Below are 72,089 nucleotides of genomic sequence, written 5' to 3'. Positions count from 1 at the left end.
GGAAGATTCAAGTCATGTTTTCCTTTTCAACAGCTTTGGCTTTTCTGTATCATTTTGTTCTTCATGTCTTAATGACAAGAAAATGATATAGGCTGACATTTATGAATTGATGTGAAAGACATAAAAATCAATTTTGGGAAAAAAATCTGAAAGTTAGGTAGCATTAGTAAGGCAGGATATGACCTAAATGTTCCTCAAAAATGAATTAGATTCAGACGTTTTCAAGGTGCCAGAAATTAAAATGGGTATTTTTTTAGTGACTAAAACATAAAGGACTAATGAATATAAATATTCTTCCTCCAAAATATTGTGAATTTTAATTCTGGGTGTTTTGGAACAAAAAATGGAGAACTACCAGGATAATCATTTGATGTTTTAAAATATTTAATGTATTTCAAAACCTTAGCATCATTGTCCTCTCATTTGCCATTTCCTAACAGAATACAGGGTAAGAAAATTTTTATTTGATGAAGTTAATTTGGATTCAAAGACTACATGAGAAAATACGTATAAGTAGTTTATAGCAAAGTGAGATGCCCATTTGTGAAATGAGGTTTGTAACATGAAACCTCATTTCCTTCTAAAGATTCAAAAATTTATAGTTATTCCAATTATAGGAGTCCCTCACATCAATAGTTCTTTTTGAATTAAGATGACAGTAGAAAAATTATAATTAATAAATTTTCTAATTTCAAACATGGCTTATCTGATGCTATGTATATGAATAAATAATATTTAATATCTCTAGATGACATTGTATGTAATTTGTGTCACTAGAACTCATCAAATAAAAATAAATGTAAAGATAAAATTACTTGATATTCCCTATGAAAAAAATTACTCACTTTAAGGTGATCTAAATTAAAGAAGCAAGTATTCTTAGAAGAATATATCTTCATTTTGCCAGGCCATACAAAACACAGTCCTCTGTGCTGAGTTACTACTGTTGGATCTGACATATCCTCTTCAGATACCAGAAGCCACAATAGTAGGTTCAAATTTTCTCCTTTCACATACTTTCTTGGATCTAAAGACACGATAATTCTGCATCTGAGGACACACAGAAACCCAGAAGTCTGAGGCAGGGGAGGGATCTGTGCAGCTAAGAAGAGCTCAAACAACTGTAACTTTTAAGAAAAAGATGTCTTTAAGCTCTATCTCTGCAGGACTGTAATTTTAATCTCTGTAGAACAGTAACAAGATTCGACTGGTGAACACAGAACTGTGGCTTCTCTACTTGAATATGCCCCCTGTCTCTAAATTTTACTCTATTCCCTGTTGGATGAAAGCAGTCTAGGGACAGTTGGGCTCTAATCTTTTCTCTGAGTTCCCTGAATACATCTGGAAAGAGATCTTAATTGGAATAATGTCTCCATCATTTTGACAATTCCGGTTAGTCTCATTCTGGCCTTAAGATCCAATTAGTCCAAACATTCAACAATTACAATGCCTCTACTTTGGGTGAGGGATTCCCTGTACCCCCATGGTTTCCAGGCTCTGAGGGTTTTCTTACAGTGTTTGATGGGCCTCTCTTCCCTAGTTTGTTCTCACATGCAGCACCAATTTTTGGGCATTCTTGGGTCAATAAGTCATCAGTTTCAAACTGGCAGTGTTTAGTTGAAGCTCTAAGACATTAAAATCAATCAGAAATGAAATTAAAAATGAAAAATAGAGGCAGAGTTCAAGGTCACTGGTTGAAGAGATCACCGGCAGATTGAACATAGAGCTGAAGCAGAGTGCAAGGTCTGAGTCCACTATAAGGTGTCTGCAAGATTAGGCCTCATCCACACTAATGGAGGTAGAGTGGAGGCCTGCACTTTCTCTGAGAGAAACCATATAAAATTAGGCCAAGATTTTTGTTTACTTTATATGAAGATACAAAAAGTATTAAAGAAAAAGTGGAGGCCTAACACCCAGAGTCAAACCAAGGGATGATCATTTCAAGCAGATCCATTGATGTTCCAGTTGATGAAATCAGAAGTTATTTATTTATCACAGCCATTATTGATATGTGAAGAATTAAGGTAGGTATGTTAACAAATGAAAAATTAGTTATTTCTAAAGATAATTGGAAACTTGTACTAAATTAAATAAATATATTGAATAATGTAACCTGTACTGGATAATTCCACGTGGTTGTGTCTGGGGTAGTGCAAAAGAAATTTAACAACAAATGCTGAAATGTAAGACTTCCAAGGCCATGTGAGAGGGAGATATAAAATAGGAGAAGACTATAAATACTTGAACAGGCATTCCAGCATATGCACAATTAGGACAAGCTCATCGGGGAAGAAGGAAGACCAGAGTTTCATGTGCTGTGGAAAGTTCATCTCTATATGCTGTTTCTATTCAGGCCCAGTCACACCTCTGCCTTTGGGCATCTGGGCTCTATCATACTCCCTGATATGGCATGGCCCATTGATCACCAAGATGCCTCCTGGAATTCTCTCCCTCTCACTCCATAGAAGTTTTCTCAGGTAAGCCATGGGAGAGTATTGTCCAGTGTACTCCCAAATTTGGTTAGTGTTTGTTGTGGAGCCTTGAAGAGCTCTTTGGAGATGTAGTGAGGTGTAGGTACACACCACTGTTCTATTGTGGACTTATCATATGACATTGGAAAGGTGAGTGCAATTTCTTTGTTGATGTTTCCCTGATTTTTAACACAAAAAATGACTCCATCTCCATTTGTCAGAATTAAACAGTAAAACACTGATATTAGGTATGGAGTTCCAACAGTTAAGTGATACACTCTAGGGAGTAGGTATCAGACATTAGATATATACAGACTTTCAGGAATATTCTCATACATATTGACTAGTACAGAACAAATTTTAAAGGACCAAGGTATGGAAAGAATCAGGATGCATTTGAATTCTGCCTTTTTATATATTTATAGAGACTGGAATAGATTTTTAACCTCTCAAAGCCTCTATATACTTATCTGTAGGATAGGGCTGATGCCAAATACATCCCAAGGCTCACATGGGTATTAAATGAAGTCATAGATAGTAGGTACCTGTGCACAGTGAGTGATCCCTAAGCCAGAGAGGACTGGCCTGTTTTTGCTTCATTTGTAGACACCCAGCAGCAGCTCCATGCCTGTCCCAGAATTCACACTTCAAAGAGATATCTTTTAGTGAATAAATGAAGCAGTTATTTTTGGAGGCATAAATATGATGATGCAATATCAGTTACTGTGCATAAAATTAGTTTCTGTTTTTTGTATGACTTTAAAACCTACCTTTCCCACCTTTGCAATTAGGAATAGCCATGATTATGTTCTGGCCAATAAGATATAGGTAGAATCAATGGATCCATGGTCTTTAGCTCTTTGATTTCCATTACTTTTTAAAATGTGTAATTGGCACATATTAATGATTCATGTATGATTCATTGTGGTATATTAATTATATGCTCATAAAATAACTTGGACAATTTAAATTCCCAGTACTTTCCATATATTTCTCCTCCTTCTTCCCCCACCCATTATTTCTACTCTACATTTCTCCCTTCTGTTTGTGTGAAATCCTTTAATTTTTTCCTTTTTTAAAATCTCAGTCTTCTGTCTATGGGAGCACATATTTGATTGTTGTCTTTCTGAATCTGGCTTATTCACTTAATCTGATATTCTCCAGTTCTATCATTTTCCTTCAAATTACATAATTTTATTATTCATGACTATGTAAAATTTGTTTATACATATCATATATCCTTATCTGTTCACCTGTTGATAAACACACAGTCTGATATCATAACTAGGTTAATGTAAATTACTGTGCTAAAAAATATTATGCATGCATCACTATAGTGTGCTGACTTTATATATTTGGATAAATACAAGAAGAGATGTTGATGGCTCATATGTTAATTTAATAGTTTTGAGAATCTATTGTATAGGTTGTACTAATTGACAATCCAAACAACAGTGTATGATGTTCTTTATCTGCATCTTTGTAAGCACTGATTAATTATTACTTATATTAATGATTTTTGACATTGAAATAAAAAAATCAGTGGAGTTTTGATTTGAATTTCCCTGAGTTCCGAAGAAGGCAAAATTTTTATGTAATTGTGTACCGTTTTTATTTCTTTTTTTAATTAAAATTTTAGAAATGTCTATTTAGTTCATTGTCTTGTTTACCAATTGGGTTTTCATGAGGGGATTCTGTTAATTATTTTCAGTTCAAAATATCTTCTAGATATTATCATTGCTGAGAGAATAGCTGGAAAATGTTTCTCCAATTCTCTATGCTGTTTTTTAACAGGGTATTCATTGTTCTTTATTGCTTCATTGTACATTATTGCTGTGCAGAGACTTTTTAATTTGTAGTTGTTCCATCACTGATTATGGGTTTTATTTCTTGACCTTTATCAACCTTTCTAAGGAAGTTGGTGCCTGTGCAATCTTTTGGAGTGTGGATTCCATAATTTTTTCTAGCAGCTGTAGTGCTTCTGGTATAATTCCTATGTCTTTGATTTACTTTGAGTTTAATTTTGCATGCAGCATCAGAAATAGGGATAAAGTTTAACTCTTCTACATATAGACACCCAGTTTTTCTAGCACAAGTGGTAAAATGCTATCTATTCTCCGGTGTATGTTTTTGGCATTGTCATCCAAGATTAAATGAATGTAAGCCGGTGCATTTCTATCTGTGCCTTCTATTCTATTGCATTGATCTTTGTGTTTGTTTTGGTGACAATATCAAGATGGGTTTTTACTAGAGCTCTAGAGTATAACATGACATAAGTCATCATGATGCCTCCAGTATTGCACTCATTTCTCTATGGGTTTAGGTATTCTAGGTCTTTCATGTGAATTTTAGTACTATTTTTTCTAGGCCTTTGAAGAATGATAATAGTATCTTGATAGGTTCACATTGATTCTGCATATTGCTTTTGGTATTACAGTCATTTTACCAATAATAACCCTGCCTATCCAAGACCATTAAAGTTTATTCCATCTATTAGAGTCTTCTACATTTGGTGTTCTATAAATTTGATTGTAGAGCTTGTTCACCACTTTGACTGGATTTATTTCTAGAGAATTTTGGAGACTATTTTGAATGGGATTATTTTTCTGTTTTTTTCCAGTGTATTCACTATTGATATCTAGAAAAGCTATTGATTTTTTCATGTTGATCTTCTATCCTGTACCTTGATTGAATTTATATATCACTTATAGAGATCTGTTGGAACATGTTGGTTCTTCTATGCAGAGGATTATATAATGTACTGTTATAATTTGACATATTCCCTCTTGATATCTCCTTAATTCCTTCTCTTGCCTAGTTGCTAAAGTTAAAATTTCATGTTCTATATCAAATAGGAGTGGAGAGAGTAGACATCATTTTCTTATTCCTAATTTGGAGGAAATGATTTTAACTTTTTCATGCTTCATATGATATTGTATTTGAGTTTGTTCTATATAGTATTTTTGATGTTGGGGTAATTTCCTATTACACCTAGTTTTTGAGGGTCATATTATGAATTGCCACTAGATTTTAAAAAGACTTACTCTGGCTCTATTGATATCATCATGTGATTTTGTTTTTAATTCTACTCATGGAGAATTATATTTATTTACTTGCATATATAGAACCATCCTTACACACTGGAATGAAACCAACTCAGTTATGATCTATAGTCTTCTTAATGTGCTTTTGTATATGATTTGCTAATATTCTATTAAAAACTTTTTCAACTGTTATCAGGCATGTGAGTCTGTAGTTTTTTTTGTTTTTTTTTTTGACCTGTTTTTACCTGGTTTGGGCATCTGTGTAATTCCAGCTTCAATAAATAAATTTTGAAGCACCTTCCTTCCCTTTCTGTTTCATAGAGTAATTGAAGAAGCAGTGACATATGTTACTTTTTAGAGGTGTGGTAGATTTCAACTGATGTTATATTCTGGCTGGGCTTTTATATTTTACATGACTTTTTAAAAATATTTTTAGCTGGACAGAGTGATGGACACTTGAAATTTCAGTGGTCAGGAGATTGAGTTATGAGAACCACTGATTCAAAGCCAGTCTCAGAAACTTGGCAAGGCTCTGAGCAAGTTAGAAGGCCCTGCCTAAAAATAAAATGCAAAAATGGACTGGGAAGGAGTTGGATTGCCACTCAGTAGTACAGTGGTTGCCTAGCATGGGTCAGACACTGCGTTCAATCTTCAAAAAAACATAAAAATGAAATAAAATAAAGGTTAACTTTTTAAAGAGTGTGAGTATCTCTTTGAAAAAATTGGGGACTGGAGATGTGCACAGTGGAGAAACATCCCTGGGTTCAATCATTCGTATCAAAAACATACATTTTTTTTAAGTGTGTCATAATTATCTTAATAGTTTGTCCATTGTTTCATATTTATATATGTGCAAATATCTTTTGATCAATTGCATTCCTCAGTGCCTCACTTTCCCCTTTTCTCCTTCCCCATGAGTGTATATTATACTGCTGAACTTCTATTTTGGTGAAATCCCCTATATATTTTTTTTAATTTCATTTTTCATTCTTCCTTTCATATATGAGAGAAAACACTTGACTTTTGTCTCTGATTCTGTCTTAATTCACTTAGCATTATGTTCTCCAGTTTCATTCATTTTTCAAAAATGACATAATTTTATTCTTCCTTATGATTGACTAGAATAAATACAAATGTAAAGAGATGTGTAGATGCTATTTCCTGGCAATATCATCAGCCAGCACAGAGGACCTCCCATATTCAGGTCCAGCTTGCTATTGTGTGAGCCAAGGAATGGAGACCCAGGGAGAAGAAGGTCTGATCTGAAGCATGCAGGGCCCTCCTATCTATGGCTCTGATTGCTTGCACACCTACTATGTAGCCCGGTCAATTCTAGAGTGTTCTTCCTTGTCCGTTTTGACTACTAACCTGTCTCTGTGGTGCATATTTCAATGACAGTTTGTGTCTGAGAGAAGGGAGTTTGCCTGAAGTTGCAATCTCAGAATCCTCCAAGTGTTAACCACAGGATTCAGTTCCTTCCCTCTTTCAGAATAAGGGAGCTGAGGGGAAGTTTTTTTTTTTTTTTTCTTGAAGCACAATAATTCTATTCATTAGACTTTATACCAATGACCTAATATCCTCTATGCTTTGAATATGCAAGCTTCTTTTGTGATTCAAACTTTACCCATGTTAAAAGTCCACTAAATTCTCATCTGTATTCCTGTCCTCTCTAGTCTCCTCCCACTGCCCCTTGCATCTTTTAATTTATTTCATTATTTTTTACTCTTTCTTGTTCTGATTGATGGCAGGAATAGTAATACATTCCTTCTAGATGTGAAAGAGAATGAGGATGGTGTTTGCATATATAGCAAGAAAAACTTCAGAGAAAAATGCATTTCTTAGGCTACGAAAATCATACTATTGATTGGTCTTTTCATGTTTTTCAAGAAATAACAACGTATATATCTTAGCAAAAAATAAAGAAAAATATTTTATTTCAAATAGTATCACCTTCATGAATCTAGGGCTAAAAAATTACCATCTGGAAAGTGTACACAAGCTTTTCCCTCTTTAGTACACAAGTCTGTTTGACACCCTACAGGTTCCTATTGTTAAAAAATCATATGTGGATTATGTAATAATTGTGTTTCTCCCACTATACATCTTAATTTCCATCCCATTTTCCACGATTGAGATTGCAGTGTGTATCATGCTTTTCCACACATCATGAATATTCACCAATTCAAAATCCCAAAGCTACATGAGTATTTTTGATAACCAAGAATACACTATACCAACTCAATCTGTTATCCTTTCTTGGGGACAAAAATTTCACAGAAGAAAGAAATGGCAACTATAATGTATAAAGCTGCTTTTCCCACCCTTTCCGATGCAGCCATTTCTCTGCCTCCCAACCACTTGTCAATCTGTGAATATCCTAGCTAGCTATTGGTTCTTCAGTCAGCTTGCAAGTATCCTCCAATATTGGCTCCCTGTTAGCCAAGCAGAATTCAACTGTTTACTGTAGTTACCCTGCCATTTTTTTCTCATTCTTCTGTCTAACCTCCTCACTTTCTCTATCCTCCTGACTTTCACACATTCTCTAGCATGCATCCTTTCTCTTTCCTCTTTTCCTCTCATTTTCTCTCTTATGCATCAGGGAGACACTCTGTTTGCTTAATAAACTCCCTTATGTGATTTTACGTGTCTGGCGTGGTTTCTGTGGGATTTCCTTACATTGGTGCCGTGACTTGGGATGGGAACTTCCACTGTCTCTTAATTGAGTGGAACCCCATCTAAGCTCCAGTGCCCCCAGACACGGCTCCACCTACCATTCTGCCCAGACACTCTGTTCTGCATTCATCACCGGACATCAGGATGGTGAGTCCTCTAGGCTGGTTCCCCTAGGCCAAATTATCTGGGACCCTTGAGGCAGCTGAGGGGTGGGGGTACCCCAGCCACAACTTTTATAGTTACAGCAGGCCCCTATAGTCAGTCTTATCTTCTGGGTGGATTCCTGATTTTATGGTGAAGATTCTCTCTCTCAGGGTTGAGGCTCATCTCGTACTCACCCACTCATACTCAAAAACCCTGATATCAGGTCATCAAACCCTACTCAGCTTTTGCCCAGCACACACAATGGTGCTTGTGTGACAACACAATCAATGTGCTGCCCCTCATCTCCAGCCCGGTACTCTGACCTCGGGACGCCCTGGTCACAGGCTTGGCTGTTTCAGTCCCCACAATGGAATCTGGATCCTGCAATCTAGCAGATTCAACCCTGGAAACCCTTTGCCCAACCCTGGTACTTAAAGCCATCAAAATCCATTTGTGTAATGGCACACAGCTTCCGTGAGCAAGCAGGCAGATGGAAAGGGATTCCTTATCTTCAAGTCTCTTCTTTCTTGCTTCTTGGCTCTTCCTGCAGGCTCAAGCACCTCCAGACCCTTCTTCTCTGTCTTCCCCTGCCTCCCCATTTAATGTAAGCAGCCCCATTCACCACAAGTAGTGGGAGATAATTGTTTGACAATTTTCTATGTCCAAACCTAAATTAATTACTAACCAGAAAAAAGGGTTAAAAGGACCTAAGCATCAAATTTCTGCTAGAACATTTTAGCCCCTTTCAGATTCAGATCTCACTCAAGGCTTACAATGAAATGTAAATGAAGGAAGGCACAGTGGGAGACCAGTCTCAAACCAAAGGAAAAACAAAAGTGTCCATTAAAATTTCTCCTGGGCTACAACTCAGAATACTTTTCTCCCTTTCACCTCTTCCCTCTTTCTCATTTTTTCATGCTTTAATTAATGACCATTATCATTTTTCTTCTAGGACTTTTGTTGTTCTTAAATGCTATATTTTTCAGCTCACAACTTTGATCCTACATATCTAGGTTAATGATTTTTGATCAGTTCTTTTTATCCAACTCTAGAGTTATTTTTGAACATCTGTTATATTGCAATGGAGATAAATATTACAAGACCTTTACTTTTGTGTTAAATATAAGCATGCATAAAAATGAAAATTTAAAAAATGGATCCAAATATTTTTAACTCACGTGATTTAAAAAGGTTCAATTTAAATTAGGTAAACTAATAGAAGCTAAATGTCTTTAAAATTAATTCACAAGTCTCTAGGTAGTCAAACTCATTAAATGTTGGAGTTTATAAAATGTCCAACATCAATTTTTCTGGGACTTTTCTTCCATAGGAAAAAGACGGCAAATACTGTTGGTACACTTGTCTGATATTTTGTGTTTTTTTTTTTACAATAAGAAGAGTGAATTAGAGTTGACATGTATGGGAGTACTCAAACGTGTTTGTTAGAGACATCTAATTAATTTACAAAGATATTCCATGGAGTAACATACTTAAAAACATTATTCTTTTTATGTTAAATGTGTTAATATTTTCCAGGTATAGAAGCCTTTAAAGAAGAAAATTTATCAAGCTGCTATTCTCCAAATTAAACTTGTCTGTAATGGTAAAACCATCATTTAATGTTCTATTACAGGACCTGTCATCAATAGGGTATATGTAAAATTTGTTAAATGTATTTCTAAAAGTTATTGAAAGCCTGATTTATTTAAAGGTTAAACATGAAAGCATTTTACCACTTTGCCACACAAAAGGAAACTTAAAAGTTCTCTCAGCCTTTCCTTAATTCATGTTTTAGATATGTTAAATTGTGTTAACTAATGTTCACATGGACTCAAGAGTCAATATATGCAAACTTCTTAATATAACATTTAAGACAGAGTGTAATGCACAGTAGCAAAAATGAAACAACAGTGACTGAGATTGGGGTCTCCGATGATCTCATGGCTGTGGCATGCCTGGTGCCTGGGAGTGCTCCTGTGCAGGGGCACAAGATGCCTAACTGTTGTGGCAGTACATTGATCTCAGGCACACAGCTCTTGGGCAGGAAGGAATTCTTTTGCTAGATAACTAGTGTTTCATCAGCTCCCTTTTCTGGTTCCTGCCCACTTTGCAGTAACTTTGAACAGTGGACTTCCTTAAGAGCTACACAGAGTCCCTAATATTGAACTTTGCAGCTATGAAAAAAGTTATGTTAATGTCCTAGTCTCTATAACTTTCCTGAAAACAAAGAATAATGCTTACATACATATATAAAGATTGCTGACATAACTCTTTAGACCTGCATTTCCATCAGAGAACAGAGCTCCATCTGATCTCAGCTTAATCTTCAAAATCTGTGTTTATACTCCTTTGACCCTCATTGAACTTGAGAATTTGGTCATGCTGGCCATGGCAAAAGAGTAAAAATTAGCTTCAGGATTAGAATATTTTACCTAAGATTTGTGAAAAGCCCCGCCTTACCTGAGATAAGACTCTGTATCACAACCCTGCTGCACGTCAGAATGGCTCCAAAGTAAGCCAGACTTTAACTCATTTAAAGTTGTGTTCAAAAGTTTGATGTTTGTTGTAAAGATTACTGTGAACTCAAATGGGAACTCAGCCAAAATTAAGATAGCTATTGCAAAAACTGAATGTTTTACTGTTGGTGATTCCATTTTGTATATTCCTTGTAAATTCTGATTGTTGCCTGATCAATATTTTGCAGAACTACGTCGTCAAGAGTGAACACCAAAAATTAATTTGGAATAGTAAGCCATCAACTGTAAAAAAGATAATGTAAAACCCAATTAGATAAAAGGGGGTAAATAACTGTAAAGTTAATGACATAGAAGCTAAAGCCCAGTATTCTTACTTTATGACTGGTGAGACTGATTGCTTGATGGTTAAGTGAGGGGGCACCTGGCTATCCTTGCAGTGCTTGACAGAGTTCCACTGAAGGATGATTGCAAAGTCTCATCCTAAAAGGATTGCTTGCCACATGTATACCTCCCTAGTTTGGATGTTATTCTGTGGAGTTTTCCTAATAATATATTACTCACTTCAGTCTGGAGATCTTGCTAGAGGTGATGGGAATAATTCTACAAATTTCCAGAAAAACATCATGGAGACAAACACATTTTGAAGCCCTATGAGGTTAACCTCATTACAGAAGAATGTTTTTATTATGGTAAAAATCAAACACTGCATTTACTCGCACAGCCACAACCTCGTGGGCCACAGAAACTTATAGATAACAATGTTTCTACAAGTTCTAAGAACAAAGCACCTCCCACAGTAGTTACTAGATATGGAACAGCATATTTTATCAATGGAAAGCCCTGGCACCACCCTAAAGGCAAGTCCTTAGAGAAGGTAGATATAGATCTCCCCCTGTCTCCTATAGGGTGGTTTAATCCAGATGATGGTTTTGTTTATGTGTGGTGGTAAGGTAAAAAAATAAGGTTTCACAACATTTCTTCCTTCCTACAATGAATAGGTCACCCCTATAATAAACATTGGTACACAATGTCCTGTTCTGGGAAAAAGAGCTACATAAGACAATGTAATATATTCAGTAAAAAAACTTGGCCATGAGAACCACTGTGACTGCTGCCCTCCTGTGGCCCTTAACTCAGCAATTTAGATATTAACCAGATGGACCTAGTAGAAATGGTCACATGACATTATTTGTTTATTGCTTTACTGCAAAAGTAATAAGAATAGTCTTAGGTCATATAGAGTATAGATATTAAGGAAATAGACATTGTATTAGCTCATTGACTTAGTTAAATATTCTTAAAATAATTGTGATTAGGTAAAGATAATATGTAAGGTTACTGTTTTCTCATAATCTTTTGGTAAAAACAATTTCTGCCTATTCTTTGGAAAATTCTTTGATTTTATTAGTCACAAGCCTTTCATCAAAGCCTGAAGAAAAATATATATAAACCCAGCCTTCCCCAGAATAGAGTGGGGATGATTGCACCAGAACTAGAGTCTGTGTCTTTCATTCTCCATCCATCGCCAACACTGTCTCCCCCCACCCCATTTACCAGTGTGGAACCCATGGACTCCTGCTAGGGCTGGACCCCGGCAAGTGACACCCAACGTGGGGCACTCTGGTAAACCCCCCATTTATTAATATTAATTTCTTTCCTTTTCAAGACAGCTGGAATCCTGCCTGGGGTGCCACGGACCCCTTGGTACAGAAGGCTGAGAAAGGAGAGGCAGGGATAGACAGAACAGCTACCATGGGAGGTAGTGAAAGCAAAGAAAGAGCACTATTTTTTGATATTGCTAAGCACTTATTAACTAAAAGAGGAATGCATGTAGGAACAGCTCAATTAAAAAGATTTTTTCATTTTGTGCAGAATGTGCCCCTTGGTTTCCTGCACAGGGTACTTTAGACGTTAAAACCTGGAAAAAGTTAGGCGATGCTATGCATGCACATCATAGATTATATGGCAATGAAAGATTCCCCGCCGATTCTTTTGCTTTGTGGAATCTTTTTAGGGACTGTTTAGACCCTAGACATGAAAGTGAACAGCTAAGTAAAAGGGTAAGATCACCAAATGAAACGTCAGAAAAGGAGCCTTTGCTGACAGCCTCGGTTAAAAAACATACAGAGGAAACTCAGAGTGAAAGTGAAAGTGGATCAGATGATGATGAAGATGGAAAAAAAGGAGAAAGGTGTGCCTGGTCAGCTCTCCCCATCTGTTGAGGAGGACTTGGAAGAAGCCACTTTCAGATATCATAATGAGGATCTACCTTTGGTGGCTCCTGTTGTGCCAGCCCTTCATAAACTCCCAGATAAAATAAAAAGAAAAGTCCAAAAGGTAGGATTTCTAGGTACTGTGAGTGAAGCACAAAAACAGGGAGATGTTAGTATTTGTTGCCCTATAGTATGAGCTATAGATGAGGGAGGAGAGCCTCATTGGGAGCCTCTCTCTTTTAAAATGCTAAAAAACCTAAAAGCAGCTGTAAAAGATTTAGGACCTACTTCCCCTTATACTCTGCAGTTAGTAGAGAATGTCAGCTCACAGTGGCTGACGCCTTTCGATTGGCAACAAAACACAAAGTCATGTTTAACACCAGAGCAATATTTACTTTGGAAGACAGAATATGAAGAACTAGCCAAAACTACAGCACAATCTCAGATGGACAGAATGGAGACTATGGGGACACTTCAGCCTGGCCTCCCTTCTCCTGTGGCTGTCCCTAAAGGCTATCATAGTCATTGATTTACAAGATTGCTTCTTTACTATTCCTTTAGCTAAACTAGATAGATGGCATTTTGCTTTTAGTTTACCATCACCTAACTTACAAAGGCCTTACAAAGATTTCAATGGAAATTATTACCTCAAGGAATGAAAAATAGTCCTACATTATGTCAAAAGTTTGTAGATCAAGCCTTAATTGTAGACAAATGTATCCAGACTGTTTTACGATTCATTATATGGATGATATATTGATTGCACATTCTCAAAGCCATTTGTTACAAATAATATTACAGGATTTAATTAAAGATTTACAGAGGTGGGATCTGATAGTGGCTCCTTAAAAAATTCAACAGAAACCTCCTTAAAATTATCTAGAAAGAACTATAAAAACAGATTGTGTCAGCTCTCAAAAGTTACAAATTCGAAAAGACAAATTATTAAAGTTAAATGATTTTCAAAAAATTTGGGAGATATAAATTGGATTAGACCTTATTTTAAACTCTCAACTAATGATTTAAAACCTTTCTTTGAAATACTAAAGGGTGATTCAAATCCTAACTCAAATAGAGTATTAACTAAAGAAGGAGAACAAGTCTTACAAGTTGTTGAAACTGCAATTCAAAATCATTACTTGCAACAAGTTAATTATAACTTGCCTTGGGTTTTTATTGTGCTAAAAACAAAACATACTCCAACAGGTTGTTTATGGCAAAATGATCCACTTGAATGGATATACTTACCAGTATCAGGAAAGAAAATGTTAATGTCTTATCCTACTATGATAACTTCTTTGGTATTAAAGGCCAGATTTAGAAGTAAAGAACTGATTGCTTGTGAAATGCATGAGATCATTATTCCATATACTAGGGAACAATATAATCATTTACTTCAGATTGATGATCAATGGACAATAGCTTTTCTTAACTACTCAGGAAAAATTTCTTTTCATTTACCAAATAATCCCTTGTTACATTTTCTAACACTAACAAAAATTTTTCCTAGATGGTATGTAACAACTCCTATTACTAATGCAACCTTAATATTTACAGATGGATCTTCTAATGGAAAAGCAGTAACAATTATTGATTCTCAACCTACTGTTCAATGGACCCAAGAGACTTCAGCTCAAAGAGCAGAATTGGAAGCAGTTATATTCGCATTTAAAACTGTAACTCAACATTTTAAACTTTATAATGATTCATTATATATAGTCAAATTATTCCCAGCTATAGAAACAGCAACCCTTTCCTTTTCATCAAAAATTATTCACAGGTTACAAGAATTATAATATTTAATTCATAATAGAACTTCATACTTTTTTTATAGGTCATATACATGGACATTCCAACTTACTGGGCCCCCTTTCCCTGGGAAATTCCCATGCAGATAATTTTTAAAAAATTTTATTTTAACAGCTATTGAAGAAGCAATTGTGTCTCATAAAACTCATCATCAAAATTCTTTCTCATTACAAAAACAGTTTCATATTACTAGAGAACAAGCAAGAACTATTGTTAAAAACTGTCATGTTTGCCCTAAGTTTATTCCTTCTCCAGCGATGGGAGTTAATCCTCGAAAACTTATACCTAATCTCTTATGGCAAATGGATGTGACTCATATATCAGAATTTGGAAAATTGTCTTATGTTCATGTTACAGTCGATACCTTTTCTCATGTTATTGTGGCCTCAGCCAGAACTAGGGAAGCCTACAAGGATGTACTTAAACATTTATTTCTTTGCTTTGCTATTCTAGGAATGCCTAAGAAACTTAAAACTGATAATGCTCCTGCGTATACTTCTAAATCATTTAAAGATTTTTGTTCCAGGTTTAACATTTCTCATTCTGCAGGAATTCCTTATAATCCTCAAGAACAAGCTATAGTAGAAAGAAGTCATCAAAAGCTTAAAACTCAAATTACTAAATTAAAAAGAGGGGGAATTAAAATATTCCTCCCGCCATCATATTATTCAACATGCCCTTTTTGTGTTAAATCATTTAAATGTTGATAAAGAAGGCAATTCTGCTATGATGAGGCATTGGGAAAGTAAAAGGTCAACTCAGGCCCTAGTAAAATGGAAAGATTTATTAACAGGTGAATGGAAGGGGCCTGACATTTTGCTTACTTCTGGTTGAGGCTATGCCTGTGTATTTCCCCAGGATGCTGAAATGCCTTTGTGGATTCCAGATCGATTGATACATTATTATAATGAGCCCTATCCAAAGGAGGAGAAAGAACAAAGGATATTGGAGCCCATACCAACCCAATCAGACGGAGGAAGACGGGCTAGTATTTAAGATGAAGAAACTCCATTTTGCTCATTCTGCCACTACTTGCACTGCTGATCTTCCGACATGGGGACAACTGAAGTGCTTTGCTGCTGCTGCTGCTGATGTGGTGACTGGTGCTGAAAAACCTAAAACCCCAGAGGCTTTGTTTCTTGCTTTGATTGTCCTTGTCTTGGCTCAGATATTGCCTATTAATGCTCAATTTGATCCTAATGGGGATGTTTATTGGACCTATTTCCAAATCCTCCTCTGTTACATCCTACTACTTGGAGCAGAACCAATATAAAGGTATTTACTAATAAACCTCAGGTACTTGGAGGCATTTCTGACTCTTTGATTCCTCATAAGATAGCATCTACTGTTAGATTTTATGGCATTACTGAAGAGGCACCCATGTGCTGTAGTACAGATAATTTACATGTGCCACTGGGATGTCTCCCTCTAAGTTATAGGACTTATATTACTGATTCTCCTCATGAGGAGGAAGACAACAAAAGGGACATATGGTCTCATGAGATAATTTCTCTGGGATATGCAAATCATAATGATACTAATGTTTCAGTTACCTTGCCTCCTTCCTTTAAATTATGTGATGACTTTAATAATAAAAAAGATACTGCTTGGAATTTAATTGATGTTGAGACTGATTTTCCAAAATGGTTTGAGTGTGGCTTTCATCATGTCACAGTACAATTCAAACCTCAAAGCTCAAAGACTATTATTACAGATTATTCCGTTTCTATTCCTGATTATGACTATAAACTATGGCTAAAGACTAGAAAGAATGATAGTCTTCATTTTGAATTTAATCCTTTTGTAACTAATGATCCAATTAGTAGGTGGTTTACTCCTGGATGGGTGACACCTATCTATCATAGTGATTTAAATAATGGCAAATTTTCTTACTTTCCTGATTTATATAGTCTGTTAGCAGCTACTAATATAGTATTATTACAAAGACCTAAGTTAAGTAAACCTAATGACTTTCCAGTATGTGCTTGTATAAATGCTCCTCATGCTGTTCTTATGTCTACCATAAATAATTTCAATATCGCTAAAAATAAGGATGCTTATAACTTTTATTGTCATGATTGTGATCTTACTAATTGTATTAATTCAACCATGTCTATAGATTTAAAAGTGTTTTTAATTGTACATCAGCCTAATTATGTCATATTGCCAATTAATCTTACAGAGTCTTGATATGATGATCCAGGTGTTGAAATTTTAAAAACAGTTAATGAACTTTTAAGACCAAAAAGATTTGTTGCAGCTTTGATCTTGGGAATAACAGCTCTTATCAGTCTAATCAGTTCTTTAGCACTTTCTACCACAGCCTCGGTACTGGAAATTCATACCGCTTCACATGTAAAGGATTTATCTCATAATGTATCCATTGCCCTGGCAGCACAGGAACAAGTAGATAAAAAGTTAGAAACTAGAATTAATGCTCTTGAAGAAGCTATTTTTTTATGGGTATTGAAATTCAAAATATTCAAACAAGAATGACCACTAGGTGTCATGCTAACTATAAATGGATTTGTGTTACTCCTTTGAAGGAAGATAATGACACTAATTGGGAAAAGGTAAAGAATCATCTTAAAGGAGTTTGGAATAATACTAATATAGCTCTGGACATTCAGACTTTACAAAAACAAATAAAAATGTTAAGTCAAGCTCATCTTTCTGTAGTTCCAACAAATAACCTGGCTACACAAATGTTTAACAATATTAAGGCCACTATTTTCAATAGTACTTTTCTAAATACTATTATTCAATATGGATTAATTGGTGTTTGTATTTTAATTCCTATCTTTTGTTTTCCAGTCATCCTCCAAGCAATCCTCAGACTGATCCAGAGAGTTAATGTCAAAGAAGGCATCAATTTCTTACAAAATAAAAAGGGGGAGCTGCAGGGCCCCTGGCTCTCCTTGCAGTGCTTGACAGAGTTCCACTGAAGGATGATTGCAAAGACTCATCCTAAAAGGATTGCATGCCACATGTATACCTCCCTAGCTTGGATGTTATTCTGTGGAGTTTTCCTAATAATGTATTACTCTCTTCAGTCTGGAGATCTTGCTAGAGGTGATGGGAATAATTCTACAAATTTCCAGAAAAACATCATGGAGACAAAACACATTTTGAAACCCTGTGATGTTAACCCCACTACAGAAGAATGTTTTTGTTATGTTGAAAATCAAACACTGCATTTACTGGCACAGGCAGAACCTGTTGGGGCACAGAAACTTATAGATAACAATGTTTCTCCAAGTTCTAAGCACAAAGCACCTCCCACAGTAGCTACTAGATATGGAACAGCTTATTTTATCAATGGCAAGCCCTGGTACCACCCTAAAGGCAAGCCCTTAGAGAAGGTAGATATAGATCTCCCCCTTTCTCCTACAGGGTGGTTTAATCCAGATGATGGTTTTGTTTATGTGTGGTGGTAAGGTAAAAGAATAAGGTTTCACAACGTTCCTTTCTTCCTACAAAGAATAGGTCACCCCTATAATAAACATTAGTACACAATGCCCTGTTCTGGGAAAAAGAGCTACATAAGACAATGTAATATATTCAGTAAAAAAACTTGGCCATGAGAACCACTGTGACCACTGCCCCCCTGTGGCCCTTAACTCAGCAATTTAGATATTAACCAGATGGACCTAGTAGAAATGGTCACATGACATTATTTTTTTATCGCTTTACCGCAAAAGTAATAAGAATAGTCTTAGGTCATATAGAGTATAGATATTAAGGAAATAGACATTGTATTAGCTCATTGACTTAGTTAAATATTCTTAAAATAATTGTGATTAGGTAAAGATAATATGTAAGGTTACTGTTTTCTCATAATCTTTTGGTAAAAACAATTTCTGCCTATTCTTTGGAAACTTCCTTGATTTTATTAGTCACAAGCCTGTCATCAAAGCCTGAAGAAAAATATATATAAACCCAGCCTTCCCCAGAATAGAGTGGGGATGATTGCACCAGAACTAGAGTCTGTGTCTTTCATTCTCCATCCATCGCCGACACTGTCTCCCCCCACCCCATTTACCAGTGTGGAACCCATGGACTCCTGCTAGGGCTGGACCTCTGCAGTTAAGATCAAACTTAGTGATTGAAATTCAATACAGAGATCAAGAAATGTCCCTATTTGGGTCTTACCCTCAAAGTCAGCCTGAACCCAGGGAACAAGAGGACTTCTCTTAGGAGGTTTGCAACTCTGGGTCACACAACCTCCTGATCAAGGAGATTGATGAGGCCACTGGAGTAAAAGTCACTCAGTGCACCTGCTGCAGAGGAGGGTCAAGGAAAAAGGGAGACATCTCTGGTGCTTTCAAGGAAAGCCACCTCATCAAGGAGACCCTGCCTAATCAAGGGCATTAATGGAGCTAAGAGGCTGCTCTTACGTTCTCTATGAAAGACCCCTGTGGGAACTCAGCTGACTCTTTAACAGACAGGAACAGGTCACTTTGACCAACTTGATCTTAAACACCTAGCAAAACAGTTAAATCTATGTAGAGAAAAAAAATGTAGTCTTGTTTATGAGTGTTTTCAAAAAGTAAAATCAGGTTAAGGAGTAAACAACTTGCATGAGAAACTTAGTGGTCTGGCAGTGCACCTGTTCAAGAACAGATAAGCTATCTGCCTGAGAACATTAAAAAAAAAAAAAAAAAACTTAAAGACATCTGGTTTCTGCTCTCAAGTCCTGGCTCCTGGCCAGATCAAGGTCTGGAGACCAAATGTACTGGTGGCTCTGAGCCCAGTGGCTCCAGACAATAACTTTGTATGTTTTCTCCAGTGTATTTAAGAGAGATAATAATTCAAAGGTGACAAGACTGCTTTCTTTGGTTATGTATGCTGCGATTTACCCATGTTGTCTTTCCAGTTCTGAGTTGCAATGCTACCTGGGATGCTCCTCCTTTTGAATATACTTTATGTCTTAATAAATACTATCTTTTCCTATACATCTTGTGGTGGTACATTCAGCAGATTGGCCCATATAAATTATAAATCTATGTACAGCAACGGGAAATAATTTTCTAGACAAATTGGCATAGTCAGCAGAATCCTCTGGGGCACCAAAGCAATGCCATTGTTTAAGAAAAGGACAGAGTTTGATGTGTCATATGTGATATTCCAGATGGGAAGATGCTCCGTTTAGCTCCTTGGCTCTGGAATGGGCCATAGGTAGTGGTTTGGGGGAATATTGGGATGTTAAATTATGAACGGCTGATCCCCCTCAAGTGATTGAGGTTTTGCAGACTGTGCGGGTAGATAAAGGCAAAAAATTTACTGCTATTGCTCCTCGAGGATGGGTTCTGTTGTCCTCCTATCAGGAAAAGTGCTTGCAGATACAAGATTTATTGCAGGAAAAACTAGCTATGGAAAGGAGCTCACTGAACTACAAAATAAATTGGCTAAGCTGCAATGTCAGAATTTTATTTTGGGAGACCAGGCTCAAAATTATCAAAATGTAGCTGAGAAGGTTACAGTGTGGTATGCTAAATATAAATATAAAAAACAGAAGGGTAAGGTAAATGTGAAGAAAGTACATGTCATAATTGCTACTGCAAAGGCTGATTGGGATCCTGATACATGGGATGGGGACATTTGGGGTGATACTGAGGATGATGATGATATGAACCGGGATACTTTGGATGATGAGGTTCATAAAGATGATGAGCAGAAATATCCTCCAGTTTTGCAGGCAAAACCTTTATCTAGCAGACATGAAAATGTGCAGGCCGATGGGAGGCGAGAATTTTATATTGTACATGAGGACTTTACACAGCAAGAAATAAATGATATCTTAACAAAGTTTACCCAGAGGCCTAATGAGAAATTTTTGGACTGAATGATTAGAATAATTGATGCTGGTGCCAGTAGTATTCAAATTGGTCAACAAGAAGCTTTAAAATTTATAACTGTATCTACTAATCCGTTTGTCCAAATGGCAATATGTGATCACCAGCATACTCAGGATATGACCCCCTTATTAGCTTTAGCAGCTAGAGGATGTATTGGACAATATCCCTCTAATTCTTCATGGCCCTCTGAAACTAAACCATGGTACACTTTGAGAGATGGAATTTATAGATTGAAGGGAGAAACAATGAAGATAGCTATTATGATAGGATTCAATGATCAGTATTTGGCTGGATCTTTAATGGCCCCACAGTGTAATGCTTGTGGTTAGGACTGCTCCCCCTGCTTATACAAATTTGATCATGACTTTACTTCTTGCTGAAAATGGCAACCCTATTGAACAGATTCTGGAAAAAATGACTGAGTTATGAGGTATGGGGGAATGGAATTCACCAGAGCAACAAGATCCTGGAAGAAATGATTCAAAGAATAATGGAGGTAACTGTGTTTCTAGGAAAGAGATGTTTCAAGCATTATTAAAAGAAGGAGTTAAACCTATAAAGTTAGATGGAATGCCAACAAAGGATATGTGACAGATGTACAAGGACAGAGTAAAATGGTTTAATCAAGTAGAGGTAAAGAAAGAAAATGATTCTTCTCTTGATCAAAAACTTAACACTTTCCTTTTAGATTCAGGACTGTACGTACCCCTTTGCAGATTTGAGAAAAATGGAATAGAGATTGGGCCAACCCTCCAGTATCCAGGATAAACATAGTATTAAAAGATTATAGACCTCATGTTCCTATAATAATTTCTTTGAAAAATGGATCCACTATCCATGCCAATGCTTTGGTGGATACTGGAGCAGAGGCCTCCTTAATCTGGGGAAACCCTAATAAATTTAAAGGGGCCCCCATAACAATATTAGGATTGGGACTAACAGAAATTCATGCCAAACAAACTAAAATATGAATGAGTATTGGAAATTTACCTAAATGAAAATATTCTATAGTAATAGTCCCCATCCCTGAATATATAATTGGTATAGATATACTTCAAAGAATGTCATTAAAATTGACAGATGAAATATACAACTTTGCTATTAGAACAATACTTAAATAAACTCTGCTGCTGTTATAGTGGGGAAGGTACAAATGCCTCCATTAAAACTTTCTGAACCTACTAAAGTGATTACATGTAAACAATATTGTATTCCAGGGGGCCATAAAGAAATTGGGGATACAAGAATATGTTCAGGCTGGGGTAATGGTACCAATAACTACAGAATGGAATAATTCTATTTGGCCAGTGTGCAAATCTAATGGAACTTGAAGAATAACTGTAGATTATAGAGAGTTAAATAAAGTAACTCCTCCTTTACAAGCTGCTGTTCCAGATACCATTACCTTAATAGAACATATACAATCACATCCTGGTACATGGTATGCAGTTTTAGCTTTAGCTAATGCTTTCTTCACTATTCCTATAGATCCTACTCAATGGGAATACTTTGCCTTTACATGGCAAGGGAGACAATATACTTTTATCTGCTTACCTCAAGGATGTAAACATAGCCCTACCATTTGTCATAGAATTGTAGCTGAACATTTAGATGACTTTACTAAGGATTATTCTATTTTTTAACCCACTATATTGATGATATATTAATACAAGGACAGAATAAAAACAAGTACAAACCTGCTTGGAACAATTATTAGGTCATTTACAACAAAGGGTGTGGAATATTAACCCAGATAAAATTCAGGGTCCTTCAGAAACTGTTAAAATTTTAGGAATTATTTGAAAAATGGGATATCACTCAATATTACCCAAAGCTTGTCAAAAAATACTAAACTTCCCAACTCCAACCAATAAAAAAGAAGCACAGAATTTTATTAGATTATTTGGGTTTTGGAGAAATCATATCCCTCATTTAGGACAAATACTTTATCCATTATATAAAGTAACATGGAAAAAGTATGAATTTGATTGAGGTAACAAACAAGAGCATGCCTTTCAGGCAGTTAAGATTGCTATTCAAACAGCTATGGACCTTTGGCCAGTGCAGCACGGGCCCGTAGAATTAATGGTAACAATAAATAATGACTATACAAATTGGAGTCTCTAGCAAATGCAACAGAGGAGAAGAGTTCCTCTAGGATTCTGGTCAAGAAAATTACCTGAAGCTGGAATACAATATACTCCTTTTGAGCAACAATTATTGGCTGTTTATTGGGCATTGGTGGATTCTGAGCATTTAACAATAAATCATAATGTGGTTATACGACCTCGTATTTCTATCATGACTTGGATAATGAGTATCCCTACATCTCATAAAATTGGACATGCTCAGGAGTCAAATATTATAAAATGGAAATAGTAATACAAAATAGAGCCAAAGCAGGACCTGCAGATATATTACAATTACATAAACTTATAGCAAATTTGCCTGATGCACAATTACCTGAAGTATCTAGTAAAAAACTTGTAAAACAATCTCCTGTTAAATATTATAAAGGATATGATAAAATAACACCTACACAACAAGAACAAGCATGGTTTACAGATGGCTCAGTCAATTATGTAGGAAATGAACATTATTGGAGGGCCACAGCTTTTAACCCATCTAATAAAAAGATATTAGAAAAATGGGGTAAGGAACAAAGTAGTCAATATGCTGAATTATATTCAGTATTCCTGGCTTTACAATATGAAGAGGGAAAGAAATGTCATTTGTTTACAGATTCCTAGGCTATAACAAATGGATTAACTACTTGGTTATGTAAATGGTATAAAAATGATTTAAAAATAAAGGATAAACAATTATGGGAAACAGAAATATAAAAAAGTATATAAAAATACTTAAATTTACTAATGTGTCTGTGTTTCATGTAGATGCTCATTCTCGGAGAGACACCCCAGAACGTGAGTATAATACAATGGTGGACAATCTAGGTAAAATAAACACTTTAGAAGAAAATACCTCCCAGGCTAAAAAGGATAAAATTATCTAGTTGGCTAAATGTCAAAAGACAGGACATGCCAGACCTGCTGCTATGTACAGGTGGGCATGTGAATGAGGAATATCTATTCCATTATATAAATGTAAGGAAACAGTTATGCAATGTCCCATTTGCCAATTGGATAAAGCTCGGTCAGTACCTCCCATTGTCACTGGAAAATTAAGTAGAGGAACTCATCCAGGTCAGATTTGGCAAATAGATTATATAGGAACTCTGCCCATGTCTAGAAGATATAGATATATTTGTACTTGTTTAGATACATATTCTGGGGTGTTAGTAGCTTGTGCATATAGAGATGCTACAAAAAGAAAGACTATTAGAACTTTAGATATAATAACTTTATATTATGAAACACCTTTACAAATTCAAAGTGATAATGGCTCTCATTTTAAAGAAAAATTAATACAATTATACTGCCAAGAAAATAGTATTGAATGGATACTTCATATTGGTTATTATCCACAGGATGCAGGGCTGATAGAATGAATATATGGTCTTTTAAAGGAAAAATTAAGAAAACTGGGAAGTGATAAATATTGACAGTGGAAAGATAATTTATTTACAGTTTTAAAACAATTAAATAATCAAATATTAACCAAATCAGGAACTCCCTTGTCTCAAATGATGACTCCAAATTTACAAACTCAGGATGCTGAAATTTCTCATATAAAATGGTGGGCCTTACATTCTAGAGCCCAACTTCCCTGGCAAGGCACTTCTGCTTCTGCTGGTTATGACTTGTATAGTGTAATGGATGTTCTTAACCCTCTAAATCAAACTCAAGTAATACCAATAGGTCTGGAGATTGAAATCCCTCCCCAACACTTTGGACAGATTGCTGCTCAATCTAGCCTGGCCTTACAAGGAATCCAAATCATGGCTGGGGTATTTGACTCTGATTATGGAGAAAAAATTAAAGTTATATTACATAATGTATCCCCTGACATTTTCCAAGTTAAAGCTGAAATGCAAGTTGCTCAAATAATTATAATACCTTGTATAATACACAATCAATGGATTTAAATAAAACAATCTAGTCTGGATACCAATAGGAAACGTGATTTTGGATCGAAAAATATTATTGCAGAGACCAAAGTATGGATAAAACAACAAGAAACTGATGTTCCTATAGCTGCAGAAATAATAACTCAGGGAAAGGATAATATGGTAATAGTAATGATTCCTGGCAATAAACAACCTAAAATATTACCTACAAACCTCCTATTTTTATGGAACTAGGTTATGAGCTGGATCTTCATGACAAGTCCTTTAATATGGGCCAGGATTCCCAGAATAAAACTTCATGCACCATCAAACAGCTCCTTGATCATATGGGATTGGGGAAATGACATAGGCAATAGGACACAAGATAATTTTACCTACTTGGCTAATAAAATTATAACCTTACTAATGTGACTGTGAGTGGACAAAACATAACTGGATGGAAGGGAAAATAATCTGTATATAGATTAATATTCTCCAGTAGTAATGAAATACAAGTAAATATTATCTCTAAAGTATTAAGATGTTGTAAATTTTCCACATTAAAATTACAATTTAAATATAGATATCATTTGACACAAGCCATAAATAATTAGTGTCAATGGTACTAAGGATTTCACTTTTAATGTAAATACTTCTGCCTTTATTCTATGCATTAATGGAACAAATATTAAGAGATGAGGAGTATGGGTTGATTATATATGATATTCTATTAATAAGAAGCCTGAGATTAATGCTCCACAACTAATACAAGTGTCCCATACTTGTAATAATGTAAGTTTCTTAGCTAATAAGTTATTTATACATTTTAATGTTTCTTTTCCCCCGACTCCCTTGTGTACCCAAAGAAAAAGTGCCTGGTATGATACTTTATTAGGAGAATTAGGGTCTGGGATAGGAATGAAAAATTCTGTAGACTTAGAAGTATTATCTTCTCGTCTACAAAATGCTGAAAATATATAGCTCAAAGTGTAAATTTAAGTGCTCAATGGTTGCCTACTAGTATTATCCCTCATCAAAATACCTTAACCAATCAAGAGCAAATGTTACAAATATTTAACACTTCCCAAGTGGAACAATATAAAGTCGATACTAATATTAATACATGGTTAAATTGGACAAGTTATAATATTCAAATGTTATTCATTAACTTCCAAAAGGAAAGGGCACAAAGATTAATTCAACAAGGGCATAGTAATATCTGGGAATATCTGCTTTCCCTTGTAGCTTGAATGGCTCCCCCCATTGTGGTGGATTGTACCTCTGCTTGGTGTAGTGGAACTTTACCTATTTGATAAAAAATTATGGGTTTTATGTTCTTTTGGTGTTTTACCAATAATCCATAAAAATTATATAATGTTGCCCCAAGTTGAAGAGACTCTCGTTGATGAACAGAATATAACTTATAAATTAATAGATTACATTTCCACCACCCACAGGCCTGTATGTTAAGGATTAGCCCACATAAAGGAACACTGTTTGGTACAGCATTCTATTAATATTTGTTTATGGACATTGTATCCTCTACAGAATTTTATCCTACTATATAAAATTGAACATCAACGTATTTGTATGTTAAATAATAATGGTACTGAATTACAATGGATGAATTTTTCCTCTCCATTTGTGGGATGTTTAAAATATGTGGAAATCTTGTATTGGGCTGGAGAAACATTCTATTTATCCCCTGATGTTAATAAAGAACTTAGTATTTCTTGGATTCCTACCCCCTTACCAATGCCAAATATTTATATTTACTTATCCCTACCTACTATCTTAACTCATTCAACTTTATTGCATCAGTATCTACAGCATAATAAATGTTCTCTAGCAGAGCACTGAATAGCCACAACTATTGTTTCCAATAAGTTAACTGATTTGTCAAATGTAATAACTGAGGACACTAATCATAATTGGTCTGATTTCTTGTTTTCTAGTGCTACTGCTTTGATATACTTTTCAGTTGTGTTTTCTCTGATGTTCTGTATCATTGGAATTTGAATTATATTACATATATGTAATTGTTAAATGTATTATCAAATCAAATGTATTGTGCAATGATAATGACTTCCTTTACTTACTCTCTTAAACAATCTTAGAGCTGAAATGTAGAGAAAAATGGAGTCTTGTTTAAGAGTGCTTTCAAAAAGTGAAATCAGGGTAAGGAGTAAACAACTTGCATGAGAAACTTAGTGGTGTGGCAGTGTCCCTGTTCAAGGACAGATAAGCTCTCTGTCCAAGAACATTAAAAAAAAAAAAAAAAGAACTTAAAGACATCTGGTTTCTGCTCTCAAGTCCTGGCTCCTGGCCAGATCTGGGTCTGCAGACCAAACGTACTGATGGCACTGAGCCCAGTGGCTCCAGACAATAACTTTATATGTTTACTACAGTGTATTTAAGAGAGATGAGAAGAACTCAAAGGTGACAATACTGCTTTGTTTGGTTATGTATGCTGCAAAATGCCCATGATGTCTCTCCAGTGCTGAGTTAGTATGCTACCTGGGATAGTTTTCCTTTTGTGTATACTTTACATGTCTTAATAAATATGATCTTTTCCTATATAGCTTGTGGTGGTACATTCAGCCCATATAAATAATAAGTCTGTGCACAGCAATGAGAAACAGATTCCCAGACACAAGGCAGGATGGCAGGTTTGAAGCCAGCCTCAGCAACTTAGCAAGGACCTAAGCAACTTAGCTAGACCCTGCCTCAAAATAAATATTAATCAAAAAGCAGAGGGGCTAGGAATGTGGCTCAGGTTCAATCCCTGTTACCAAAAGAAATAAATAAATAGAGGCAACAGATTAACAACAAAGCTGAAGTAAGCCTACCTTGAACTGTACATAAATTAATCCCAGAGGCTCAAAAAGTTAACCTTAAAGAAAAAAAGCAGAAGATGTTGAGTTGTAATATTAGAGACAACTTTAGGTACTACAATATCAAACTCAAAATCATAAAAGTGGTAAAAGTTGATAACTTCAGTTTTTCTACCACTCATCCCCTTGGCAAATTGCTGTTTCTAACTTAAGAGAACATTATACACAGTTGATTTATATGTTAAACTTACTTCAAGTTTTTATAAAACCTGGCCTTCCACAGACTAAATAATTGGCTTTCATTTCTGTTTTACTGTTTCACTCTTAAAGGATTTAAAACATGCAAACATAGTAACCTTACATGACCCTGTTCACACAGATAAATTTTGACTCTGGTCCTTGAGTATCTGGTAAGCATTTAAAAAATACTCAGTATTTTATTTTTATTTAGTAATAGAATATTAGACTTTTTTTTAACAGTCCCAGGGCCATTGTTTATTTATTGGTATTCAAATAAATTAGGTGGTGCATTCTGTATCTATTCTTGACAGACAATTTTCTTTAAAAATTAATTACTATTAAATTAATCAGCCAAGCATTCTGAAAAAAGTGTTATCATGTAGTAAAATGTTGTGCTTTTCCAGGGTAAGGATCTAAAACAGTACATGGATGACTGTGGGAACATCATGAGTATGCAAAATGTAAAGGTATGTTTATTGTGTAATGTTAAAGTGTAAAGAAAATGAGCTAGATTGCACACTGAAATATACCAACCTCATAAGCAATCTTTGGAATTTTCTGTTTGACTTATTTACCCAACTTCTGTTTATTATTCTACAGCTTTCCTGGGATCATACCTTTTTGTTAAACTGCTTCATTTTAAAAGCCTCCTAAAAATATTTTTTATCTTTTATTTCACATTATAATTGATTATCCTACATGTGTAGAATAAATCTGCAGGTATATTTTACTTTCTGAAAAAATACAAATGATGGGTACATTTTGCAAAAGGCCACTTTTAAATGGTGAGCTCCCCTAATATATTTTAAATAGTATTACATTATATAATAACAGTGAGTTTTGGGTCTTATGAATTATGAATAAGTGTTTTAAGCAAGGCCAGAAAATGTAGGTATTGTGATTTCTTTGTTTGAAGTAGCTATCAGTATTGTCAGAAGGAATAGTAAGATAATTGTGATTTTGTAGTACATCTAAGAATTTAAATAATGCTAAAGAAGTTTGCTATAATAATCAGATACAGAAGAAACCCATAAGCTATTAGATAAATAAAAGCAATTGACATACTTATAATCTTATAAACTTCTTTGTTCTGAGTGGTATATTTTACATTTTCAAAGATTTTATTTGTATAAAGTTCAACAGTTTATAGAAACCTGTTTTGAAAATAGACTGTTCCATCTTGTGTGTTTGAGACTTTTATAATTCTGTATATAGTAAATATTAACTTCAAACTTACATTTTTTATAGTAAATTTGTAAATATAAAAGAAAGCCAGTTTCTGTTATTGAAATAGAGGTCTAAACATATGGCTAGCACATTGCTAAGAATTTTAGAACAAGGCTTTTAAAGTATTTCCATATATATTTTATGAGGATTATTTTCATCATAGTTTATATTTTCCATTGCAAAGTGTTATGAAGGCTAGTTGTAGATCTCCATTTTTAAAATTCTGTTTTTTTCTGCTTTTATATTAGCACTAATTTGGAAAGCAAATAGTCTTTAATTATCATAATTTCACAGAGGTTTGAGAAGTCTTTTAAGTCAGCTCTAAATAGTTGGAAAATATTTTATTGTTTGTTAAAATCGCATTTAATGTTTTCCAAATGTAAAATTTAACAGGAATATACTGAAAGGTAGTTGTGTTCACAACTGAAACCTCAATGCAACACAACAGGATTATATTAAAGTAGTAACTTTAGAGTTTTAAAAACACATAAATAGATAGGTGGAGTCTGAAGACTTCCCAGTTTTTAATTCATTCAGACCAGGCATGGTGGTGCAAGACCACCACCCAGCTACTTGGGAAACTGAGGTAGGTGGATCACAAACTTGAGGCCAGCTTGAGCAATTTAATGAGACCTTGTCTCAGAATTAAAATGCAAAAGAATTGGGGGCATAGCTCTGATGTAGAGTGCTCCTGAGTTCAATCCCTACTACACCCCTCCAAAAAATCACCAGAGGCATTCCTGCCATTAATCACCTGCTGCCTTGGCTTATTCTTGGTATTCAGATGTCATTTTTCATCTACAAGTAAACTGAAGTTATTTCTTGAGTCTTCAGTACTTTAAGTTCTTTTTGGTAACCCTAGAAAATCAAGATGTGTTCCACATCTCTCTTTTTACCACAATACACTAAATACTTCTACCATTAGCTTTACAGGAATTGCTTTTTTCAGAGCACTAGCATGCATTACCCCATTTTGAATCACAGCTTATTTTGAAACTGAGTAGGAGTTGCTAAAATTAAAGTATCCAGGAGGTAGGTATTAAAAGTTGATTGAGTTACTTTTATAACTGGTAATTTGCCAGGGTATGCAGCCCCATTCTCTCTGATACCTGAGACTTTACATAATGCCACCAAGTCCAATGCCACATTTAAAGGTACTGACCGAGATCAGATTATTTTATAAGGGAGTAAGTGCCTGTGATTTCTTTTTGACATACTGGAATTTTATAATCAATCTATAAGCTTTAGTAGTATAGAGGATACATCTGTTTAAGCTGGTTTCTCTAACAAATGAACTATAACTATGAAAACAAAATTTTGTTATATTTATAATATTTATTTTTATAGACACTGTTGACACAAATGATAGATGTTTCAAATTTAACAATAAACTAAAATTGAGAAAACAACTCAAAATCGAAAAGGCATTGTCCTTAAAAGGATATATATATTTATTTCTTTTACTATTCTAGGCCAGTTGCTTTTCTACTTACCATATTATGCTAATGCCAAAGTATCTCTTGACATCTGTAAGACTAATTTTTAATTATTTGCTTTTGTAGCTGTTTCTATTTCAAATTCTACATGGGTTAACTTATTGCCAGAGAAGAATGGTGTTGCATCAAGACTTGAAACCACAGAACCTTCTCATTAATGAAAAAGGGGATTTAAAGCCAGCAGATTTTGGTATGGAATAATTAAATATTATAAATTCCTCCAGGTGGTTAGGTATAAAAGAATAACCATTGTCACAATGTGTTATCACTTTCATGTGAATTTGGAAATTTTCTCTGAGCCCACTGAACAATAATTGACATAATTTTGTGAGTGGTTTACATTGGTTGTTATCAACAAATACTAAAAAGTGTGGGTTCCCATGTGTGGCCCATGGACTCCAGGTTTTGGATACCCTTTCATGGAGTGTCCAGAGATAAAAATATACTTTCAGAAGCACACTAAATGTTATTTGCTTTTTTCCCTGTGCTAATATTTGCACTGTTGATCCAGAAGCAATAAGAATAAAATTGCTGTTTCCTGGTATACATTCAGGCAGTGCCACCAAAATATATCCCGGTATTCTTTACCACTGCACATTCTTAGAGAAAAAGTATCAGTTACACTTAAAATATTTTGCCAAACACTAAAATGCATTAATTTAATTAAATTTCCATCCTTGAGTAAATGACTAGTATTTTTGTGTTGTATATGTATGATGAAATGGGAATTATATAAAAATACATGGACTGTACACAGAAATACTATAGTTATCTCAAGGAAAAGTTTTTGGGTGATTATATGCCTACTACCTGAACTAGCTCCCCCCTTTTTTTTCAAGGAACATCATTTTTCTAGAAAAATTGACCAACAGACAAACTGTGGTTATTCAGACCTAGATATTTGTAAGATTTTTCTTGAAATGAATGAATTAATCTTGTCAATTCAAAGAAATAAATTGCACGTATTTCTTGCCAATACTAAATTTCAGGTTTACAAATACAACTTATATTTTGAATTTTTGTATCTGCTGCTTTAAGCTTAATATGTTCCCACTACTTAGAAACTTTTCTGATGAGGTCAGTTATGATATTAACAAATAGAGGGTTTTTAAAAAATTTGAATAAATACATAAAAATTTCAACTTATAACTCAAGAATAAATATTTTCCAGTTATCATCACCTCATATTATAGAATCATGCATGATAAAAGATTCATTTAAAGTGCAAGATTGAGCGCTGCCCCTGCCAGCCCCCTCCCCTGGCGGCAGCAAGCAGGCTGCGGAGGACGCGCCGCCAGTGCCTCTCCTGCGTGCCTTGCCCTGGGCGGCCCGGGGCTGCCATGGCCCGTGGGTTCCCGCCCTGCCTCGCAGGCCATGGGAGAAGGGGGCGCCCTGGGGCGCCGCAGGCCCTTCCCCGGGGCGCCGCGGTGGTGCTGGTGGCAGCGTCAGCACCGGCAGCAGTAACAGCAGCAGCGGCGGCAGCGCTGGTGGCCGGGCCTTGGCGGCGGCGAGGGCGCAGGGCGCGCCGCCATGGGCCTGGCCGGGCTGCAGGAGAACCTATTTGCTGGGCAATCAAAAATCTATTCCTACATTTGCCCGAACAAATGCTCTGGATTGCGTTCCCCCCTTCAGGAAGAGAACTCAGTTGCACATCATGAAGTCAAATGCCAGGAGAAACCATTAGCTGGAATCTACAGGAAGCGAGAAGAGAAAAGAAATGCTGGGAACACCATACGAAGTTCAGTGAAGTCGGAGGAACAGAAGATCAAAGACGCCAGGAGAGATCCCCTGGCACCTTTTCCAAATCAAAAATCTGAAGCAGCAGAAACTCCAAAAACTCCAACCTCGTCTTGTGATTCAACCAATGCAGCTGTTGCCAAGCAGGCTCTGAAAAAGCCCCTCAAGGGAAAACAGGCCCCTCGGAAAAAAGCTCAAGGAAAAACGCAACAGAACTGCAAGCTCACCAATTTCTACCCAGTCGGAAGGAGCTCCAGGAAGAGCAAGGCTGAGCTCCAGTCTGCAGAAAGGAATAGAATAGATGAGCTGATTGAAAGCGGGAAGGAAGAAGGCATGAAGATTTACGTCATTGATGGCAAAGGCAGGGGTGTGATCACCACCAAGCAGTTATCCCGGGGCAACTTCGTGGTGGAATACCACGGGGATCTAATTGAGATCACCGACGCCAAGAAGTGAGAGGCTCTGTACGCACAAGACCCCTACACGGGCTGCTACATGTACTATTTTCAGTATCTGAGCAAAACCTACTGGTACGTGTACCATGTGAACGACTCTCCTGCCCTCTGGGCAGAGAGGATGGGCCCCAGGGCCAGAAGCCACAGAGCTCCATTGCCTTGGTTGGGTGCTTGCTGCCTTGATCCAACTGTGATGTGGCGCTTTATTGTTTGTGTTTTAATGTTTTTTTTCATTGTCAACGGACCTTTATTTTACTTAGTTACATGTGGTGCTGAGGATGGAACCCAGCACCTCACACGTGCTGGGCAAGTGCTCTGCCACTCAGCCCCAGCCCAGCCCCAGCCCAGCCCCAGCCCAGCACTGTCTGTTCTTAGTGTTTGGGACTGGAGCCCCCAGGAGCAGAGGTGTCCTGCAGAAGCCTGCTGGCAGCTCCCCTGACCTCTCCCTCCTCAGGGCCTCTGGCTGTAGAGCTCTGGAAATCGCCGATCCTCCTTCCTGGCTCTGCCCAGTAGGGCTCGTGTTTATCTATTTATTTATTTATTTATTTTGCAAAACTCTGCCGCTGCCTCTCACACCTCCATAAGGAGCCATTTGGACTCTACCCCAAGTCCCCACCCTGGGCCTCTGGGTTCTCAAAAATCACTTAAAAATAATAACCTTTATTTATTTTTATATGGTGCTGAGGCTCGAGCCCAGTGCCTGGCAAGTGGTTTACCACCAAGCTACATCCCCAGCCCTCCTGAGGCAGGAGGATGGTGAGTTCAGAGCCAGCCTCAGCAGCAGCGAGGTGCTGAACAACTCGCTAAGTGAAACGCAAATAGGGCTGGGGAGGTGGCTCCGTGGTTGAGTGTCCCTTACCTCCCACAAAAGAAAATCGCGCTTTGAATTGAATGGCCCAGAACCCGGCTGTAGATTGACATGCCACCAGGGTCAAGGGCAGGCGCAGCTCTGCTGGATTAAAGCCTTTATCCATCTGATACCCTCTCGCCCTCCCGCCAGGGTGGACACAACCCGAGAGACAAACCACTTGGGAAGACTGATCAACCACAGCCAGCGCAGGAACTGCCAGACCAAGCTGCACGACATGATGGCGTGCCCCACCTCATCTTCATCGCCTCAGGCGACATCACGGCGGGGGAGGACCTGCTGTATGACTACGGGGACCGCAGCTGGGCCTCCATCGAGGCCTACCCCTGGCTGAAGCATTGACGCCGCCTCCTGCCGCCCCTGCTTCAAAGGACAAAAGCCCTCAAAGGGAGATGATTTTTTTTACACACAATCTTAGTGGATTACTTCAGATGTTTTTAAAGAGTATATTCAGATGCCTTTTCACTGTAGTATTTAAATATATGTTGCAGGTTTCCAAGGTAGACTTGAACAGATGGTCTTATATTACCAAAACTTTTATATTCTAATTGTTTTTGTACGTTTTTGCATAAAAGTTGAACGTTTGTGCTTCCTGTGCATGCAGTCAAAGACTCAGCACAGGTTTTAGAGGAAAGAGTCAAACGTGACCTAGGAAGCCGGGTGTTGCCTGCCTCCAGGTGAAGAGCCAGGACGGGCCCACACCCGGCATCTGAGGACAGGCGGGTGCAGGGCCATGTTGCCTGGATGGATGTCTTCAAGCTCTTGTTCTCACGTCTGGACAGGCGCACCTCGAAGTGTATGACTATTTTTTAAACAGGTTTCACAGTAAGCTAGTCTTCCCCTCTGCTTTCCTGAAAGCTTACTGACCGTGGCCAGGGCTCGGCCGGGCCTAGACGCTCTCTTCCACAGGCGGCCGCTCTTCTGGGCACCCGGAAGCATCAGGGTGGGCAGTCACCCTAGAGGTGGGCAGGGACTAGCGCTGCTCCCTGCCCCTGCCAAGGCAGGGCTTCCTGAAACTGGGTTAATTCTTTATAGAAATGTGAACATGGAGTTTATTAAAAAAAATAATAATAATAAAAGTTTAAAAAAAAAAACAAAAAAAAGAAAAAAGAAAAAGCCACAAAATGTAAAAAACTAAGAAAAATAAAGTGCAAGATTGACAAGTAAATTTTAACAAAATTATGAATAGTTTATGAATATAATTTGTTATATATTCTTGAATAAAGAACTTAATCTAGAGACTTCCTAACACTCTGCGGCACCGAGCTCCTTCCCGCGCACCACCGCCCCCTGGAGGACAAAATCAGAGCGCCGGGTCCCGGGGTTCGAGGGTTGCAACTGCTGAGCGCTGGTCCCGCCCTCGGCTGGGTCCCGGCCGCGCCCGTGCGCCTCCCTCCCTGCCCTCGCTGCCCAGCCACATCTTCCACAGCCTGCCACCCGGAGGGACCTTGTCGAGGCTCAGCTGGGGATACGGCGAACACAATGGTCCTATTCACTGGAATGAATTTTTCCCCATTGCTGAAGGTGACCAGCAATCTCCGATTGAGATTAAAACCAAAGAAGTAAAATATGACTCTTCACTGCGACCTCTTAGTATCAAGTATGATCCAAGCTCAGCTAAAATCATCAGCAATAGTGGCCACTCCTTCAATGTTGACTTCGATGACACAGAAGACAAATCAGCTCCATGTTGTCCATTGGAATTCAGACAAATACCCCAGCTTTGTTGAAGCAGCTCATGAGCCAGATGGACTAGCTGTCCTGGGAGTATTTTTACAGATTGGTGAACACAATTCCCAACTGCAAAAGATTACTGACATTTTGGATTCCATTAAAGAAAAGGGCAAACAAACTCGATTCACAAATTTTGACCCATTATCTCTGCTTCCACCCTCCTGGGACTACTGGACATACCCTGGTTCTCTGACTGTTCCACCTCTTCTTGAGAGCGTCACGTAGATTGTTTTAAAACAACCTATAAATATTAGCTCTCAACAGCTGGCCAAATTCCGCAGCCTCCTGTGTACAGCAGAGGGTGAAGCAGCAGCATTTTTGCTGAGTAATCACCGTCCACCCCAGCCTCTGAAGGGCCGAAAAGTGAGAGCCTCTTTCTGTTAGCAGTGGTCTCCAGTGTGACTGCCGAGAGACAGCAAGCAAAACTAAACACAAAAATCCCCACTAACGGTTCTTTCTAGAATTTTAATCTAGGAGTACCATTTTATGATCAGCATCAACACCATGAAGAAAGCTAGATCTCTCTAATTAAACCGACTTGGCTCATCTGCTTCAGTTTTGCATGGAGGAACCAAACAATAAACTCGGTCTGATGTTAATAAAACCCCTGAGGTACATGTGCTTCAGTCTTTCAAAAACATGGCTGGCCTCACAAAGCTCAGAATGTACTGAAGATCCTACCTTGCCATAGACTGACTCGCTTCCTCAAGTTTCTCTGTGAAGTTTAATGACAAACTTAAATCATTTCCAGAATGATAGGATTGTGAAACATTTTTCTAAACAAGTGATTCTGTTTAATGTTTTAATATAGTTTATTCATCAAAGTAGATATTCCCTTTTAAAGTGAGTATTTGCCATGACTGTGTTGCTGATTCTCATGTGATACTTTTAATAAAGTGCAAGATATGAGTGTTATGGGGGTAGAATGTATCTACTCAAAGTGTCCACTTCACAGAGCAAAGACAGCCATATGGTTTTGGTGAGGGATTCCCAAGGCTATAAATAGTGATTTATACTTTAATCAATCATACACATATCATATTCTTTTGGTAATGTTAATAATGAAGTAGCTAGTAATTGACAGGATGCAGTGTCTGCCAGTTTATGGCATTACTGTGGTTTGAAATAAACAGATCACACAGTAGCCCTGAGCATGACGAACAGTTTTCCTGTTTTTGCCCTGTTTTGACAATAGAGCAGGGAACAATCCTTTGTGGGTCATTTTTAGGTCAATTAGTGAAAAAATGATTTGTGTCTCATATAAATACACCATTGGTCCATAAACCCTTCAACCCATTTCCATGGCAAATCCCATTTCCCCATTTCTACCTACCCATTAGTCTATTAAGTAATTTTGTAAGATGGCATTTGATGTTAATTTTAACCTTTTATCTCACGTTTATTTTGGTTGCTTTTGTTGTGGAAAGATGAGGGCAGTGTTCCCTTTGCCCTTTCTGTTATGGAGTGACACCAAGCATTAACTTAATAGCCACATTTAAGACTTGAACACGTGCCATAGTTCTGTCTTCTCAGAGAAGTTTGCCTGAGTGTCTTTGATTTGATGATTTGTTTCAGGACTCTTCCTCTGAATGTAGATTTTATTAATTGAAATTATTGTTATATCCTCCTTAATATAATAAGTGAGTATCAGTAAATTGTGTCCCATGTCGTCTCCTGGTGAAAAAGATGAGCTTCTGAAGATTAAAGTTGGCACCTTGGTCGCTGTTTCCTATCACTGTCTCTATCATGAGGCTTTGTGAATTGATATGCAGTAAATATTTAACGAATTGTTTAAAATTTTTTTGCTATCTTTGTGATTATTTCTCTGCTTGAGATGAAATCCACTATAAATTAAAGTAAAATATGTTATCTCTCAAAAATTGTTTCTGAAAGGAGTATTTATTAAACCTGATTTGTATAACTAGAAGTTCAAGTGGTTTAAAAAGTACCCATGTTGGATGGGAAGACATTTCTTTAGTTTGGAAAGACATGTTGTGAAGCATCCTAGTGAGGAAAAGAAGGCTGCTTTCTTAGAGAATGTAAGTTGCAGTATCTGGATGGGGTTTAGGATAGGGATTGTGATTACTGTGTGTGAGAATTATCACTTCATAATTTACTGCTTCTACTGCAGTATTACATCAGTTCTATGCCACAGGTTGCCCCTTAGTAGAATAAAAAAGTCTGCACAGTTCTGATCTCCTTGAAGGTTGTCTGCTTATTTTTACATCTTATAGAGGCAAAAGGTTTAAATGTGTTTTAAAATTACTATATTGTTTCCTTTACAAAAATTCAATTTTAAATGGTAGTATAGATCTCTGGTGTTTGTTAAGCATTTTGTATTATAATATAGATTGGATTTAACTACAATAAAAACATGAAAAAACTGTCAAAAAAAAAGAACTTAATCTAATTCCAATATATCAAAGAATTCTATCTACAGTAATTAGAAAATACTACTAAAATGTTTCTCCTCTTTTCCAATTTCATATCAATGAGATTTGATTTTCTTCATATAGCTATATATATCATGATATATTGTGATATGGAGTAAAGCAACATATCAAAACAGAGAAAGCAAAAGTAAATACAGAATACAGCTGTCTTCTGTCAAAATAAACTCTAAACAATTTATTAATGTGTTAAAAAGACCATTCTTAGCTAATTTTTTAGAAAAATTTTTCATAAAATGTTATTTATATTAACATGAGAGGGAGGTTTCAAGATGGTGGCCTAGAGGGTGGCTGCATTTCATGTTGCTCCAGGATTCAGGATTCAAAAGAGGAGATATTGAGAGACTTGGGACCAACTCAAAGCAGCCGGGTGAGTCTCTCCCATTGGGGAGGCATCCTGGATGGGACTGTAGTCCGGGAAGGCAGGGAACTTTGTGAAACAGAGCTGCCGGCGAGACACCCCTCTCCCCACTGGAGCAGTGAACTTGGACAACTGGGAGCATCGCAAAGGAGGCCGCTCAGCACAGCGCTGGGACTCAGAGCAACCACTGGGGCTCTGGTGGCTGCCCAGGGGAGGAGCGGCTAGGAGAGCTGTGTGGACTCAGAACACCGGGGCCTGCCCTGAGGAGGAGGAGGAGGAGGAGCATGGTGGGTCATTTGGACTCACAGTGACTGCATTAGAGCTCCAGGCGGCTGCTCAGAGGAGAAGGCGAGTGGTGAGTTGTTTGGACTTAAAGCAACCGCTCCTGAACACAGGGGGGCTGCCTGGAGGAGAAGCGTGGTGGGTCGCTTGGTCTCGAGTGGCCGCACCAGAGCTCCGGGCGGTTGCCCAGAGGATGCGTGCAGTGGATCACGTGGATTCAGAGCCAGTCAGAGCGACCGCTCCTGAACACCGGGGGTTTACCAGGAGGAGGAGGAGGAATGGAAAAGGTCATTTTGACTTGGAATGATTGATTGCCCAGGGCTACGGGTGGTTGGTGGGAGGAGGCATGCAGTGAGTTGCTTGGACTCCTAGTGACCGCACCGGAATACTGGGCGGCTGTCTGGAGGAAGAGGTGTGTGGCAGGTCTCTGGGACTCAGAGCGATTGTACAGGGCCCCAGGTGGCTGCTCAGAGGAGGGGCCACATAGCCCGGCAATTAGTTGCACAGCAGGGTCCCATGATCTAGGAGGATTCTTGGTGGAAGAGCCCCACAGAGACATGCTTAGGGGCGCAGTGAAGGTTCCAGGACTGCGGGCAGATTCTCTGAGGAGGAGTAGCCTAAAGAGATTCATCTGCAAAGGGTGAGGCTCCAAGGCCCAGGAGATAGGGTCGGGCCCCAGGGAACTTTGCAGAGGAAGGCAGCCCAGCCCAGATGATAGCTGTAAATTGAGGGGAACCTCTAAGAGGGAACTGACCAACAAGACCTCCCCACCGGGTGAGTCTTCCCTGCTGGGTGAGGTTTCCCCACAAGAATGGTAAAACCAGAGACACAGGCCCAAATAGGCCTTGCCTCAGCCCACAGTCTAGTTCCCCTTTGGATGACAATTGGTCAAAAAGTGGAGGCACCTCTGAGCACTAGCAGGGAATATACACCATCTGAAGGCCACCACTCCTAGAGAGGCAGCTTCCTTGTGGAGCACCGCATTATCAACTTCTTCCAAGACTTCAGCCTACTGAAGGCTAAGAGAGGATATATATAGAAATCTTCAGGGACATTGTAAGTCAATAGAGGAAACCTACAAATTATCAGCGGTCCACTGATACCTGAAAAATATGAGAAAACAAGGAAAGAAAATGCAGCAAACAAATCTAGATGTTACATCAATGAAACCCAATGACAGCATGGCAGAAGAAATGACAGAAAGGGAGTTCAGAATGTACATAATTAAAATGATAAGGGAAGCAAACGATGAGATGAAAGAGCAAATGCACGCACTGAATGATGAGATGAAAGAGCAAATGCAGGCATTGAATGATCGCGCCAATCGACAGTTAAAAGAGCAAATACAGGAAGCAAAACATCATTTGAATAAGGAGTTAGAGATAATGAAAAAAAAAAAACCAGAAATCCTTGATATGAAGGAAACAATAAACCAAATTAAGAACTCCATAGAAAGCATATCCAGTAGGATAGAACACCTGGAATACAGAACCTCAGACATTGAAGACAAAATATTTAACCTTGAAAACAAAGTTGAACAAACAGAGAATATGGTAAGAAATCATGAACAGAATCTACAAGAACTATGGGATATCAAGAAAAGGCCAAATTTAAGAATTATTGGGATTGAGGAAGGCTTAGAGAAACAAACCAAAGGAATGAACAATCTATTCAATGAAATAATATAAGAAAATTTCCCAAATCTGAAGAATGAAATGGAAAATCAAGTTCAAGAGGCTTATAGGACTCCAAATACACAAAATTACAACAGACCCACACCAAGGCACATTACAATGAAAATACCTAACATGCAAAATAAAGACAGAATTTTAAAGGCTGTGAGAGAAAATAACAAAATTACATTCAGGGGGAAACCAATACAGATATCAGCAGATTTTTCAATCCAGACCCTAAGAGCTAGAAGGGCCTGGAACAACATTTTTCAAGCCCTGAAAGAAAATGGATGCCAACCAAGAATCTTATACCCAGCAAAACTTACCTTCAAATTTGACGATGAAATAAAATCCTTCCATGATAAACAAAAGCTAAAAGAATTTACAAAAAGAAAGCCAGCATTAAAAAACATTCTCAGCAAAATATTCCATGAGGAAGAGATGAAAAACAAAGCAGCAAATCAGCAAAGGGAGGAATTATCCTAAAGGAATTGTCAAATAAAGGAGGAACCAAGTTGTGTCAAACAAATAAATAAATAAAATTTAAAAAATGAACCAAATGACCAGGAATACAAATCATAACTCAATAATAACCCTGAACATTAATGGCCTGAATTCATCAATCAAAAGACATAGACTGGCCGATTGGATTAAAAAGAAAGATCCAACAATATGTTGCCTGCAAGAGACTGACCTCATAGAAAAAGATACCCATAGACTAAAGGTGAAAGGATGGGGAAAAACGTACCATGCACATGGACTCAGCAAAACAGCTGGAGTATCCATCCTTATTTCACACAATGTGGACTTCAAACCAAAGTTAGTCAGAAGGGATAAAGAACATCATTTCATACTGCTTAAGGGAAGCATAAATCAGCAAGATATAACAATCATAAACATCTATGCCCCAAATAGTGGCTCATCTATATATGTCAAACAAATCCTTCTCAATTTCAGAAACCAAATAGACCATAAAACAATAATACTAGCTGATTTTAACATGCCTCTCTCACCACTGGACATATCTTCAAGACAAAAATTGAACAAAGAAATCATAGAGCTCAATAACACAATCAATAAATTAGACTTAACGGACATTTATAGAACATACCATCCAACCAAGAGCAAATACACTTTCTTCTCAGCAACACATGGATCCTTCTCTAAAATAGACCATATATTAAGCCATAAAGCTAATGTTAGCAAATACAAGAAGATACAGGCACTACCATGTATTCTATCAGATCATAATGGATTGAAGTTAGAAATAAATGAAAGATTAAAACACAGAAACTATCCCAACGAGATTAAACAATATGCTATTATATGATGAATGGATAACAGAAGATATTAGGAAGGAAATTAAACAATTCTTAGAGGTAAATGAGAACAAAGAAACATCATATCAAAATCTCTGGGACACTATGAAAGCAGTACTTAGAGGGAAATTTATTTCATGGAGCGCATTTAATAAAAGAAGTAAAACTGAACAAATAAACGACCTAACACTACAGCTCAAAGCCCTAGAAAAAGAAGAACAGAACAGCACCAAAAGTAGTAGAAGACAGGAAATAGTTAAACTCAGAGCTGAAATCAACTAAATAGAAACAGAAGAAACAATACAAAAAATTGACAAAATAAATAGTTGGTTCTTCGAAAAAATAAACAAAATTTATAAATCTTTAGCCACACTAACAAAGAGAAGATGAGAGAAAACCCAAATCACTAAAATTTGGAATGGACAAGGAAATATCACAACAGACAGGATTGAAATACAAAACATAATTAGAAGCTATTTTGAAAATCTATACTCCAACAAAATAGAAAATTTCGAAGACATCAACAGGTTTCTAGAGACATATGAATTGCCTAAACTGAACTAGGAAGACATACACAATTTAAATAGACCAATGTCAAGTACTGAAATAGAAGAAGTCATCAAAAGAATACCAACAAAGAAAAGTCCGGGACCAGATGGGTTCTCAGCCGAGTTCTACAAAACCTTTAAAGAGGAGCTCATTCCAATACCTCTGAAAGTATTCCATAAAATAAAAGAGGAGGGAACCCTCCCAAACTCATTCTATGATGCCAATATCACACTGATACCTAAACCAGACAGAGACTCATCAAGGAAAGAAAATTTCAGACCAATATCCTTAATGAACATCAATGCAAAAATTCTCAACAAAATTTTAGCAAATTGCATACAAAAACATATTAAAAAGATAGTGCACCACGATCAAGTGGGTTTCATCCCAGGGAGGCAAGGTTGGTTCAACATCAGGAAATCAATAAACGTAATTCAGCATATCAATAGACTTAAAGTCAAGAATCAAATGATTATTTCAATAGATGCAGAAAAAGCATTTGATAAAATACAGCACCCCATCATGCTCAAAACACTAGAAAAAATAGGGATAGTGGGAACATTCCTTAACATTGTAAAGGCCATCTATGCTAAGCCCATGGCTAATATCATTCTAAATGGTGAAAAACTGAAAGCATTCCCCCTAAAAACTGGAACAAGGCAGGGATGCCCTTTCACCACTTCTATTCAACATCGTTCTTGAGACTCTAGCCAGAGCAATTAGACAAACCAAAGAAATTAAAGGGATATGAATTGGAAAAGAAGAACTCAAACTATCCCTGTTCGCTGATGACTTGATTATATATTTAGAGGAACCTTTAAATTCCACCAGAAATCTCTTAGAACTCATAAGCGAATTTAGTAAAGTAGCAGATTACAAGATCAATGCTCATAAATCAATGCATTTTTATACATAAGTGATGAATCTTCAGAAAGAGAAATTAGGAAAACTACCCCATTCACAATAGCCTCGAAAAAAATAAAATACTTCGGAATCAATCTCACAAAATAGGTGAAAGACCTCTATAATGAGAACCAGAGAACACTAAAGAAAGAAATTAAAGAACACCTTAGAAGATGGAAAGATCTTCCATGTCTTGGATAGGAAGAATTAATATTGTCAAAATGGCCATACTACCTAAAGTGCTATACAAATTCAATGCAATTCCAATTAAAATCCCAATGATGTACCTTACAGAAATAGAGCAAGCAATTATGAAATTCATCTGGAAGAATAAGAAACCCAGAATAGCTAAAGCAATCCTTAGCAGAAAGAGTGAAACAGGGGGTATTGCAATACCAGATCTTCAACTCTACTACAAAGCAATAGTAACAAAAACGGCATGGTATTGGTTCCAAAATAGAAAGGTAGATCAATGGTACAGAATAGGGGACACGGACACAAACCCAAATAAATATAATTTTCTCATACTAGACAAGTTGCCAAAAATATGCAATGGTGAAAAGATAGCCTCTTCAACAAATGGTGCTGGGAGAATTGGAAATCCATATGCAACAGAATGAAACTAAACCCATATCTCTCACCATGCATGAAACTAAACTCAAAATGGATTAATGACCTCGGAATCAGACCAGAGATCCTGCAGATTATAGAAGAAAAAGTAGGTCCAAATCTTCGCCTTGTTGGTCTAGGATCCAACTTCCTTAATAGGACTCCCATAGCACAAGAAATAAAAGCTAGAATCAACCACTGGGATAGATTCAAACTAAAAAACTTTCTCTCAGCAAAGGAAACTATCAGCAATGCGAAGAAAGAGCCTACAGAGTGGGAGAATATCTTTGCCAATCATACTTCAGATAGAGCACTAATCTCCAGAATCTATAAAGAACTCAAAAAACTCTACTCCAAGAATTCAAATAATCCAGTCGACAAATGGGCTAAGGAAATGAATAGACACTTCACAGAAGAAGATCTACAAGCAATCAACAAACATATGGAAAAATGTTCAACATCTCTAGTAATAAGAGAAATGCAAATCAAAACCACCCTAAGATTCCATCTCACCCCAATTAGAATGGCGATTATCAAGAATACAAGCAACAACAGGTGTTGGCGAGGATGTGGGGAGAAAGGTACACTCATACACTGCTGGTGGGGCTGCAAATTAGTGCAGCCACTCTGGAAAGCAATGTGGAGATTCCTTAGAAAACTTGGAATGGACCCTCCATTTGACCCAGCTATCCCACTCCTTGGCCTATACCCAAAGGACTTAAAATCAGCATACTACAGAGATACAGCCACATCAATGTTCATAGCTGCTCAATTCACAATAGCCAGACTGTGGAACCAACCTAGATGCCCTTCAATTGATGAGTGGATAAAGAAACTGTGGTAGATATATATATACATACAATGGAATATTACTCAGCCATAGAGAATGATAAAATTATGGCATTTGCAGGCAAATGGATGAAATTGGAGAATATTATGCTAAGTGAGAGAAGCTAATCTCAAAAAGCCAAAGGACGAATGATATCGCTAATAAGTGGATGATGACACAAAATGGGGGGAGGGAAGGGTTAGTGTTAGGGTTAGAGTTAGGGTTAGGGAGGGGGGCAATATGGAGGAAGGAAGCACTGTATAGAGGGAAAAGAGGGGTTTGAGGGGTGGGGGGAAGGAAAAAATAACAGAATGAATCAAACAACATTTCTCTATGTAAATTTATGATTACACAAATGGTATGCCTTTACGCCATGTACAAACAAAGAAGCAACATGTATCCCATTTGTTTACAATAAAATAAAATAAAAAAAAATGAGAGGTGTTTTTAATGCATCAGTGAGGGACTCCTTGGAATGAGCTCAGTCAGCCTGGGGATGGAGTGGTTACAATGGTTAAATGTTTTAGTTTTTCTCATATTTTATGGCAAACATCAGCAGTAATCTATATAAGTAAAAATACTTCGGGTCATTAATGACTTTTAAGAACTTAAAATGTGTTCCAAGACCCAAGAATTTAAAATCCACCTCTGAAAGGGGGAGCATTTCTATGCTTGCCACCATGACCACTTTTAATATGTGCTTAGTAATTTAATTGGTAGTTATTTACTTATATAATTCTAGGCGATCAGATTTTAAGGGACTTGAAAGTAAAACAAAATTAGATGTTCTTTTTGTTTTGCGTAAATTGTTTCTACTGCAAGAAAAAACTTTGTAGATTAGCTTTGTAATTTGTGTTACTCTCAGAAAACTATGATAAATCTTAGTGTTTGAAAACCCATGCAGTTTTCCAAAATTGCATTTTTAATTTTTCACAAATTATTTCAATATTTTCAGTTTTGGAAAATTTCCCTAAATTTTATAAGTATGAGTATTTCAGGTTAGTACTCAGTAATAAATTATTAATTTACTTTTTAAATGGTGAATTTGTCTTTGGCAATTTGTATACTTCTATTCTTAGTATTTTACTATTTGTTTGAAGTGTACATTTCTATTTGTATTTTCTTCCTTAAAAAGGAAATGAGTGGACCAACTATGTTTAAACAAAAAGTGACAAGTTATTTACATATGCTGGCAAAGATTACGGGTCTTTTTAAAAGTGTTTATGTTGTTATTTCCCTCTTAATTGTCCCCACCCCTCCTCTCATTGTCAAATTGCATTTACTACACTTTGACCTAATTACAAAATGAATGGCTATGACAGAAACATTCATGAGTATTTGAAATGCAAAAGGAATGTCAAGGAACATCAAAAATCTACTTTTGTTTGGGAATACTCTGAGTGTTTTAAATTTTGCCTCTAACTTATTTAAAGGAAGCAAAGAAAATTTTATCTTCTCACAGGTCAGTAGAAAATTCTGATTACTGCCAGGTACATGGATGCATGCCTGCAATTCCAGTGGTTTGGGAGACAGAGACAGAAAGATTGCAAATTCAAGAACAGCCTCAGCAAGGTAGCAAAGCTCTTAAACAATTTAGCAAGACCTTGACTCAAAATAATAGCTCACTTGTAAAGTGGTCCTGGGTTAAATTTTCATTACCAAAAAAAGAAGAAAAGGAAGAAACAAAAGAGAAAAAAGAAATTCTGATTTTTCCAAGAGATAATACAATCAGCTTTGTTGCTTTTGCTATTTAATTTATTGCACAGTAAATACACTTGGGGCTTCAAGTAAGTGAGAGTCGATTCAGTTTGAGTCTTTATATTGTAAGTTGTTTCTGAAAATTCTACCCTTCTTTCATGGCCAATGAAAATCAGAGATCTAGGAATTACAATATAGTTATTTTCATTAATGATAAAAATTTGGCTTGTTAAGAATCATGTGACATTTAGTTAGTTGACTTTGAGAGATTGTTTATCTAATTACATACCAATACCAAAATTCTGATTGTATATCAGCAACCTATTTGGACAAGCATGCTAGTTCATGATCTTCTCAGGAGCAGGAGAGTAAAGTATTGGGGGAACTACAACTGGCAACTTACAAAGCTATAGGATTAGCAAATTTATAGCTCTGTCCTTTACCAACTTATAACTTAGTCTTAGCATCTGAAAGATAAATCAGAAAGCTACCTTCCATTGTATTAATTACCAAAAATTATAGAAAATAATTTGTTGTACTTATTTCTTAAAGTTGGGAGATTAATAATAAAATTGATAATAAATAAAAAGGTGTCAGCACTGTTCCAGTTACCATTAGCCATGATTTAACTTTCTGGAATTTCTTATGCAATATTTATCCAAAGTAATAAACTATTTTAAGTTTTTTGATATTTTTCACATTTTAATCAGATATATGAATTTATGTCATATAAAGTTATATGTAATACTAATCTCACCCTTAAAAAATTCTCATTTGAAATAAAATATGTTGTAAAAATAAATATATTTTCTTAATCTACCTTTCAAAATTGTTCCTTCTTCAAGTGATTAGGATTTGAGGCTTAGAAATGATAATAACTCTAGTGCTAATGACAGATAAAGTTGGGAACTCTAGTCTTCATTTCTGGATAATTTGTGTATTCCATATTAAATTGAAAAAGGAATGGCGAATGTTTTGCACCATTTACAGCAATTAGTAATACTCAAAAGCAATGAGTTCCCTCAGTCTAAATTTATCCATGTAACAAGAAGAGTACAGAATACATTGTAATAGCTATTCCATGGAAATGGTTTCTGAATTGATTTCTGCAAGGAAATTTTCAGTAAAACTCAACTGGATTATAGATTACTGACCTAAGGATATTTAATAAAAAAAAAAAAGATGTAGCAAGTAAATGTTAGAATTAGGTTAAAGGTGATAAAAATTATAACTGTGGCAAGTAAAATTGTTTATCTCAGTGTCAATGACCTATTTTGAGTTAATTTAATTTAAGCTATAAAATAATTTTGGCACTAAGACTTATGGAAAAATGTAAAGCATCTTTAGCTTTGATTAAGATAAACTACTCATCTACACCTTATAATAGGCACATTCAGCACACAAAAGTAAGTAAAAATTTGTGGTCTCAGAATTACTATATTTAGTTTAATTATATAATGATATGCTGGCCCAAGATCACATGCACTCAACAGAATTCACAAAACCAATTTTTTTGAAGCTTCAAGAAGCCATTGAGTAGCCATCTCAGTATCCCTGTGAATGAAGTCATGATGAGGATAGGAAGTAAGAAATCCTCTATATTTTTTTTTCTTTTGAACTGAAACATGTATTTATTTTACATTAACAGATAAAAGCATTGATGAAAAATAACTATTAAATTGACTTCATATGTAGAACTTGAATAAAAAGATATTTTTAAAAAAGCACTGAGTTGATTTAAATAAATATTACAAGCAAATAATATCACAGGTGGTATGCAGATCTGGCTAAAATTGTGACAATGCTACTGTCAGAGCAAGTCAGAGAAACCAAATACAAAAAGTCATATGGAGCCTTTTAGAGTCTAGGTTTATAGTTCAAAATATATAAAATCCAAATCCAAAGAGTTGTGTTTTCTTCAAACTTGCCGAAGCATGCCGCCTTCCTGCTTCCTTTTGTACACATCCTAGGTGTTATAATCATGGCATGAGAACTGAACTATAAGCATTAGCTGGAGGACTTTCTAGTTCTCCCAGTGGGGCTGGCCAACCAGTGTCTTCGCAGGTATGCTACATAAATGTTTGTTGTTAAAATTGAATAGTAACAAAAAGTTCAGGGAATGAGTGAGTTTTAACCCTTGCTATCCCCTCAGTGACTTTTTAAAAATTTCATTTATGTTTATTTTTATAGACTGCATTTTGATTTATTGTACACAAATGGGGTACGATTTTTCATTTCTATATTCTTAATGGATTTTGGTATATTTAATTATTTGTTTTCTTTTTCATATTAAGGACTACATAGATCTATGTCAGTTCCCACAAGACCTACACAAGTGATATTGTCACTCTATGGTATTGGCCACTTGATGTGCTTCTTCGTTCTGCAGAGTAACCAACACAGATTGACAAGTGGTAAATATATATACATACAAAATGACTACATATATAATATACAAAACTGTGTACTGGTAACACAGGGCATACTAATAGTGATCTAAAACAGTTGTTATTTTTTATTTTTTTATTTTTTTTATTGTAAACAAATGAAATACATGTTGTTTCTGCTTGTACATGACGTAAGGACATACCATATGTGTAATCATACATTTACATATTGTAATGGTGTTTGATTCATTCTGTTATGTTTACCTCACCTCCCACCCCTCCCATCCCTCTTTTCCCTCTATACAGTCCCTCCTTCCTCCATTCTTGTCCCCCTCCCAACCCTCATGATGTGTCATCATCTGCTTATCAGCGAGATCATTTGTCCTTTGGTTTTTTGAGTTTGGTTTATCTCACTTAGCATGATATTCTCGAATTTCATCCTTTTGCCTGCAAATGCCATAATTTTGTCATTCTTTATACCTGAGTAATATTCCATTGTATACATATATATACCACAGTTTAGGCGTTCATCAATTGAAGGACATCTAGGTTGGTTACAGTTTACTTGATTACTTGATCCTACCACCATCACAATATAATAAGTTGAGCTACCTAATTGGAAAAACAGAAATCTGAAATGTTTCAAACCCCAATACTCTTTGAACACTGACAAGATGCACAAGTAGAAAATTCAGCACATGACCTCATGTGATAGCTCACAGTCAAAAAACAGGCACACTAAAACTATTATATAAAATTACCTTGTGGCTATGTTGTGTAAGGTACATAGGAAAAATAAGTGAATTTCATTTTTAAATTTCGGTTCCATCTCCAAGATAGGCCATTATGTATATGCAAATATTTCACACTCTGAAAACACATGAAATTCAAAACAGCTCTGGTCCTAAGCATTTTGGATAAAGAATATTCACCTGTATCAATATGTGTAGCTTACTCTATTCTGCTTTGTCTTAACATGTTTACTGTACTCTGCCTTCCAACAATACCTGCCTCCTCCTTAACATGGTCTTTGAATTGGTAAATGAAATATGGACACAAGGAAATGACAAGTGGTGTTAAAATCACATGAAAAATGAGATACAATGACAAAAGGCAAGTTGGATGTGGTGACACAACCTGCAATCCCAGCACTTGGAAGGCTGAAGTTGGAGGATAATTTGAGTCCAGGGGTTCATTCAGCCTGAGCAATGTAATAAAACATTATCTTAAAAAAGGGAGGGACCTGTAGAAATGAATTTGCAAAAGTATCTTAATAACAAAGGTATTTTATACAACGGTGAGTAAAGGAAGTAAATACAAACTCTCAATCACATTTTATGCTAAAGTCCTACTGAAGATAAGCCTCACCTTCTAACTTCTTTTATTAGATAGGAGTTTCCGTGGGGGGGTAAGGCCAAGGCTAACTCATAATACCCAATCATGACAAATAAATTAAAGCATTAATGTACAAATAGTTCCGGTACTAAGATCTAATACCAAGGACATGTCTAGACAAATGCAGAATCACATTTAAGTCCATATAAACAACTCTAGCTCAAACAATTAACCTTTTGCTCAGATATATAGCCTTATGACCAGATATGTAGGCACTATGCCATGTAGAAAATTTAAATTTAATTTAAATTTACATAAAATTTACAATCCTAAAGTGTTACTCTATCAAATTCTGAAATGTAGAATTTCAGAATGGGATTGTGTCTTACTCATTCTGATCCTTCTTTCTACAATGCAGTATCAAATTATCATCTCATTCCTCCTTAAAAGTCTCTGGTCTTGGAGATCTCACTACCTTCTAAGGAGATGATATAATTGACTGCTGTAATTGCTGGAACATTATTTTTTTGAACTGACCCCCATATCTACTTCTATTCTACTTGCATCATGGAACTAGCTCTTCCTTCTGGAGCCACAGAATTGAATTATAACACCTGACAGGTCTTAAAATATGTGAAAGGCACATGTCATAACTACTTTAAGTCTCCACATTATCAGGCTAACAAGCACAGTTTCCTTATATAATAGGTTTCATATTCTCTGCAATTCTAGTTGCCCTTTTCTGGGCACACATCAGTAACTATCCTGATATGCTCCTCCTGAAACACACAAGTCAGAAATTTAATACTCAGAGCTTACTGTGTTTTTTGATGTTTTCTCACTTTAGCTACAGTAATTATTACTTATAAATCAATAAGGAAGCATGGGAATGTTTCCTTTGAAATTAATAACAGGTCTTTTAGGATGCTCAAGAAATACATTTTGAGAGATTATTTCCAATTACTTCTTATAGGGTATTCATAGAAGTAATATCAAGAAAGTTCTTGGCTGCCATTCAAGAAGTTTGTATTTAATGTAGGCTATAGAGAATCACTGAAGGATTTTAACTGGGAGAGAACTCAAATCAGATTTGCAATTTAGAATACATGTTAAAGGAAGTAAATAAATGCAAGCAAATCTTGCATTTATTAGCTTGACACTTTATGGAGGGGGAGGGGGTGGAGGTCTATTTCTTGGTGGTGAAAGACAGTTCATGAGCAACAATAACAAAAATCTGTTAAGATTTGAAGGACAAAGATATTTACAACATTCTGTGATGCAGTTCTCTTTGAATTCATTAACTTTCAGTATTATCTTGTTTAGACACATATTGTATCATATTTCTTATCTCCCTCCAAATATTGCTCCCCCTTTTATATTTCTAGTTTACATTAATGGCCACATCACCTGGGCAGATTCTTTTCTCTCTTATCCCCAACATGTATTGTTCCATCAAATCCTTTAAAATGTACCTATGAAGTTTTACTCAAGATTTTCTCCTCTTATTCATTTAGCTTAAATAAATTTACTTTACTTTGGCTTAAAGGCTTCATGAGGTCTTACTTGGACTGACTTTCCCATGTTACTCCCTCTAGCATATATTCTAAATTGCAAATCTGATTTGAGTTCTCCTCTCCCAGTTAAAATCTTTCAGTGGTTTTCTATAGCATAAATTAAAAAAGTAAAATTGCATGGCAGCCAAGAACTTTCTTGATATCACCTCTATGAAAACCCCTGGCTTAATTCTCCTTAATTCCTATAACATTATTTCCCAACATTCTCAATTACTTGTAATACCAGAACTCAATTTACAGTCATTTTTCCCTAAATTTATATAAATATTGGTGATTTTTTCACTCATACATCAATATTTCCTTTTTCTTTTAGTATATAGCCATGGGAGAATTGGGTACTTGTTCCCCACTGTTCCCATAGTAGTTCCTCTACATTGTTACTAGATCATCTGCTTAGGATGCAGTAAATATCTGTGGAGTGAATGAACATATTAAATGTTTGTTTCCTCTCTGTCTTTCTTCTAGGACTCTGAATTCCATGAAAATAGGGATTATCTGTTTTTCTACTTTTTTCTGCACTTAGGAGATAATATATACTAAGAGATCAGTAAATGTTTACTAAACAATGTTGTTAAAGAACACTGAGAAATTAAAGTTTATTTTCCCATGGTCCCAAGACAATGTGGGAATAAAGAGAGCCTAAATTACCCTCTGTGGTAAAGGGCCTTTCAAGGTCTACTCTCAGGAGTAAGGCATGTTGCATTTGTGTAATCCTGACTTGCTCTGCACATTTCGGTATAATGTTACAAGAGTAAAGAGATATGGTTGCCATACTGGACTTCCAGACAAGTTCAGCCTTTTAACATGAAGAGAAATTGGCCAAGGCACTTGATAAAAAGCTGAGACCTTCTGAAGTTTCTACTAAAGGATTCAGAACTTTATTTGCTTGAGGGCCATAGTGTATTCACTAGAAGTGACATTTATTAGATATCACCTATGCGCTAGGCATTGGTGTAGCCTTGGAAAAGAAAGGTAAATAAACAGAGTTTTCAATATACTAATAAAGGAGGGAGAAAATATGCATAAGTTTGTCCATATAAACAGAAAGAAAAGGGAGGGTATACTAAGAAGAGAACATCAGAAACAAAATCTCTGGGTAAAAGGATATCTGCTATATTGTTTTTTAGTGCATAAGTCATCCAGTGCTTCTGGAAGACTTGATGTGTGGTAAAGACTAGTAAAAAATGAACCTGAAAAAGCAGGTTATACCAATCTGTGTTGGAAACTAAATGTCACCCTATGACATTATACCTTCTGGTAATACATAGAATTTGTATAACTTGATATGGCTTTCAAGGAAAGAAAGTTGCTGACTGAAAGAACCCTTGTGTGACTAGCAAAACAGTCAAAGAACAAAGAAACTTGATTTCACTCATGGCAAGAATGTGGGTTCAGTATTCTAGAAAAGGGTGGAATATTTTCCTTGACAAGTAGGCAATAATTTCCAGAGAACAAAGGAAGACAGAAAATGGGACTTGGTAAAGGGAAGACAGACCAAAGAAGAGGATAGACTGAGCTTGTAGGGCATTAGTGCCTCCTGCCCAGTTTTCTGATGAAGAAACAGAGGCTCAGGGAGGTCCACAATTTGCCCAGTGACTCAGTGGGGACCTGGGCCTGGCAGGCTTCACATGCCCTGTGGGTTTGTAGGAGCAGGGTGTGCAACAACAACCAACAGTGGTTGCTCTTCCTCCAGCCAGGGGATGAGGTGCCCTGAGACATGTGCATCCCATGGGACAAGCAAGACAAGCTCCATGGTTGCCTGGAGCACCTCTTCAACCAGGTCATCTTGTCCCTGGGCAGGTCCCTGGGTTTTTGCATTCCCCTGGTGGTGGGCTGGGCAGGCTTGGTGTAGGGCCACACTCATGGGGCTTCTGTCTCCAGATAGACACCATCAAGGTGCTGCTCAAGGCACCAGTGATGGGCAGGGCATTCGAGGAGACCAAGCATTTCCCCATGGTGCACAGCCTCCAAGGTGAGGGTCACTGTGGGGGTAGCAGGCTGGACACCAGAGACATGCACTCCTGTTGGGTGGCCCTTACTAGTCCAGGCCAGCAGATTCCTGCCTGTGGGCCAGATCCAGCCATGGCTGCTTTTGCTTAGAATCGGATGATGTCTCTCTTTCAAAAAAAAAAAATTTAAAGCATCGTAAAAATGAAACAATGTGTGGTAGAAGGTGCAGGTGCTGCAAAGCACAGTTGGTGGCTGAGGACTGGTCCCTGAACCCTCTGGGCCTGCTCACTGGGGACACATGGACAGGCCTGGAGCACACTCCCCCATTCAGTCACACCACAGGGTCTGCTCCATCTCATGCTTGCAGACCATGTGCATTTGTTGCCTGGATTAATATTGATGTGACTTTTACTTTTTTTAATGTATCTCCTGCTGGATGTGCTGGTAATCCTGGTGACACAGGAGACTGAGGCAGGATTGTCAATATTTTGAGATCAGCCTTGGTAATTTAGCAAAACCCTGTCTCAAAGAAATGAAAAAGTAAATAAATAAAAAAAGACTGGGATGCATGTAGCTCAAAGGTGAAGTGTCCTTGGTCCAATTCTCCAGTACCTAAATGAATGAATAAGTAAATTGTAGAAAGGTATCTTCCTTTCAGAAACTTAATTTCTAAAGGATTTTATCTTATCCTCCCCATATATGAAGCAGTGTATTAGGCCATAAATTAATGAAAACCATAATGAACAATTTAAAGGAAACACCAACACTGTCATTGCACTGTGGTTGTGTACTGTTACCTGCCTGGGGCCTCCTCAGAAGAGGGCTCTGTGAGCGGACAGCTAAGGCCATATGAGCACCAAGATGAGACTTTCTCCTTGCAATGATTGGGATGAGAACTGGAATTTCTATGTCCTCCTGCCTTTCCTCCCACTCGCTCACCCTCCTGCTCACCGTCTGTCCACCCTTGTTTCCCCCAACTGCCAGTCCATCCATGCAGCTCTGCAGCTGGTAAATAGTTCCCCAGAGCCAGCTCATGCTAGGCCTGGTGCTCGGTGCTGGTGGCCCTGAGAAGGATGGACACTGCTGGCCTCGAGGGCTCCCAGTGGTGTGCAGTAGATGGGAAAACAGACAGCAGCTGCCTCCAGGAAGGAGTCAGTTCCTGCTCAGCTAGCCCTCTGCTATGTCAGTACCCCCATCCAGGGATGAACCACAGAAAGAAAAGCAGGGAGGGTCCCAAACCACACGTACCTCAGAAACCAGGGAAGCAGTCAAGAGAACAGGGGCCTGTGTCTGCCTGTCCTTTGGCCCTGTTAAATCCACATTCAATTCCAGTTCTCCCACTACCCTGTGTGACTTTAGGGAAGTCCCTGTGCCGGGCTTTCTCTTCTATATAGGAAAGGGATAGAACTAGGTCACAACTCATGAGCCATCTCAGTTGGTTGTGGCATAAGGACCTAGTAACTGAGAAGTATTCTGTGGCTACAATGTTCAGATCTGGGAGCAAAGACTGCCAAAATTGTTTTCTGCTCTCTTCAGTGGATTGGCTGTAGGCGTGGATCATGGCCTCAGACCAGGAGGAAGGGTGCTGAGATTGATTAGTGATGTCTGCGATCGGAATGGAACATTGATATCATAGCACACTTACCATATACTTATCCTCCGAAGCCAAGCCTGGATTATATCCTAGAGTCCTACTGACTCACTGCATCTAGGGTTATGAACTTTGCATTCTGGTGATGGGGCAAGGACATTTGTGCCACTGTTCTCCAAAGCCACCTCTGTCCCTTCCCTTTCCTGCCCTAGAGTTCAAACAGAAAGAAGAGTGTATGGTCCGTGGCTGGAGCTTGATCCAGATCAGCATCCAGGAGGACCCCTGGAACCTCTCCAACTCCATCAAGATCCTGGTGGATAACATCCAGAGATATGTGGAAGGTCAGCAGGCAGGGAGGGTCATGGTGGGGGTTGTGGCCTTTGCCTGGCACTTGAATGCAGCAGGGTCCTGCCGGGTTCCATCTCCACACCACTTCCCCTGCATGTTCAGGGAAGGGCGAGAAGAGTAGGTACACTTTCTCAGCTGAGCAACTTGCTCTGGCAGACCTGGGCTGTGTGCCATTTGCCCAGGGGGTTGCTGATGCTGGTCGCTGGTCATGCAGATCCTTTCTCATAAGTCAGAGGCTGAACTGTTCTTCACAGCTTCCAAATGGGGCTTGGTTCAGTCCTTTTGTTTATCCTTGAGGTCACAGCTGGCAGGTGGGGCCACCAATGGATCTGATGCTGCAGCATCAGAACAGGGAGCGCTGGTGCCCACTCAGGTTTTCCTGGGAATTGGATGTCTCCTGGCTGCTTGAGGTGGCAGAGGCCACCTGTTCTGCACTCATGTGGGGCAGGAGATGAGTGGCATCTCCCCTCTTGGTAGCTCTTCAGTTCCTGCAGCCTGGTGTCTGTGCCACACCTCTGATGTCACTGCCCTGGTTCTCATTGGCATTTGAGTCTAGGTCTCCTGGGTTGGAAGTACCCAGGACAGGAGACATTGGACCAGGAGAGCTGGAGGTAATGGCTCAAGGGCCTGACCCCTAGGGAGTAGCTGCCTCTGAGCTGGAATCTCTGTTGACCCTGAGCTGTCATGTTTACAAAACTGTGATTGGTAAAGGGTGTGGGCTTTGTGACCAGAGGGCCAGGGCTTGAATCCCAGTCCACGCACCTTTGGTCATGTGACCTCGGCACACCCTTGACTTCTCAGGCCTCCATGTCTGCCCCTGTGCAGCCCCAGGGCTCCTTCTGGCCCCATGCAGTCATGAGGATAAACCAGTCTGTACCCATCAGCACTTAGTGCCCTGCCTGATGGGGGCACACCCTCAGTACGGCATCTGCTCTGGCTGTCACCACAACTGACCAGGCCTCCCTCTGGCCTAGGGAAGACAGTACCTCAAGTGACATAGAGGCCATTCAGACTTTCCTTCGAAGGCTTTTCTGGCCCCAGGGCACCTTTGAAGGAGAGGCACCTGTCTGGCTGGCGGCCGGAGGAGCGATGACTTTCTCCCCAGGGCAGCCGTGCAGTTCAGGATATGTAAGCTTGAGCACATGTGTGCACTTGTGTGCACTTGAGGTCTGCTGGTGAGTGGGTGTATCACAAATGTGTGTGCATGTGTATGCGTGTCTATAGGGGCTCTGGCTCCAGAGATGGAAGTACTGGTTGTAGTCCCTGCTGGATGGGGACCTGCACCAGCCTTCGGTAAAAACCTCCAAAGTGCAACATTAGCACTGTTCTTCTGTGAGGGTCAGGCACGTGGGCTGGGCCAGCTACACTGTCCCCTGCCAGCCCTACTTAGTGTCCTTCATCTTGTCCCCCTCCTTCCAGATGGGAAGACCCAGCTTCTCCTGGCCTTGCTGAAATGCACAGGTGAGTTCACGTGCCATGGTGTACCAGCGAGGCCCTCCTGGCTGTGGGTGTCCATGAGGACAGCCCCAGAGGCCTCTTCTGTGGCCAAGGTGACTTGTTCTTGGCCCATCAGGACCTGCACTGGGGAAAGCAATATTTTGGCCTCCAGCCCCTCCAGGAACAACTTGAACCTCATGTCCAAGGGACAAGTCTTGGGACCCTGGAACCAGGGAGCCCTGTTTTGGGCCACCTGCTACCTGGGTGACTGTTGACAAGGACACAGGATAGAGGATGAAGTGTGGGGAGGCTCTTCATCAGTACGACTCTAGCCCCAGCATAGTGGAGCCAGGGCTGCAGATGGGATGGGGGAACCTGGGAGATGACTGGTGTCACCTCCCTTCTTCCCAGAAATTTTCAGTTGAGTGAGGGTCTGGGTCAAAATAGATCCCTGCACTCAGTGGCCAGAAGTTGAGAGTAATTCCTCCCAGCAGATGAGCTCTGTTACCTGGGTGCCTCAAGTGGGCAGGGCAAAGAGGCGGGGCAGGGCCAGTGAGGATGGGGAGGCAAGAGTATGTCACAGTTCTGAGGGTGGACAGGCAGTTCTTCATGAGTGGTGCTCAGTGGCAGAGCAGCACCATGGGCATAAAGCCCACCAGGCTGAGAAGTGCTGTGCCCCAGAGAGTGCTAGGGGTCTGGCGGTGCTGTGGGGAACCCACAGCCCTGCCCCTTGGGCAGATGCTTGGGTCTGGGGCCACCTGGCTTGCTGGTGGAGGGGAGTTTTGTGGACCTGGATTTTGACCCCAAGTGAATTTTGGCCTGTTCGCCCTATGGTCTCTGCAGGGGGCCAGGGCCCAATTCTGGCAGCCTGCTGCCAGTGCTGCCCGGCAGCCTGTCCCCAACACAGACAACAAGCTGCAGCTGCACAGGGACACCTTCTTCTGCCAGGCTCTTGTGGCCACCTCGTGCACCTTCTCCAAGCAGCTGCTGGCAGCCCTCAGTTACCACTACAACAACAATGGTGAATATGAAGAGAGCAGCAGTGAGCCAACAAGTGGCTGGAGTAGGTGGTTGCCACTGGGGTCCTGCTGCACTCCGAGTACCTGCTTGCAGTGGCAAGTGGGCCACGCAGGTTGGAGGCCCCTTTGCCAGTGTCCCTCCCAGCTGCCGCCTATGACCTAGTCTGTTTACACAACATTTATTAATTGAGCATCTTCTGTGTACTGCTGTTAGGAAACTGGGGTCTACCAGTGATCAAAGCAGCCCCTGTACTTGGGGATCTTATCTCTTGGTGGGAGAGAAACAGACTATGAGCCATAGACCAGTGAATCAAGCTAGGCAAGGGACACTGGCTGCATCTGGAGACATTTTTAGTCATGGCAGCTGAGGGATCTGGGAGTAGTGTTACTGGCACCTGGTATGCAGATGCCAGGAATGCTCCTTAGTGTCCTACCACAGTCCCCAGGACAAATACCTGTCTTGCAGGTTGGCTCTGTGCTAGCTAGGCCCAGCCACTGGCTGTTGTGTGGGAAGTGTGCCCTCGGAACGCCCTCTGCTGGCCGAAGCCACACACAGGCGCTCTGCTGGTGAGAGGTCTGCACTCACTGAACACAAAAGGTAGCGGGGACGACAGTTCTCAATGTCTTCTCAGAGCCAGAGACTGCCCCATCCACTTGGTCTCTGATGTCGGGGTGTGCCAGGTGCTGCCTGCTGGGGAAACTGAGAAGAATGGATGGAGGGAGGAAGATGGCAGGAAGAGTGGAAGACTGTGCATGGAGTTTCTTGGGAACCCAGGGTCAGAGTTGGTAGTGTTGAAGAGGTGACATTTGAGCTAGTCAGGTGGATGATCAGAGGAACAGCACAGGGCAGAGGGAGCGGCATGTGCTCAGGTCCCCAGCAAAGGCAGCATGCCCCAGGAGCAGTGAGGCAGTTGGGACGAGAGGTTCACAGGCCCTGTCTGCAGGACTGGGGCTTTATTATGAGGCAGAGGAGGCTTACAGGCTTGGGGGCAGGTGAGAAATGGGATTTGGGTTCAATTTAAAAAGGTAATAGCCCAGGGAGAGGTGGGTTGTTTGGGGGAGAATGAAGGGGAGGTGCGGTGTTCTTCTGGGAAATAGACAGTGCCCCTGTGGGGGGGGGGCTGGGAAGTTGGGTGGTATGTGGAGCATGATCCACCTGTCAGGACTTGGCCCTGGTTGTGTCTATAGATGAGGGGAAAGAGAAATCAGGTGTTGTGATCTCCTGGTGGAGCATGGAAGGCGGGCGGAATGGTTAAGTCAGTAACCATTCTCCTGGAAGGGAGGAGGTGGCTTTACCAGGTCACTCAGCAAATCAGAGCAGAGGCAAGTTCTGACCCATGGGTGCCACAGGACATGTTGTGGGGTGAGCCATGATTTTGCCCACAGAGCACACCTGGACCTGGTGCTCAGGAGGCCCCAATGTAGCTCAATGCCTAGATTCAGATCTCAGCATCGTGAGGTGAAAGCCTGGTGTGGGTGGCACCTGAGATCCCTTCATTGTATCTTCTTGCAGAAGGAGGAATGGGCCATGCTGGAGGACATCTGGATGACCCTGTCAGAGCTGAAGAGTGTCACCTTCTCCTTTAAGCAGCTGGAAAAGAACTGTGTGACCAGTGATTCCTCCCACACCCACTGTAGGAGTTGGGATACTGAGGCTGAAGGGGCTGCTTGTTGCTCTGGTCTCCTGGGCAATTTCAAGGGGGTGTCTTCACCAGGTCTTCAAAGAGGTCCACAGCACTTCTCATTAAAATTACACCCTGGAGTCTTCCTTCTTTAGAGGGAAGAATTCAGATTAAGCACTAATGGCATAATTGACTGATGTTCCTTAGTCCTTTGTCCCATTGTTATGCCCCCCAATCCATCTGACTACCCACTACCCAACACCCACCATGCACAGATCTGTAGCAGTGAGCACTCAGTACTCAGGGACAGGATTTGGGCCACAGTGGAAGCAGCACAGCCATGGTCCCACACTCCCTGTGGGTCTAACCTGGAGTCAGCTGGGGGCATCCCAGATGCAGATCCCAGTTGCTGGCTGCTGTGGCATGGGGCCTGGACAGAGGGTCCCTGTGTTCTGGGGTCTCTGGGGAGCTGTCCAGGGGACTTCCAGCCAAGGCTGAGAACCCTGTGTTTGCTTCCAGAGATCTGCTGCTGTGCATGGATCCTGGGAACTTTCCAGAAAGACTGATTCTCAGAATACACCCCAAACCTCCTACCTCAGAAACTCTGGAGAGGAACTGGGGTGTCCATGTCCCAAGCCATCCCCAGGACTACAGTGCTCATGAGGCAGAGGGCCACACTCTAGATCAGCAATTCCCCTTCCTTTCATTTCACTCCATGAAAAGCCCCTGAGACACCTTTTCCTCACTATCACACCCCCTTGAAATTGCAGCGCTGCCGCAGCCTGTGTGTCCATGTGATCTGCATCTGGCTCTGTGAGGTCTGCCCTCCCTCAAGGACCCACTTGTGCCTCCTTGGGGCAGTGTGGCCCTGCCAGAAATGCAGACTGCTACATGGATGTCAGCTTCTGGGGCCAGTGTGAGCTGACTGCAGTGCCTGCCTATCTGGGGCTGGGCTGGGTTCAGGAGGACCCCAATCAGCTAGTGATGCAGCAGGGGCTCCAACCACTTCATCTTGCGCTCCCTGCCTTAAGCTCTTCCTCATATGGTGAATAAGACTCAGGTGCTGTTTGAGGGCAGCTTTTGCCAGGTGGGACCCTGAGCTACCAGGCAAGGGGTGATGAAAGCATCATGGGGGGCTCTGATGACACACTGCTGGCCCCCTGCTGGGCACTTAGTGTCAGGGCCAAGAACAACACCTGTTGAAGTTGTCCAAGAGGGAGGTCACAGGCTGCTGGCGAGTGTGGGGCTGTCTGAGGCTACCCTGTGGGATGGGAAGTCTGAGGCTGCCCCTCTAGGCTGGAGGGAACATGATGTGGTCACAGGATGCTACTCTGGCATTAGTGTACATGGAAGTCCCAGGGTGCCATCCTGAGGCTTGGAAGAGGGGCTCTGAGGCTATCCCTCTGGAGCAGGGTCAAAGGGCAGGAAGGTCTGAGGCTATCCCTCTGGAGTGGGGAGGGCAGGGAGGTGCTAGGGTGCCACTCTGGCACCAGGGGAAGGGAGATCTAAAGCTACTGTGGTAGAGGGCATGGGGCTCTGAGGCCCCTGCAGACACCAACATCTTCTACCACATAGAGGGTAGCCAGCAGGCACTGAAGGTGGTCTTCTACCTCGACAGCTACCACTTTACCAAGCTGCCCTCCTGCCTGGAGAGCAGGGCCAGCCTCTGAATGCATGTTGTGCTTTTCATGAAAAGTGACTTGCAGGCTGTGGGGGACCACAGCGGCCAAGCCAAGGCCACTGAGGCCTTGGGACCCAGCCCTGCCCTCCCTCCTCTCCTCCATAGCTCTGGAGAATGTGGAAGGGCCTCCTCCTCCAGGCAGATAGGCAGCAGAGGATTTGCAGCAGGAGATCAACACCCAGTCCCTGGAGAATGACCAGCAGTATTACCGCAAGATCAGGTGTTTACTTGGGCCTATGTTGGGTGCAGGATTCAGAAAGCCACCACAACAGTGGCAGGCAGACCTTCAGTGTGAAGAGCAGGCCAGACACTTTTTCTGGAGCACCTTGTCTGCATGAGAGTCTGATGGAAGTGTGCAGTGTAGGTCATGCTAACCCATTCTACAGATGGGGATGCTGAGGCCCAGGAGCATACACAACATGCCCAAGGTCACACGGCCAATAGTCTAGCTTCAAAGCAGGTCCTCTCTGCTGAGCCAAGCTGCCAGTCCACTCTGCATGGGGGCAGGAGCAGAGATGGGGCCCTGGGCTTCTTGGGCCTTGAGAGAGGTGTAGTGCCCTGGGCCTCATTCCATTCACAATCCCCACAGTGAGAAGTGGAGGGAACAGATTTTGTCAGGAGGGAGCACAGGTCTATGGGAGTAACTCCCACATCCCCAGCAGCTTGCCCATGGCCCCTCCTGAGTCCTGCCTAGATGACAAAGGGTGGTTGAGAGGGACTTTATCCTCTCCAGGCCTGGTTTTGCCATTTGGAAATGGGAGACAGATGCTTCTGTCCATTTGCTGGACAAGAACATCTTAGCACCCTTCTGGATGGACTAGGCCATGAGTCTCTTCTGTGCTGTTTGTGGAGTGTTTTAAACATGGGCTCTGGTCATTCACTTGTTCGCCCAGCATGGGTTCATCAGGACCTTATGTGGGACACACACTGTCCCCATGTGTGGGAGTCTGTTCTCTTCTGGGGCAGGAACCGCCAAGACCAGCCCAGCTGTGCTGTGAATAAAGACCTATCAGCACAAGGGTGGCTTGCTGCTATCCTCCTGTCTGTGGTCTGTACTGCATTCCACAGCCCAGCTGAGAAGTGTCCCTGAGACCACCTGGTTCCCAGAGCCTGGGGCTTTACAGTCAGCCAACCCCTGTGGTAGAGGGGAACAGACTTGGAGTCAGTGAGTACAGAGCAGCATCCAGTACCAGGAGGGGACAGGGCTCTGAGGAGGAGAGGAGAAGCAGGCCAGGTGGAGGGCTGGGCGGGGCTGTCAGGCTGCCTCTGATTCTACCTGGGGCAGGGAGGCCAGTCTGCCCAGCTGGTAGCTGGGGGTGGGCCCCCCTTCAACACGTCTTTCTCCCTCAGGACATTTTACCTGGAGCCATCAAACCTGCCCACTGATGCCAGCACCACTGCCGTGAAGATGGACCAGGTGTGTTCCCAGCTCCCGGCTTGGCTGGGAGGGCTGCCATGGTCAGGATTCTGCTGGCAGGGTTTCCTCCAGACACCCTGCTGGCCATGCCTTATGGTCCTGGGAGTCCCCAAACTGGTTCATGCTCACTGTGGCCTCTTTATCTCCTATGCACAGTGGACATTGTAAGTTTCTCTGGGGCTGGGGCCCCTGCAGGCAGCCACAGACCCCATGCCAGGTGTGGCCAGGCCCTGCTCTTGTTTCTTCCTTCACATTTTTTACTAGCCCTTAGAAATTGAAAGATCTCAAAGAAACGGAGACTTCCAGCTTTTTTGAGAAGTAGAGAGATGTGAGATCTGCTTTGGGGCTTCTTCCCACTCACTGTGCTTGGCCTGCACTGGGCATGGCTTCTCCTTGGGTCCAGCTGGCCTTGCCTCCTGCTGCTCAGTGTATTGTGGTCTTCCAGGGTTGAGGCAGGCCTCACCCTGGGCTGGCGTGCTGGTCTTGGTGCTTTGGCTGCTGTGAGAGAGGTGGTGGGCATGTGCTTTGGTACTCTCATGTGGCCAGCAGGATCTCACAGGGCACAGGAAGGAGGAGCCACCACCTTTACCTCCACATATGTTTGGGAAAGCAGGGACAGGGGAGGGCTCCTCCTCCTAAGGGTTTGGAGGGCATGACCTGTTTGTGCTTAGTCAGGGACACACTGGCAGGTGAATAGAGCAGGCTGGAAGGTGAGACCTGAAATACATGGTGAAAATTGAGTGCCAACTTCAGGGTAATAGGGAGCCACAGATTGTTCTTGAGCAGGTGTCATGGAATGACACTTGCCCTTGGCTGCACCCAAGCATTCGGTTTTTCTGTCCCATGCCTGCAGCTTATCCACCCTATCAATGCCCTGGATGAGCTCTGCCACTCATCCTTTGTGCACCCCAAGCCTGGCACCAGCAGGAGCTTGGATGCTGGCCTCATCCCCATCTCCTCTGAACTCTGCTACCACCTGGGGGCCGGCCAGATTACCATGTGCAGCATGAGCATACAGAGGTGGGCTGTGCCAGGGTCCGGGGAGCAGGGACAGGAGGTGGGAAGGCTGTATCCATGTCCTAGACCTCCTGGCTTGCTTGGTCTGGGCAGGGCCTCCCTGCTCTGGACCCCAGGTCATCTTTAATCTGGGCCATCTGTGGCAGTCGGCGGGCTTGAGGGCTGTGGGCTTCCTGGGTCCTGGGCCAGAGGGTGTGTGGGAGATTGAGCTCTGAGCCTCCAACCCTGCTGCAAGTGGGATGGCTCACCTGCAGGGCAGAACTGCCTCCAGCCTCCCTGGACACTCCTCCTTGGTCTTCTGCCTGGCTTCTGGCCCCAGAGAAAAATAGCTCCTTTCCTGAGAGCCCTTCTTGGTCATGTGTCCTTATGCCTGCCACTCACACCACTTGCTCCAACAGGCTCTGCCACCCTGGCATGGGCCATCTGTGAGGGTGGGGAAACTCTTCTCTGCTGTGCCAAGCGGACTGGTACCTGGCACTGATGGGTCTGATGAACAGGCATCCAGTCACATCTTGAGTGGTGGGTGGGCTCCTGCATGCTAGGCACTCTGGTGTCTATGCCCCCAGCATTGTTTCCCCTGCTGTGGGCTGGTGCAGAAGAGTCTGTTCCAGAGGTCCTCAGTCAGGGGCAGTATTGCTCCCCAGGGGACATTGGCCATGTCTGGAGACATTTGTGGTCATCACAGCCAGGTACTGTGACATCTAGTGGGTGGGGCTGGTGCTTGGCATCCCACAGTGCATGGGACAGCTTCTTTCTGGTCCTCTGTCAATGCTGCTCCAGTCCTGACTGTAGTCTGGGAGACTGGGGTGCCCAGAAGTCAACTCATTTGTCAGGGCTGCAGGGAGAAGGGTGCAGGGTGGCTTGGAGTCCCAAGCCTGGCACAGAACCAGGTTCTAACAGCCTGAGCCACGGAGCTGTGCCCATGCCACTGAGCAGAGGCCAGGCCACAGGAGTCACCCCACTCAGCTGATGGAAAGCAGGGTCCTGCCTGGTGGTGCTGCTGTCCTGGGTGAAGATCCCCACAGGGACAGGCCAAGGGGTGGAGGCTACTGGGAGAGGCTGGTGGGGCGGAGAAGGAAGGTGGGGAAAGTCAGCCCAGAGAAGACACATGGTTGGTGGCCCACGCAGATGTAGAAGGGGAGGCGAGTCTTGGCGGGGGTGGCTGCTGTCCCATGCCCTCTCCACCCCTCCACAGAAGCACCCAGAGCATGTCCCTGGAGTAGGTGGCTATCCTGGCATGGAGCCACAGGCTGCTGCCCAAGTGCATGATGCAGGCCATGGACATCATGCAAAAGCAGGTGAGGCCTTGCAGCTCATTAGTTCGGACTGAGGGCGGCCGCATGCGCCCTGTGTGGGGTGATGCCACCTGGGACTGGATGCCCTAAGTCCAGACCTGGCCTGCCTGTGGGTCGAGGTTGTCAGCTTCTGGAGCACCGCACTCCCCCCAGCCAGGTGTCCCTGCATGTCCTGAGCTCCTCCAGGGGCTCCAGGCCTGATGGCTCTTTCCTTCTAGGGCCCCAGAGTAGAGATTCTGGCCAAAAACCTCCGAGTCAAGGATCAGATGTCCCAGCGTGCACCACAGTGAGTGGCCCCCTGCCCCTCCTACTCCAGGAGACCACTGACCCTGGCAGACCCTGGTGCTGCCCCAGACCCTGCTCTGCTTTTGAGAACTCTGCTTTGGGAGCACAAAGCCTGGCACAGTCTGTACCCTCACAAGGGCCCCCTTTGGGGGAGGCCTGGAAAGGGCCCCTGCAGACCCTGAGGTGAGCCTCGGGGCATCTCCCTGCTGTGTTCAGCTTCTCTGCATCCCTGGGATCTGGGCTTATTTCAGCCAGTCTCCACTTTCCGCCCATGCCCAGTTCCTCATCAAAATCTGCCCACAAGCTTTAAGTAACACTTTGTTTTGAAGTAGTCTGAGTATGCAAAAGTAGTGGGTCATTTCTACACACCCTTTGGCCGCTTCCCCTGTGGCCGTGTCTCCTGTAGCCCCAGCACTGGGTCAGGACAAGGCTGCCCTTGAAGACCCCCTTGCAAACCTCATTTGTACCTTGAGAGTCTCCACATGTGCTCTCTTAGCCTCTTTTTCTAATTTTTTTTTTTTTTGTGTGTGTGTGTTTTCCCTGCCCCAGGCCCTGGGCCCATCTCTTAACCCGTGATGCCACATTTGACCCAAACAGGAGTTCTGTGAACAAGGTCCTGCTGTTATCCCCAGTTGGCAGGTGAGGGTGCTCAGGCCCAGAGGAGTTAAGTATCTTGTCCAAGGTCACGCAGCTAGCAGATGGCAGAGCTGGGTTCTGAACCCAGGCCCAGCTCCAACCTGAGTCACCTGGAGGCTCAGCTTTCCCCTGGACAGTGGCCTATGCCTGGCACTCCTGCCCCTACTGTCATGACCCCTCTTGTCCTGCTGCAGACCCAGCAGTGAGATCCCATCCCTGGGGTGCCATGGGGAAGTTGAGGTGTCTGCATCCCCAGGAACTCTGCAGTGACTCTCACCAGACCGCACCTTCACCATGTGCTGGCCAGTGCCCAGAAAAGGGCAGAAGGGCTGGAGTCAGCACTTTGCTCTCAAGGGATCTCTTCCCCATGGGAGCCTTGGGTCCCTAAGGCAACCTTGTGTGGTTTAGGACTCAGATACACGCTGGGAGTCCACAGTGGGTGGAGCCACTTGGGGGCATGCCCAGGCTGCCTGTGCTTTCTGCGCATGCCCAGCTCTCCCACGGCTGAGACAGGTGGGGCTGGACAGTCAGATGCACAGTGCAGGTCTGGACCCGCCCACTCTGCCTACGCCATCGCTCTGGAAGCCTCTTCATCGTGTCCTGTGTCGGTGTCTGGCTGCCTCAGCGCTGGCAGAGACATATTGCCTGGACAAGTGCTGCTGTGGTCAGACCACCACTCTGCCCTCAGGAAAGGTCGCCCTCTGGAAAAGACAGCTGCTTTCCACTAACACCGCTGCCCCGGGTAATGCAGCCTACCACCATCTTCAGGTAAAGCTCCCTGGGTAACACAGCTACCCAAGGGGAAGTCTGCCTCCCTTGGGGAAGGCCTTTGTCTTCTGCGGGGTCTCAGGTTGGTGTGTCCTGGGGTGGAGGGACCGTGATCTGAGACTGACCCCGGGATCTGGGCCTGGAGGTCTGGGATCTGGGACAGGGAGGCCTTGGGGGCTGGGCACAGATGGACAGGAGGCCAGGGACTCAGCGTGCTGGACCCATTCTGTGGCAGCGACCGCCATCGTTGATGCACCGTCTCTTGGTGACGTCGCCGCCCTCACGTCAGGCTACCCAGGAGTCAGGGCAAGGAGTAGCTGGGCAGGGCAGAGTGGTTTGGGGGCTTGGTTCAGTGAGGGTTGGATTGACTAGGGCATTACCGGAAGGCTGCTCGGAGTGAGTCAACTGTGTGCACGTTTCTGTGGCAGAATATTTACTTAGCATGTAAGAAACCCTGGCTTGATTCTCAGCAGCACATGTATGCGTCCACACACACACACACACACACAAACCCCACACACCACAATAAATCTTCCTAATTCAGATGACTTTATTCTAAGAAATATTTTCAAATCCTTTTTAGAAGATACAAGCAGAATGGTTATATGTTTAATGTCAGTTATTATATGCCATGATATTTAAAACCACTCTATGAAATTTCCTCAGGACTGAAATCATTCTAGTACTTAAGAGACAAGACAGCAGTTGCTTTTTGTAATTCTGATATATTTATAAAAACAATCTTTTGAAAATCATTTTCTCTTCTAATTTTCAAACTTAGAAAGTGTCTTCCTAAAGTACATTCATCAGAAAGTTTTTCTCTTATTCCTTGCCATCAAGGGGATGGGCCTATTGTCACAGGAAGTGCCATGACTAGGTTTTATTATAATACCAGTGCCCCTATGGCTTTCAGATAAAAGTCATGTTATATTTCTCATATTTGTTGAAATGAACAAAGAACATACAATTTTTGTTATATTTAAAAGGTCATCAAATTTGAATTAGTAGAAGTAGGGGTTTGACACGTTATATTATTAGCTGAACACACTGCAATTTAGTTTGATCATTTTGGGAGGTTGGCATAATGGCTTCTGCCCTGTTCTGTGATCAAATGTCTGGCCTGCACCATGTTTTGGCAGTGAGAATTGAACCAAGTGACCATTGTAGCATGTGCTAGGCAAGCACTGAGCTACATACATCCACAGCCATTTAAATGTCTTATTTTGAGACAGGGTTTTGCCTAATTGCCCAGGTGGGTCCCAAATATGTCATCCCCTTTCCTTAACCTGCCAAGTGCTGGGGTAACAGACATGTCAAAGTGCCTGGCTTGTCCTGGAGAATTTGATGTCAGTATCATATGCATGTCCTGGAGGATTTGATGGCAGTATCATATGCTTCTAATGTGTCCTTTCCTAAGCTAGACCATGTTCATTTTCCCTTGTCAAAAGTCAGTAAAGTCTTTTTGTTGTTTTGATATATGCTTCAGATGAACATGCTTTATGATTAGGCACTACTATTCATGATAGTCTTGGGGTGCAATCCACTCTGAGGGGATATTTTTATTTTGATAGTGTCCACTCTTTCAGGTCTAACACGTTTTGCTAGAAGAAGTAATTATTCATTTTGTACTTGATTTCATAAATAAGCTATAGTTTTGTTTTTTTTTTTTCTTTTGTGGTGCTGAAGATTGAACCCAGGGCCTCCTGCATTATAGACAAGTGCTCTTCTATTGAACTGCATCCCCTAGCACCTAGATCTTTTAGTTTTCATAAATTTTATGACCAGATAGAGTGATAATAAAATTATTTAGAAGTTCAACTCAGTTTGGAGCCATTCAAGAGTTTGGGCCTCCAATAATGGTTTGTGATTTCTAAAAAGGAAAAGTAATTTTCCAAAACATAGCAACATCTAAGGTCATCCCTGGACTATGTTTCCCCGGTTTCTTCACTTCCTGCAGAGCATCATGGAGGTAATGGGCTCTGATGTCCTTCTAACCTCTTCTGCTCACAAGGCATCATTCACTGTGGTTGTCAATCCTGTTTATCTTTTTCTTCTCTTTGACTATTAGTCAAATAAACAAATTGAGTCTATTACAGCTAAAGAGTATGAACAGAAATAAAAACAGGACAAGGATTCTTTGGGATAAGTGATCTAGTCACAGTGAAAGTCCCTTTGTTGAGGAAACTCAGTCATGAGTTGAAATAGTCTCTAAAATGTTATTTTAGTACAAAGTGATCAAGTTTTTAGAAGCCACACCTAGTACCTAGTGACTACATAAAAATATAAGTTGACATACTTTTTATCTTATTTCAGCATAAAACCTGTAAAAGTGGCACTATCTTGAATCGTATATTAGATGAAATGGTTTAATTTTTTGTTAAAATACTTTTTGAATTCATAGTAAAATACAGAACTAGTTAGAATGTCAGTTAGCAGCAATTATAATTGTATAAACAACCAAGGGTTTGAAAACATATGACCATGTATTAAGGAATTATTTTTGAGTAGTTTTTATCTTTATATAGAAATTGCAAAGAAAGTGCAGAGATTTTCCAGGTAGCCTCATCCTTGTTTTTCTTTGATATTTATGTGCACTGTCTCAGATGGGTTGACCTCCTAGAAAATGTGTCATGAAGAACAAACACTAGTGTGCTGTCACTAAGTGCAGTTCCCTTTTCTTTGGCTTCTCAGTTCTGCCTCTTCCTGTTCTGGGATCCCATCCAGGATACCAAATGACATTCAGTTCTTGTCCCTATAGACTTCTCTTTGCAGGTGAACATTTTCTAAGACCTTCCTTGTTCCACTGACCTTAATAGGGTTGAGAAGGGCCTTTAAGGTACTTTTTACATTGTTCTCTATTGGGGTTTACTTTTTATTTTCATGTTTATTCTGCGGCTATGGGTCTGGGGGAGGCAGGTCACAGAAGTGGCCAGCATCTCTGTGATCTCAGGCCCCAAAGGGGAATATCCTGTTAGTACTGACTGTGCTCACCTGTGTGTGGCAGGGCCTTTCAGGTTTCTCATTGGGAAGTTTCTCTGTGTGTCCACATTGTCTGTGATCTTCTGGAGGAAGTCACCCTGCATGGCCTGCACATAAGGAACAGGGACTTATCTCCATCTCCTTGATTGATGGCTGAATGTGTGCCCCAATTATCTGAAATTCTTCTATACAAGTGGTTTCCAGTCAACCCATTTATTTATCTATTCAGTTATTTATTTGGATCACTGTGGACAATGGACTGTTACCTTATGCTGTTATTTATTATCCAATTCTATAGTTCTTCATTCCTCAATTCATTCTTGGTTTAACCTTTCGGGTCTTTCCTCTGGGATCTTTTTTCCATTATCTCCTATTGTTCTTCAGCATATTTTCTTGCTTTTTCCCAAAGTTCTCTCTGGTACTTAAATGTTACCCTGGCTTTGTACTTACTCTCTTGGTTCTAGAATCTGCCACTTCTTCAAAGAGCCCTGACTCCTTGGATTAGAGAATGTATCAAAATCTTATTTCTGGCTCGGTACGATTGCACATACCTGTAATCCCAGTGGCTTGGAGGCTGAGAGAGAAGGCATACAAGTGCAAAGTGAGGCCCTAAGAAACTTAGACCCTATCTCTAAATGAAGTACCAAAAAGGGCTGGGGTGTGGCTTAGTGGTTAAGCACCCCTGGGTTCAATTCCTGGTACCAAAATAAATAAATAAATTAATTAATTAATAATACACAAATTTCTATTAAAAAAATTTCATCTGGCAATTAAATGTGACCATTGCATTTTTAGAATGATGTTATATATACGTGTGAGTATATATATATTTATATGTACATATATATATATATTTACTTTTTTTTCTTTTTAGCTGCAGACAGATTCCCTTATTTTTATTTATTTATTTTCATGTTTCAGTGAGGCTTAACTCTGTGCATCAAAGGATCTAGGTGAGTTCTCTGCCATTGAGCTACACCCACAACTCCTGTCCATTGCATCTGTTTTTTTTTTTTTTTTTTCCTGATTCATCTCCTGACTTTATTAACTAGCACAAGGCCTGCAAGATTAGGGAGGTAGTCTCATTCCTCTGATATTTTAGCTTTAAAGGTGTGATTGCCATAACCTAGTTTAAGTACTAACTACATATTTAAATTTATTCCTTTCCAAAGATCTCTGTTTTCAGGATTCCTGAAGTATAACATCAAAAGAATTACAATTACCTATAGATTTTGAGATCAGGACCTGCTTTTCCTTTCAAGCCACATCCAATCACTGTCAATACACATATGGTAAAACCAGTTTGCTTTTACAAGAGCATTTCCCTTTCATAACCAGTCACAGCACTGTCAATATCCCGGTTTAGTGTTAGTTATGTAAAACAATGCTACTTAAGGAAACTGGGTGAAGAGTATACAAAATATATTATTTTACCAACTTCCTGGGTAACAAATTATTTTAAAATAGTGTTTTACTTTATTTTGTGGTGATAGAGTTTGACCCCAGGGCCTCCCTCACACTGCCAGTGCTCCACCACTGAGCAACATCCCCAGCCCTTTTTACTTTGAGACTGTCATTAAGCTGCCCAGGTGGGTTTCCCAAGCATGTGACCCTCCTGCCTTAACCTCCCAGAGTAGCTCATATGACAGGTATGCACTAGCACACCTGGCTCAAAATCTTTTAAAAATCTGAACAAAATTATTACTCATAGAAAAGAACAAGAGGAGGAAAACAGAAGTGAAAAAGAAAGTAGAAATGAACTTAGAAGAGAGTTTGGGAGTCATCTGACCAATGCAGGACATCTGTCAAGGGGAATGTCACCCCATTAAAAGGATGAACGGTTTGATAAAATAACTGCCCTGTGGCCTTAAAATTAAGGTAATATCCATACTCTAGCATCTAATGCTGATTTATAGCATCTCTGTGGCCCTTAACATCAATAAAATATCAGTGCTATTGCTTGTTAAACTCATATAATAGCTGTCCCATGGCCTTTAATATTGAAGTAATCTCCACACTATAGCATCTTATACATATAAATTTGCTGTCCTATGGCCTTTCATATAAATATGATATCTGTTATGTGGCATCTAAAACTAATATAATAGCTGCCTGTGGCATTTCACACTAATATAATGTTCATATTATAGCAGTTAATGCTAATGTAATATTTGTCCAGTGGAATTAACACTAATATAATCTCCATAGTAGAGCATTTGTAATTGATAAAATAGCTGCCCCATGGCCTTTCAGAGTAATATAATATGTATAACATATAATCTAAAACTAATGTAATAGCATTTTAAACTATTCTAACAGGTGATCTTTGAACTTTAATAATAATGTAGTGTACATACTAGAGCATTTAAATTCAATATAATACCTGACTTTGAGCTCAGTGCTAATATAATGTCCATAGTGTAGCATCTAAAACTAATAAAATAACTTTCATGTGGCCCATGATAAGCATATGATATCCATATCATAGCATCTAAAACTATTATAATAACTTCCCTGAGCCCTTTATTGTTAACATAATAACAATACTGTGTTCCCAGAAACTAATATAATAGTTGTCCTGTGGCCTTCAATGGTAATATAATATCCATACTACAACATCAAAAAATGCTGTTAGAGCTGCTATGTGGCCTTTCATACTAATATAGTATGCATATCGTGGCCTCTAAAACTAATATAATAGCTTCCATGTGACCTTCAATACAAATTGAGATGCACTGTGATACCAAAATATTATAATGGATCCTCTGTGATCTTTAATATTAATGATA

General features: G+C 40.1%; 2 protein-coding genes and 1 pseudogene across 4 annotated transcripts; all 3 read left to right on the top strand.

Moving 5' to 3' along the window:
• The first annotated feature begins 31,974 nt into the window (after nucleotides 1-31,974).
• Nucleotides 31,975-33,204, top strand: LOC306652829 (N-lysine methyltransferase KMT5A-like). The gene has a single exon (XM_079125507.1). The coding sequence runs from the start codon at nucleotides 32,023-32,025 to the stop codon at nucleotides 32,683-32,685; it is 663 nt and encodes a 220-aa protein (XP_078981633.1). The 5' UTR covers nucleotides 31,975-32,022; the 3' UTR covers nucleotides 32,686-33,204.
• Nucleotides 33,205-34,285: 1,081 nt separating this feature from the next.
• Nucleotides 34,286-37,532, top strand: LOC306652840 (carbonic anhydrase 13-like; annotated as a pseudogene). The gene is made up of 2 exons: nucleotides 34,286-34,348; nucleotides 34,791-37,532. The product of its transcript is annotated as a carbonic anhydrase 13-like (transcript).
• A 15,611-nt stretch (nucleotides 37,533-53,143) lies between these two features.
• Nucleotides 53,144-60,891, top strand: LOC306652815 (phosphatidylinositol 3,4,5-trisphosphate-dependent Rac exchanger 1 protein-like). Of its 2 annotated transcripts, XM_079125493.1 has the most exons (4): nucleotides 53,144-53,227; nucleotides 55,009-55,137; nucleotides 56,564-56,605; nucleotides 56,763-56,846. In XM_079125493.1, the coding sequence occupies exons 1-4, from the start codon at nucleotides 53,173-53,175 to the stop codon at nucleotides 56,771-56,773; spliced, it is 237 nt and encodes a 78-aa protein (XP_078981619.1). In that variant the 5' UTR covers nucleotides 53,144-53,172; the 3' UTR covers nucleotides 56,774-56,846. The 2 variants fall into 2 exon arrangements, 1 of the variants encoding a protein (XP_078981619.1); XR_013761540.1 differs by lacking the exons at nucleotides 53,144-53,227; nucleotides 55,009-55,137; nucleotides 56,564-56,605; nucleotides 56,763-56,846 and adding exons at nucleotides 58,878-58,923; nucleotides 59,114-59,213; nucleotides 60,774-60,891.
• The last annotated feature ends 11,198 nt before the right edge of the window (nucleotides 60,892-72,089 follow it).

This window comes from Sciurus vulgaris, assembly GCF_902686455.1.
Source record: "Sciurus vulgaris genome assembly, contig: HiC_scaffold_611_arrow_ctg1, whole genome shotgun sequence".
Classification (NCBI taxonomy): Eukaryota; Metazoa; Chordata; class Mammalia; order Rodentia; family Sciuridae; genus Sciurus; species Sciurus vulgaris.
This window is presented reverse-complemented; position numbering and strand designations above follow the sequence as displayed.

Bases quoted from the DNA above. Each gene is read 5' to 3' on its own strand.
- LOC306652829 (XM_079125507.1), top strand. From the start codon at position 32,023: ATGGGCCTGGCCGGGCTGCAGGAGAACCTATTTGCTGGGCAATCAAAA.
- LOC306652815 (XM_079125493.1), top strand. From the start codon at position 53,173: ATGGGCAGGGCATTCGAGGAGACCAAGCATTTCCCCATGGTGCACAGC. The intron at 53,228-55,008 runs GTGAGGGTCACT...TTCCTGCCCTAG, and splicing joins CATGGTGCACAGCCTCCAAG to AGTTCAAACAGAAAGAAGAG. The intron at 55,138-56,563 runs GTCAGCAGGCAG...CCCTCCTTCCAG, and splicing joins CATCCAGAGATATGTGGAAG to ATGGGAAGACCCAGCTTCTC.